Source organism: Dermacentor silvarum, chromosome 4, assembly GCF_013339745.2.
Source record: "Dermacentor silvarum isolate Dsil-2018 chromosome 4, BIME_Dsil_1.4, whole genome shotgun sequence".
Classification (NCBI taxonomy): Eukaryota; Metazoa; Arthropoda; class Arachnida; order Ixodida; family Ixodidae; genus Dermacentor; species Dermacentor silvarum.
In genome coordinates, this window is record NC_051157.2 from 231,060,719 (window position 1) to 231,132,807 (window position 72,089).

Genomic DNA, 72,089 nt, shown 5'->3' on the forward strand with positions numbered 1-72,089 from the left:
TTATGGACTAGAAATACTACCCCGGATTCTCTCTTATCTGGAAGACCTTTGTAGCAGAAGACATGGCCGTTAGTCAGCACTGTGTAAGCCTCACCAGTTCTTATAACCTCACTAAGGCCAATAATATCCCAGGCAATGCCTGATAATTCCTCAAATAGTCCTGCTAAGCTAGCCTCACTCGAGAGGGTGCGCGTGTTGTACGTTGCCAGGTTCAGTTTCCATTGGCGGCCTGGCCGGACCCAGAGATTCTTAGCACCCTCTGCCACGTCGCAGATCTGACCACCGCCTTGGTCAGGTGCTCCGCAGCCACTGGGGACTGAGGGCCATGGGTTAATTGTCGGAGTCACGAGGGAGGTAGTGGCCGAATACTGCACCAGGGAGGCCAATTCCTGTTCTGGTGAGGGAGTGACTTTGATGAAGCTTAGTGGGCCTGCTTGTTTGGTTGCACCTGAACTAGTATAGTCCCACTAGCTCTCGACAATGTTTTTTTTTCGCCGGTGTCAGGCACCACTCCATGCCTGAAAATGTAGTGGACTGGAGTAGGATTCGAACTTACCACCTTCAGATTTGAGGTCGGGTGTTCTACCTCTGCTCCACGCCACCACCCTTCTGAAACATAATACTACATAATAAAGGACCCAACTGACCAGCATGGCAACATAGGTCGGTAGTACTCCCAACAGCTTGCCAATATCAGCAGCAGCGAACAGCAGAGAGAGACAAGTATTCAGAAATGGCACCAACTCATTGGCAAATGACCTACAGAAGCGGGACAGTGTCTCTGCCTCCGTCAATGTGGCTTCTTCTGCCATGTGTTGTTGTGGATGTTGTTGATCAGAGGCTAATGGAACATAAAAGGTCGTTAACCGGTGGATCGCCTTCCAATCTTTCCTTACATTGCCAAGATTGCCAAGATTGTAACAGCACGCCCGAATTAGATGAATGCGCGATACTGTAGAATGAAGATACGCGTCTAATGGTCGAGGCTTGGCATATCGATAATGGTGGACGTGCTTGCGTGAGTCAGCCTTCGATTACCTTACATATGGAAGAGATCAAATGCCTCAACAGTTATCTATTACGTAGACGGGCACGTGTACCGGATTGACACGTGGTGCTACCATTCCAGAGCATGCACAGATGAGTTTTGTGTCTTCTTCGTTTTTTCGCCTCAGTGTCTGCACACCTTACCTTTTATTGCGATAGCAATTATATGGACACTTTCACCGGATTTCTGCCGTCGCCGTGAGGTTCCGTATACATAAAATCTTCGCTGCGCGCCGTATGCCCGAGCGGAAGCGTGCGGGGACGCACGCTGTCACGGAGAGCGAACGCACTCAATCTTCCACGCGCAAGCAAGGAAGCCGGAAGCGAGCGCCGGAGGGAGCGGGGGGGGGGGGGGGGGGGGGCGCATTTCTTCTCTGCCAACAAGCGCGCTCGTCGCTCGCTCGCACAAGCGATAGACCGCACGTACCTTCGCCCGCTGCGACGTATATGTGCTTACTGCCAGCGTTTTGACAGTCGTTGTCTGCAGTCATTCAGTGTGATCTCTTCATGTTTGTTTGTGCGCGCTCACACCACAGTTAGTAATAGTCGGGCCACATTTTCCAACGCACGCTACACATGCAATGCTGCCCGGGTCGGCAGTGCAGCGCTACAGGTGTGTCCCTTCGCACGCGCTGCCCACGGGAAGCGCTTCTCATCAACACCACCGTTTCACACGCGCCTTCTCGTGGTCATCGAGTCTCTCTTCATGTCGGTCTACTTACGCCGCAGCATACCTGCTTACTTAATCAGCTCATGTTTACTACAATTCATATTGCTACCAAAGCCGCTCACCTTACTTCGTATGCCATTGCTGTGTTGCTATCGCATTCATTGCTTCGCCCTTAGGGCGAAACTGTGACATTTTTTTTTGTCTGCACACCTTACCTTTTTTTTTGCATTACGAGAATTCACGCTGAAGCGCGAGCCATGGGCGCCGCCTTGCTGCACAACGCTATGTTTTAGTACGGTGACTAAAATTCCACCGTAGTCTTAAGGCCCAACCGCTGGCACGCTTCGGCACGCGTCGGCACGCGCCAATGCGTCAAATGCGTCAAAAGCGTAAGTACCGAACAGGCTGACGCGTCCCGACGCGTGGAGATTTTGCCGGCTGCCGAAGCTAGAAGATCGGCGACGCGAAGCGACGCTACTCCAGCGTCCACCAATCAGAGGCCTGATGATGGCCGCCGATGCGAAGGCGCCGACACCAACGATAGTCCGAGTTCTTTGGACGCACGACACGCGCGACAGTGTTCCTTAAAGACAGTGTTGTGATACTAGGCCGACAACGACACGACCGACGACCGTGGGTGGTGGAAGTGCGACAAAAATTCGTGCCGAGTTCGAACGACGCTGCCGAATTCAACCTCCGGCCCGCTGGGTTCCGCCGATCTCAATGGGATCGTCCGCTAAAACATCCCAACCGAATCACGACTGCCGCAAGGCCTGTGCTTGTTGTATGTATATTTCCTTGTGCTCAAAACGAATGGAAACATGCTTTCGAAGTCCGAAGTCTGGATAATCAGCACTCGTCTGCCACCGATGTTGTTTACATTACGCGTAGGCCTAGCGCGTCCGCCGAGTTTGTAAACGGCGGTGAACGAACTCAGCTCTGCCGAAGGAAATAAATTTTCAGTTCCGTGTTGCGCTGCTGTGATTTGAAATATCGCACTCCTGACCTCGTGTGGTGTGGTGAATGAACCGTGTGGAACTTCGGGTGGTAAACCGCGGCGTGTTTCGTGTGTGAATTATGTGGTCTCAGGTGACTAAAGCTTAACGGGCGAGCTCTGCGCTGTTTCCAGTGGCAAAGATAACTCGCGAAAGCGAGACTACTAGCCGAACAATTGGAAGTACGTCTTCAGCCATGCCGTACGTTTCAGCTGAGAGCGCGCTCTTCGATTCGGCATGTGAAATCTAGTTAACTTAAATTCTGGGGTTTTACGTGCCAAAACGACGATATGATTATAAGGCATCCCGTAAAGGGGGTTAATTTAGACCACCTGGGGTTCTTAAACGTGCACCTGATGCACGGTACACGGGTGTTTTTGCATTTCGCCCCGATCAAAATGCGGCCGCCGCGACCGGTACTCGATCCCGAAACATTGGACTTAGCAGCGCAACACTAAAGCCCCTACGCCACCGCGGCGGGTAATGTTTTGGAGTCCCTGGAGTGGCCAACCTCAGCTCTCGTTGAGCTCAAGAAATCTGGAGTACCCGGTCTTGCAACCTTATCTCCTCTCCCAAACATTGGCTCATACCCAGACCCGGAGTGTAGATAAGGGCACCCGGAGTACAGATAACGTCGCGATGACGGGAGTCGTAGCGGTGCTTCTGGTGGCCTTGCGATGCAGTAAGGCGATGGCGAGCAATTTGGCTTGCCTCATCAGCTCGGGAAATGGCATCGCGAGCGTACTCAGTCGGCAAATGGACGGCATCGGGGATGATAGTGTCAAAAGGTAAGGTTGGGTCGCGGCCAAACAGAAGATAAAAGGGTGAAAAACCAGCAGGTATCATTACGGGAGGAATTGTTAGCGAATGTAACGAAGGGCAACGCAACATCCCAACACCCCATACATAGAAAACATGTCAGTTAGCGTCCGGTTGAAGCGCCCAGTGAAGCCGTTGGTTTGCGGGTGGTAAGCCGTCGTAAACTTGTGTTTTGTCGCGCAGGAGCGAAGCAAGTCATCGATAACTCTGGAGAGGAAGTAGCGGCCACGGTCGGTGAGAAGTTGGCAAGGGGCTCCGTGATGCAAGATGACATCGTGGACCAGGAAATCAGCGACGTCCGTAGCACAACTGGTAGGGAGAGCGCGTGTAATTGCGTAGCGGGTGGTGTGGTCCGTAGCAACGGCAATCCATTTGTTTCCAGAAGTAGAGGTTGGGAAATAACCGAGGAGGTCAAAGCCAACTAGGAAGAAGGGGTCAGATGGGACGTCAAGGGGCTGAAGGAGGCCAGCAGGAGGCTTAGGTGGTTTCTTTCGGCGTTTTCAGGATTCACAAGCAGCTACGTAGCGACGAACGGAGCGGTAATGACCGGGCCAAAAGAAGCGACGCCGAACGCGGTCCTAGGTCCGGGAAACTCCAAGGTGACCAGTGGTCGGGGCGTCATGTAGCTGGCCGAGAACGCTCAAGCGCAAATGCGTAGGAACGACGAGCAACAGTTGGCGTCCGTCCGGGTGGACGTTTTAGCGATATAATGTGTCATCTTTAAGCACGAAGAGGCGAAGGGAAGGATCGGGCACTGCGGAATCCAGCTTCTGAATAAGCTCACTTAAAATGGGACCATGGCGCTGTTCATCACGGATGTGCCTTAAAGCGGAGAGCGAGAGTACACATGCAGGTGTGTCATCGGAGGTTTCAGGCGGATCCACGGGATTGCGGGAAAGTCAGCATCCCGGTGCAATCGGCCAGATTTATAAGAAACAGAGTAGCTGCATTCTTGGAGCCGGAGTTCCCAGCGACGAAGACGCCCAGTGGGATCCTTAAGCGATGAAAGCCAGGAAAGTGCGTGGTGATCGGTTCTCACGGTAAAATGCTGGCCATGTAAATAGAGGCAGAATTTGCTCACCGCCCAAACGAGAGCAAGACACTCCCGTTCCGTAATAGAATAGTTCGTTTCGGCTAAGGAAAGGAGACGGCTGGCATAGAAGATAACACGGGCATGTCCATTCTGATGCTGGACTAAAACAGCGCTGATTCCGTAGCCGCTGGCATCGGTGCGGAGTTCTGTTGGAGCGGAGCTGTCGAAATGAGCCGGGAAGGTGGTGTAGTGAGCGACGTGATGAGGGTAGAGAAGCCGGCAGCCTGTGCAGCACCCCAAAAAAACGAGACGCCTTTCTTCAGTAAGTTTGTGAGAGGGCGCGCTATTTCCGCGAAATTCATCACTGAACGACGGAAGTAGGAGCATAGTCCCAGAAAGCTACGAACTTCCTTTGTGCAAGTCGGAACGGGGAACTGCTGCACAGCTCGAACTTTGTTAGGGTCGGCGCGAACACCGGTTGAGTCGACGAGATGACCGAGCATGATAAGTTGCTGACGTCCGAAGTGGCACTTAGATGAACTAGGCTGCAGGCCGGCTTCGCGAAAAACAGAAAGGATAGAAGAAAGTCGGTCGAGATGCGTTTCAAAGTTCGGTGAAAATGCAATGACGTCATCAAGATAACACAGGCAAGTGGACCATTTAAAGCCGTGTAAGAGGGTGTCCATCATGCGTTTGAAGGTGGCCGGGGCATTGCATAAACCGAAAGGCATGACTTTAAACTGATAAAGGCCGTGAGGGGTAACAAAAGCGGTCTTCTCACGGTCCATGTTATCAACGGCGATCTGCCAGTACCCTGTTTGACCGAAGGTCGATTGAAGAAAAATACTTGGTGCCGTGAAGGCAATCCAGGGCGTCGTCTATGCGTGGAAGCGGGTACACGTCTTTTTTGGTGATCTTGTTGAGATACCGGTAGTCCACGCAAAATCGCCAACTGTCGTCTTTCTCATTAACAAGAAGCACAGGAGAAGCCCAAGCGCTGCAGGACGGCTCGATTATACCTATGGCAAGCATCTGGTCGACCTCCTTTTGAATTATGCGGCGCTCAGCTGGAGAGACGCGGTATGGCCGTCGGTAGATCACATGGGCATCGCCAATGCTTATGCGGTGCTTGACAGCGCACGTTTGACCCAGAGGACGGTCGCAAAGGTGAAAGACGTCCCTGTAAGAGAAGAGGAGGCGAAGGAGATCGTCAGCGTGATGGGGTGAAAGGTCTAGAGCGATCATTTTGTTCAGGTCGGGAGGAGACAGATCTGGTGAAGAAGACGGGATATCGGTAGTGTGCGAGCGACCAGCATCAGGAGGAGACAAGGTCCAGATAACGTAATCGCAGGAGGCTGTCAGCATAGCGAGTGCAATGCCTTGTGGGAGCACTTGTGCACACAGTCCGAAATTGATCACAGGAAGACAAGTAAGATTGTTCCGTATAGATATAACAGTGCGAGGCAAACCAACACTGTGCGTCAACAGAACGGCGGGGTGGAAGCGAGCACATAGTCACCGTCGGGGACTGGTGGGGAGGGCGTCACAGCAACACAAGTCACGACTTGCGACGGCAAACGGACGTGCTCAGCAGAACAGAGCCGACTCTTGATTGGTCCGGGTTGATCAATTACACTTGGTAGGTCAAGTTGTACAGTACCAGCGGAACAATCGATGAAGGCGGAGTGGGCGGACAAAAAGTCAAGACCGAGGATGACGTCATTAGAACAGCAGGCGAGGACGGTGAACAAAACAGAAGTTTGACCGCCGGCAACACTGACACGTGTGGTACAAAGGCCAGCTACGGGAGACGCACCACCGTCGGCCACACGTACAACACGTGATGGGGCAGGGGTCATAACTTTCTTTAACTGCTGGCGGAGGTGAGAACTCATAACAGAAATATGGGCGCCGGTGTCAATCAAAGAAGTAACAGGTAGGCCATCCACTTCAACGTCGATCAGGTTCTGATTGGTAGGGAGCGTCAACAGAGGAATTGGAGAGCAGGTCGGAATAGCAACGTCACCTCCGCTTCGTTGTTATCGAACTAGGCCTTCGCCGTTCTCTTTAGATAAAATATGACATTCGCCAACATCATGGTCGGGTCCCACCTGTAATGTGCGCTTACGCATTCATAGAGTCGAATCCATTTGTCGACGTCGTCACCGGCAGTGCCGGAAAAGGTCCCAGGGTCACGGGGTGGAGCCAGTACCACGGTTGGCATGGCAGCCGCCGCTGACGCAGTTTCACCGCCGGTAGAAATGCCTAGAGGGGCGACTTGGCGGCCGCTACGGAGCTCCGTCTTGGGTTATACCCCAGCACCTCCACCAATGTGTTACGGGGAGGTAAACACAACAGGAAAACGTATTTACAGTATATTTACAAGAAGATCAAGCGTTCAATCATATGGCCGAGAGCGCGCGCCAAATCATCAGCGTATTCTTCATCGATGCTCCTATACAGGAACCATACAGTGACAATATATATAATTAACTTAGTAACCGAATTGAGGCCAAGCCGGATTCACTCGAAATCAGAATCAATGGCAGTCATGCGCAGCACAGCTTCTACTAGGACTCAGAGAAAAAAAAAGAGGCTGGAGTTTTGCCGGAAAGGCGAAGCACTATTAATGATAGCGAAGCATAAGAGAATTACATGAAAAAGATTCTTCCCGTATAAATCCGTGTAAGAGCCCCACCCCCAACTTGAAATCAAATATTTTTTTTATATCCAACCGAGAAGCAATCGCGTTCAGCGCTATTCCGATCGCGCTCGACTGCGAACTTTCTCGCGCAGCGTACTTTTGCGCGTCGCAACGATAAAAAAAATGTCGCAGTTTCGCCCGAAAGGCGAAGCATTGATTGCGATAGGAAATTAGTAGAGAGCTATTCGGAGTGGGGATAGTAGTTTTATCAGCTGCATAAACTTGGACACATTGGCTTACTAACTGAATTAACTATCTTGGTGTCAGCGCGCACAAGCAAACATCAATAGATCCCACTGAATGACCGCAGCCAACGACTGTCAATACGCTGGCAGCAAGCGCATGTTCGCGCGGTCTATCCCTTCAACGGAAACTGAGCGGCGAACGCACAGCACATACAAAGGTCATAGCCGTGTGGAGATAAGAGACGGTGCGGGTGACCGGCACCACGGGCAAAGTGCGAGGAGAAGTTGTTGGCAGAGGAGAAGCTGCCCCCCCCCTCCCCCCTCTTCCCGTTTCTTGCTTTCGCGTGGTAGATTGAGTGGCAAGATACGCCTTTGGTGCCGGAGCACAGCGCCGCCCCCCTCCCTCCCTGCCATACCCCCACGGCCTTTCGCGCGACGGTCGCGTTTGCTTTCCGCCGTGCGTTCGCTCTCCGTGATAGCGCGCGGGGGCTTTTGCTCGCGCATACGGCGCGCGGCGACGATTTTATCGCCCTTGGAATCTATACGGAACCTCACGGCAACGGCGACGACGACGGTGACGGCATAAATCCGGTTGAAGTGTCCATATAATTGCTATCGCAATAAAAAGTCGGTTATAACTTAAGAAGACAGGAGAGGCGCCCCGCCCTGACCACTGAAGCGCAGCAGCCGATTTCCACCGCGACTAAAGAAATAGACCCGCTGACGCGACTCGGTCCAGCTCGAAGCGCGGGCTGCAATGGCCTCCGTCGTCGGGGTCACCGGCCGTCAGACTCATGACGTCAGTCTAGAGTGCGCGCCAATTTGTGGATGCTCGTGTGCACCCGCCTTTGAGGGGCACATGCCACGGCCTTCTAAAGTTGTACACGACTATACATGGCGAGAGGAGGCGATCGCGGAGGTTTACAGTAGATTTCATTCACGCAGTTGTAAAAATTAGATAAAATGGCCCGGTCCCTTGTAAGGCTCGTCAAAATTGCGGGAAAAAGTGTGGCCCTCACACGGGTCTGTACGTTGGTTATATTACCTATATGAATTGTAGTAACATTTACTCACTAATTCAAATAAGAAACATCGTCCAATGCACGGACCATGCAAACCTGTAAATATCCCTCTGGATGACCACGAGGAGTCGCTATCACAACGCTGGCATTATGATGAATGCCGGCAGCGGGGGCGAACAGTTCGTACAGCCATGCGATTCGCCGAGGCTCCGAAAATTAAATTCAACATCATCTGCATATTTTTATGTCCACTGCAGGAGGGCTTCTGTCACCGATCTCCAATTACCTCTTTCTCTTAACTTAGGCTATGAAATCTGCAACACTTGGGGCGTGGAAAAACAGCCTAAGAAGGAAGACAAGCGCGCATGAAGTTAGCAGCCATCTCTGCTCGCCCTTGATCATTGCACCCCCCAATGATTACCAACAATTGGATACGGCACGCGGGCCGCGTAAGCGTGAACCGCACACAGTAATTGGCAGCTGTGGCAGGGCTAGATGAGAAAACGCGTGCTCTCCTCCCCATGCACGCATTTGATCACGTGACCTCCAACTAACCCGAATATTGAGCGCATGGGAAGATAATGTTCATCAAGTGTTACGGTTCCGCGTTACAGGCTTTTTCTCGTACCCGTAGCGTATGGGTCGCTCACTCATACGACATTTGGACTTTCAGTTCAGTTCAGTTTCAGTTTATTATCCATTCAATACAATGATTATGTAAACGATACTATACAGACGAGGGTCCCGAAGTCAAAGACTGAAACGGGACCCTCGGTTCAAATTAAAAAAAATGCATACAAGGCATGGGTTAAAGCAGCAAAATTAGCAACGTTGAAAGAAGACAAAAGAACGCGCAAAATACAATACAATGGTAAGATACAAAAAACAAAGAAATGCCTGTATCAACAGGCGTAATTATACAGAAAAAAATATTATCGGGCATGAAACTATTTACAAAGAATAAAACACTTCAATTCATGTTTGAATGTATTCAATGATGATGTTTGTTTAAGAGAATGTGTCAGGTCATTCCATATTTTTATCGCTGAAAACGAGGACGTCATTTTTCCATAGTTGGTGCTACATTTCGGTAGGAGAAGGTTGTTATTATGCGCAAACCTAGTGGAATTGGTATTAGTAAGTAAGTTGAAGTCTACAAATTCGTAAGCAAGCTGTTTGTTAAGCAGTTTAAAGAAGAGAATACTTAAATGATACTTAAACAAGCCAGATACAGGTAGAATGGAGTTAGCCTTAAGAAGCGGGAGAGCATCTGAATAAAAGGAACTGTTGGCGATTATGGAATGGTGATTATGCGAATGGATTATGCGGGATATCACGGCGACGACGACAGCGAAACTTTGCTTCGAGTGTCGATACAATTGCTGTCGCAATAAAAGGAGAAATAGAAAACAGGCGTCGAGCTTGCTTCTATCGCGGCTGTGGACGTTGCAATGTGTACCGGCTAAAACACAGCATGAGCACCAACGACAAAACCAATAGTGGCCACCTCGCTTATCGGTATTTCGCCAGAAACCGTCTGACGCTGAAAAGGAAGCGTATTTTCCACCGTATATAAGCACCAGCGGAAACATAACACTAGGTGCGAGGGGAGACAGCGCACGCGATGGGAACAGCCATCTCGGATGGCCCAAGCTTGAACTCGGCGCAGATCAACTCCAAAATAAAGCGCGTGAACCGCGTATGTAGGGTATAGGCAGGAAAAGTAGAAGTTGAGGACTCGTGTGTTCTAGCCGATAGGCGAAAGACTCCATGCCGCTATCAAGAAGGTTCCTCCGCTCATGTGTTTCCATCAGCGAGTGACATGTACCGCCAGAGGTTCTATGAAGTACTTGACACAGTGCTGTCTTCGTTAAAGAACAGGTTTCCACCTGATATGTGGCAGCATATGTCCCACATTGAACAGCTTGCCATAGGGAAGGAAGACGAAGCATATATAGCATAGTTCTACGGTGACGACCTTGAACCAGGACGCCTGATTTTGCACAGAGATATGCTGATTGACATTTTAAGCCAGCAAAATTCGGCATCATTGCACACATTTCGGGATGTCGTGCACATGTTTACGGTGGGAAGGGCGAACATCTGCGAAACCTTTTGCCGGAAATGGCCAAGGTAAAAAAAACTGCGTTGGCCATACCGGTCTTGTCGACCACATCCGAGAGGTCCTTTTCTTGCCTTCGGCGACTGAAAATGTACGTGCGGTCGACGACTGGACAAGCCCGTTTGAACCATCTGGCAATTTTGCACGCCCACAAAGGCCTCTCCCGCAAAATCAATTTAAAGAAGATTGTCGACGACTTCATTTCCAGATCAAGTGCCCGAACGAACACTTTTTTAATGATGGTGAAATCATCGCATCAGATAACGAACTGATGTCTTTAATAGGATAAGAAAGGCACCAACTTACAAGTCAAAGCAAACCACCTGGCTTAGAAAACAACGCAAAAAGTTATACAAAGAAACAAAAATGGGGTCCATGACAGCGCAAGCAGAGTGAGGGCATTTGGGTAAGAAAAGACGCGTGGTTGCGCTATGTGTCTCCCTAGTCTATCTGTGCATTTTACTTATTAATTTTTATTCGTTGTATGCTGCATTTTCCTCTCAATAACACAATCCACGCTGTTCCTATATTTGCTATCGAGTCCTTTCGCGCTTTTGAGATATCGCTGTCTTATTTATTTGTTAATATATATGTTTATCTATTTGGGCACCTGATAATTTTTACTCTATAATCCTTTGTTCTGCCCCCGGAAAATAAACGAAACCAGTGGCATAAGGCATGCTTTGACATGTAATGAAACAATGGCGTTATGGAATGACATTATACTTATGGTAATAATTCTAGTCATAAGTTGTGTTCAGAAATTATTAGATATCGTTTAATGTTTCTATATATTATGTATTATCTTCTGAATAACTGACCTTTCATTAGGGAACGATTTATTGTTTGTATCTTTTGTATTAAATGTTTTACAAGGCGTTACATTGCTTTTTCATAGATGTGTATAAATTGTGCGACTGTCACAAAGCGCGTAATCGAAGCGCGCGCCGCGTGTCATGCAATCCAGCGAACGAACACGCCGGCCCCACGACAACTTCAACTGAGGGGGAGAGCGCATATGCCTCAAACAGCCGACGCGACAAACGGAGTCTAGACGTCTAAAACTTCGACGAAGCGACGGTAACCGGAGAGAGGGAAAGAGCACATGCGCGCGCCGAGACAGCTTCTTACCCGGCGAGTCGAGAAAGAGATTGCTGCTGCGTGAGCGTGCGCCAACGGGATTTGTCATCACACCCTCCCCCCCCCCTTCCCCCAACGACGCACCGACGGCGGCGGTCGAAGGCGCGAGAAAAGCCTAGAAGGTTCCCAGGTTTTGGCCACGCTACGGATCACGACTCCGATAGGAAGGTTCGAGAACCCCGACGGAGAGTATAAAAACACCCTGCAGGAATCAGAAGGGAGTTCAGTCCGCACCGGTGAAGTGATGTAACGTGAAGACGGAGCGTCTGCGGAAGAAGGGTATTCCCCCGGCAAGCTAGTCAACGAGTTCATCGAGCGTCTGCATTTCCGGAATCTTCGAGATTTGCCCCGAGCTACGCTGAGATCGTCTGACAAGACCAACACGGGTGAATACGATTGACACTTAGTGTTCCCCTTCATTTTGTAATTTACGTGTTGGACTCTTAGTGCTTGTCGTGAATTATTTTTCTTGTGTTTGTTAATACCCATCTGAATTGTACTGTGTTGTCTAGCCTAAGTGTGCACGTGTGTGTGTAACTGCCTTGTGTGAAGAATATATTTTGTTGTGTTTTGACAACTCTGGGCTCTGACTTGGTCTTTGGACAGCAACCGGCGTTCGCTGGCGCACCAGAGGGCCCATTCTTAATTGTCCTTGCGTTTGCGTTCGTGGGATTATTTTCGGAAGCTGATAAGTCGGCTTTGGAATTTGGTCCGGCGTCTGCGCCTCGTTCACGGGGTCGGTGACAGCGACTTAATAAGCACAAAACACGTGTATCTCCCTAACGTGTTGAACTGAATCCGCTTGTCGCATGGCTCATCCAAGAGACGCCAGTCTCTTTATATATATATATATATATATATATATATATATATATAGTGAACATTATATTACCCCTTCATCTTCTTCATCTGTATATATTCATCATCATGGCCAGCGTCATTCTCCTCAGCGCGCGGCCTGCTTAATAAACAGTCGAGGTTGAACAGCTGTCTCGCAAGTCGTGGAGGCTGCTCTCGATCCCTTGGTACTCTACGACTTCGAGTTTCCCTGGAACTTCATTCAGGTCGTCACTTGCTCCGCCTTTCTGCCACCATGTCACACGATCCTCCAGGAGCCTCCGGCGTCACCGTCTTTGCCCCACCGGCCATTCCTTCATGGACTGTCAGGACGCGGCAGCGCCATCCCACCATGTTCGCAGGCCTTCGTAGTGACGACGTTGACGACTGGCTGGACAATTATGACCGCATGTAACCGGTAGCTTGATTTTCACAAGCTTCGCAACGTCGCATTCTACCTCACTGACGTTGCCAGGACTTGGTTTCTTAACCATGAGAGCTCCTTGCCTGACTGGGCAGCATTCAAACACCAGCTTCGGAAGATTTTCGGTTCCCCAAACGTCCGCTCTGAGGTCAAGAAAAATCTTGATAGACGCATGGAAATTCCTGGAGAAACATATACCTCTTACATCGAGGACGTCCTCGCCCTTTGTCGCCGCGTTGACGCCACCATGACGGAATGTGATCGTGTTTGTCACATCCTAAAGGGCATTGGCCACGTCGCGTTGAATGCACTGGCAATCAAGAATCCCAATACCGTTAACGATGTTATCGCGACTTGCCAGCATCTGGACGCCCTGCAGGCCACCTGTTTACAACCTGTCGCCTGTGACACGCCTCCTTCCTCGGATACGGACCTGCGTGTCCTGATTCAGACTCTCATACGCGAATAGCTCCAAGTGTATGGCCTGCTCAGTCCTCCCGTTCTTAAGCCGCAACCTTCGGTTCCTGGCCTGCGCGACATCATCAAAGAGGAGCTGTCCTCCATGACCTGCACTGTGGGCTGTGCACCTCCTTCGCCATCGACTTCGTATGCTCAGGTTGTGGCTATGCAACCAGCGTTCGTTCAGACAACGCCTCCTGCTCCTGCTCCTCCCAACCATCTGGCGACTCTCGCACCTCGTGCACCTGCCACAGCATTTTACCCTACCCGACCTACGCCCCGCCCCATTTGTTATTGCGGTATTCGCGGGCACATATCGCGCTTTTGTCGAAGACGACAACAGGACGAACGCTGTGGTTACGATGTTTACGAGATAGACCCGTTGCTTCCTCCGAGTCCCTACCAGCGCCTGCTTTCCCCACGCTCACTTTCTCCGCCTCTCCGTTCCGAAGCGCCTCGCAACAACCGTCCAGGGCGCCGCCGGGCTATTATTCCAGTCCAGCCGGTCCAAGGCTATTATTCACGCTGACTTGTGCTCTCGTCTATGCAAAGTTACTACACCTTACAACGGAGCTCTTCTACGTGGTGCAAATAATGTTGTGATTTGGCCATCAGCGCAATGCACCGTTCGAGTTTCGAACTGCATATGCGGGATACACCCGCATATGCAATTCGCAGTGTTGACTTCCTGTGCTCGCATGCTTTTACTAGGGTGGGACTTTCTCTATTCGGCGTCGGCTTTGATCTCGTGTCGTCAACGCCTCGTTAACTTGACAGAGACCCGACAATTCCGATGACGTGTACGATCGGCGCCTTCACTTACGAACTGCTGACGATTGTGTGGTGCCACCTGGCCGCGAACAACTTCTTGTAGTTAACTATGACATCACCGATGGTGACGTTTTAGTTGTACCGTCAGCCCGTTGCTTATCCAAAGGGATTGCTCTGGCACTTGCCTCACAAACGGCACGGCCACTTTGACTGTACTCAACACAACCACTGATCCAGTACTGCTTCCAAGAGCGCTGTTGTCATTTGCGTCTTGGACACTCAGCCTGTCTCTGTGCTTACCTCGACTACAGCTGTTTCACAACCACACACAGCTATAGATGCGGTCCCTGCTTCTGTTCTCGCCAGTGCAATCAGCACCGATCTAACGCCACAGCAGATGGAGGAGTCACTAGCGTTGTTATCCAAGCATAAAGACTCCTCCGACATGCACTCTCCTCTGCTGGGACAGACTGCTGCGACGGCTCATCGCATACAAACAGATGGAACTTCCATCGTGCGCCGGCAGCCATATCACGTTTCTTCCGCCGAACGCCGGATCATGGATACCCACGTTGCCGACATGCTGAAACGAAGCATAATCTGCCCTTCCTCCAGCCTTTAGTCATCACCTGTCGTTTTGGTGCGTAAGAAAGACGGTTCAGTGCGATTTTGCGTAGACTACCGTGCCTTGAACAAAATAACCCGCAAAGATGTATACCCGCTGCCCCGAATCGATGATGCGTTAGATTCATTACAAGGCGCGGAGTATTTCTCCAGCCTTGATCTACGCTCCGGATACTGGCAGATCCCCATGCACGAAGCAGACAAGGAAAAAACTGCGTTTGCCACACCCGATGGACTTTACGAATTTAACATAATGCCTTTCGGCCTGTGTAATGCTCCCGCCACATTTGAGCGGATGATTGACACCGTACTACGAGGCCTAAAGTGGAAGACTTGCTTATGCTACCTTGACGACATCGTCATATTTTCGTCGACTTTCCATCAGCACTTGCAGCGCCTCGACGAAGTCTTGACATGCCTCTCTGCTGCTGGCCTTCAACTGAATACAAAAAAGTGCCACTTCGCCCGCAAAACCATTAAAGTGCTCGGACACCTTGTCAGCAAGGAGGGCATTCGACCTGACTCCGATAAGATTACCGCTGTCCTGCGCTTCCCCAGGCCTGAAAGCGCCAAAGACTTGCGTAGCTTCCTTGGCCTAGCTTCGTATTTCCGGCGCTTCATACGTAACTTTGCCACCATTGCGGCGCCGCTCCATCAACTACTTCCTTCTGGAGCTCCCTATAGGTATGGTCGGACGAATGCCAAACTGCTTTTGACGCCCTCAAGCGTGCCCTCACGTCCGACCCTGTGCTTTGTCATTTCGGCAACACCGCACTCACTGTTCTACATACTGACGCCAGCGGCCATGGCATTGGCGCTGTTCTTATTCAACGTCAGAAAACTTCCGAAGAACGTGTGGTCGCATACGCAAGTCGCAGGCTAACAGCTGCAGAGAAAAATTATACGATTATAGAGCAAGAGTGTCTTGCCGTTGTTTGGTCCGTCCAAATATTCCGGCCTTATCTGCACGGCAGCCACTTTACGGTCGTTACTGATCACCACGCCTTGTGCTGGTTGGCGACGCTAAAAAATTTAACGGGACGTCTCGGCCGTTGGATACTTCGTTTACAAGAATACGACTTCAACGTCACCAACAAGTCTGGAAAGAAACACCACGATGCCGATGCTCTCTCTCGTTGTCCCCTACCACCGTCTTCAAACACTGCCTGCTTACCACCTTCCATGAGCAACCAGCCGGACGTGTCTCCTGCATTTCCTTCACTCGCAGCTCTCGAATGGCTCCCACCCAGCCATTCTCATACGTTTGCAACTTGCCAACGTAGTGACTCCTACTGCCCCTCAGTTATGGAACGCATTCGGGGATCCTCTGGAACACCTAACGCTTGACTCCGTCGGCAGTTGAAGAACTTCAAGATCGAAAACTTGGTGCTAACCGGTACGTGCTTCATCCCGAAGGACACCGTTGGGTTCCTGAAGTTCCCCGATCACTTCGGGCCCAGATACTGGAGACCTTTCACTACGATCCCACTGCCGGTCACGTTGGTTTCCATAAAACCTATGAGCGAATTCGCAGCCGCTTCTCTTGGCCTGGACTTGCAACCAGCGTAGCATAATACGTGGCTTCCTGTTCGATCTTCCAACGCCGCAAACGACTGACCTCACCTCTGACTGGACTGCTACAACCTGTCCCGTGTCCTGAAGCTCCTTTCGCAGTCGTTGGTATCGACCTGTATGGACCACTCCCCTTATCGGCTAGTGGTGAATGATAGATTGTCACAGCTGTAGACCACTTGACACGGTACGCTGAAACAGCCGCACTACCTGCCGGTTCCGCAGCGGAGGTTGCATCCTTTTTCTTGGAAGCCATCTTTTTACGACACGGAGCCCCACGTATCCTTTTGAGTGACCGCGGCAGGACCTTTCTGTCTAAACTTCTCGACGATGTTCTCCGTGCGTCCAATACCATACATAAAACGACTTCCAGCTCGACATACATAAAACGACTTCCAGATAGGGTTCTCGAGAATCCTATCTAATTCATGAATTTAAAGCGGTTACTTGTGGAATCAATGAAAGTCCTGGCAAACTTTCTTTTTTACCTGTTTAGGCTGCTAACACCTTGCAAGGTTCGTGGCCCCTTATCATTTCACATATACTTTTATACCTATCACTTTTGGTTGAAAGAGCGTAAGATTGGGCGAGTTGGTATTCCATGTCTTATGCTTAATAGCGCATGAAAAGGGACGAGGCACGGATGGTCGACGCGGACACAGCGCTAACTTCCAACAATTTTTATTCTACGAAGCCCTTCACGCATATATAGTTAACAGATAGCAGCGCACGCAAGCGCATAAGTACTGGGTTTGAACACATGACGGCAACGTGACATGTGTAATGGAAAAGATGAGATCGAAGATGAAAAAGATGAAAAAAGCTTGAAAAATTTTTTTGTTGTAGCGACAGATTAGGATGCTATCTTCATCACGCCACCCTCTGTACCTTGGTAAAAAATCTAATTCTTTTTTTTTGAAATATCAACTGAAGGCGCGCTAACACAAGCATTCCCCAAGCTAGCGATCTTCGCCGCTTCAATGATCTCACGTGTTGTTTGCATTGGGCTTGTTCCTATCGCAGTGCACTGCTTATAAATGGGACTGCACCCATGCTTTCTACAGTGGAAGGCCAGATGGCCCACTCCTCCAGTTTGCACGTTATTTGCGTGTTCACGCAGCCTATCATTTATACGCCTTCCCGTTCGGCCGATGTATTTTTTGCCACACGACAAGGGCAGTTCGTACACGATATTGTTCTCACACTGAACATGGCTAACCTTGTGCTTTGTCTGGCAACTGGGTTTTCCAGAACCACAATAGCTGGCCTTGCACAAGTTGGACAGCTTGTTTGGCGCTGAAAAGATGACGCTTACATTTGCGTTGTTTCCAATCTTTTTCAGCCTGTGTGAGATATCGTGCATGTACGGTATTATTCAGCGTTTCTGCTTCCTTTGAACGATTTTCGGTGAAGCGAACTGCTCATCATTTTGCCCGCGCTTCACGGTCTTAAGGAGGCCTTCGGCCACAGTTGTGATAAAAATGTTACGCGAACGAAGAATTAAGTACAGGAGACTATTTACAAGTATATTTACAAAAGATAGCTGCAGCACTGGCCAGATCAGCCGATAGCTCGAAAGCCCAGAGCAGTTCGTCTTCTTCGTCTAGGCGCCCGCGCGCCTCGTTCAAACAACCAAATACCACACGCGTGTATCATAATTCCCCGGCGGCAGAAGCGACGTCCCGGAGCGTCTAAATGTCATCACTGGGAGGGTGATACTGCTTCAGTCGTGTAACGTGCACGATATCAGTGGACTGGGAAGCAGATGTGGCGTCAGGGGCGATCTCGTAGGTGACGGGAGTCACGGCACGAATAACTCGGTAGGGGCCTGTCTAACTAGACAGCAGTTTTTCTGACAGGCCGACCTGACGCGACGGAGACCATAGAAGCACCAAAGAACCAGACGGGAAGTGCACGTCGCGGTGTCGCTGGTCGTACAAACGCCGTTGACTCTCTTGTGAGTGCAGAAGGCGGCCACGGGCAATTTCCCTTGCGTGGGCTGCGCGGGTGACGGCGTCAAGTGCATATTCACTGGCATATTCACAGAAGGAAAAATGGCGAATAACCGGCTGTGTCGTGGCGCGAGGAATTATACGCAAAGGTGACAAACGGCAGAGCGAGGTCCCAGTCGGTGTGGTCGGAAGACACATACTTCGCGAGCATGTCTGTGAGAGTGCGATTAAGACGCTCCGTGAGGCCACACGATTGCGGATGGTATGACGTGGATAGCTTGTGCGTCGTGGCACAGGACTGCAGGATGTCCGCGATAGGAAAGCAAAAGGCAATATAGGGCGGCTGCTTGGCCAGGGGCGAGGTCCGGAGCAACCATGGGACGTAATGGGCCGTCGAGGTTCAAGGCATCCGGCGGGTAATCAGGAGGATCTGGAGACGCGTCGGCTGCAAAAGCAGTGACGTGGTCGTCTGTCACTGACCGGAGCGTGGCCACCGCTATGCCTTCAGGTAACACTTGCTTCGTCAAGCCAAAATTGACAACGGGGAGACACATCTGATTAGCGGCAAGGGTAACGACGGAGTGTGGCACAGAGATGTCGCGCGCCAGGAGGACATCATGAATAGGGGCGACGACATAGTCGCTATCAGGCACGGTTGCCGTTGAGGCCAATTCGACGAAGGTTAGGGCTTTTGGAGGTAACCTAACAAGCGCTGTAGTGCATACATGGGTGTGCGGTTGTTCGGGGCGAACGTCGGAAACAAGAGGAAGCTCGAGGCACAGCGTACCGGTGGAACAGTCGATGAGGGCAGAATGCGTCGTCAGAAAGTCGAGCCCGAAGATTAGGTCATGAGGGCAACTGGTCAGCACGGAGAACAGGACGGGAACTTGGCGGCCAGCAAGTTCGGAGAATTGCAAGTTCGCACGGAGAACATCGTCGAGAAGTTTAGACAGAAAGGTCCTGCCGCGGTCACTCAAAAGGATACGTGGGGCTCTGTGTCGTAAAAAGATGGCTTCCAAGAAAAAGGATGCAATCTCCACTGCGGAACCGGCAGGTAGTGCGGCTGTTTCAGCGTACCGTGTCAAGTGGTCTACAGCTGTTAAGCAATTAAGGATTAATGAAAACCTGTACGTCTGGAATAACGATCAGAACAAAATGGAGCCATTACACGGCTCGAAACCCCACGTGACAGCGAATGCTAGCACTTCCAATGAATGACAAATACAAAGTACTGCAGGGCTGACATTACTGTGCTTTAATGCGAGAAGCATTGTCAATAAACTTGAAAAAATTTGAGCAGATGTAATCATAATTACAGAGACATGGTTGAACTCAGATATTCATGATTCTGAGGTGGTTCCTCCCTCCTATACATTTATACGCACAGATCGGCACGGTCGGGGTGGAGGCGTTGCCATTGCTGTTAAGCGGCACTTGTTTTTTCACCCAGAAACCGGTATCGCTGATCATGAAAGCGCATGGTGTACAATAAAGGTTAACGATGTTACTTTACTAATAGGCGGTGTCTACAGACGACCAGGCGCTCCAGACAGTTACCTTGTAGAACTATACGACTTCTTATATAACCACATCAACCAAAGAACCAAATTAATTATAGCTGGAGACTTTAACTTGGGAGGCATTGATTGGGATAACTTGTTAATTGGCAATAAAGAAGTCAAAAGTTGTGACCTTTTTGATATTATGCAGAGTTTCTCGCTAGCTCAACTTGTGCATGAACCAACACGCGTTCAAGAGCAAGTGTGTTCAGTGATAGACCTTGTCTTTGTGTCCACATCTTTAACCACTGAAGTTAGCATAGAACCGGGTATATCCGACCATAAAATGATTTTATTGACGGTTGACGATCTCGGCACAGGTGCAAGGCACCCTAGTACTGACACCAGAATTTTGGTTAAGGATTACACAAGGGCAAATGATGAACGCATAATTGATTTTTTAGGAATTATGGAAGATGATTTTACACGGTAATACGTTGGACGGCAACGACCTATGGTTAAAATTAAAAGGTGGGATTGTACTTTGTGAAAATAATTTTATTCCTACCAAGTTCAGAAAAATAAAGCGGAGAACGCCGTGGATTACAAGAACTATCATACACCTAAAAACAAGGGTGCAAAGGATGCGCAAGAAAAAACATAATTCCACTATAGTTAGTCAGCTTTCACGAGAACTGAAAGAAATGTTAAGAAGCGCGAGAGACAACTTTTTTTCTAATACTTTACTTGAGTTCATGACAAATCAGCCGCATAAATTCTGGCGGTATCTTTCAAAACCGGAAAGTGCTCCAATCAAATTGGACATTGCCGGTGTAGTGGTTGAGGATGCGCGGACTATCGCTAACTCATTCAATACATACTTTCAGTCGGTCTTCTCCCGTGCCCACGCCCCTAATATGCCCTTGTCCGAGTACGAATCGGCAATGCCTGATATCCTGATAACAGAGTCCGGCATTTTGAATTTGCTGCTACAAATAGACGTTAAAAAATCCCCTGGCCCTGATAATTTATCATGCACCTTCCTCAAGCGATACGCGGGTCAGTTGTCCCCTTTCCTGCATAAAATTCTCAATGCATCACTTGAAACGGCAGTGCTTCCCGCGGACTGGTTGTGCGCAAAGGTCGTGCCAATTCACAAAGGTGGAAACAAGCAGCTTCTAGACACATACAGGCCAATATCTCTAACCAGCACATGTTGTAAACTAATGGAACATATAATAAATAAGGCTATCGTAACTTATCTAGAAGAAAATAATCTATTATACTTCAGACGACACGGCTTCAGGCAAGGGCTTTCAACTGTTACGCAACTTTTAGAAATTATACATGACTTTGCTGTAATAATCGATTCAAGACTGCAAACTGACGCAATTTTTGTCGATTTTTCGAAGGCTTTCGACCGCGTTCTACACACTTTACTAATCTTCAAACTCAAATCAATTGGTATTAATCCCAAGATTGTTGCATGGATTGAAGCCTACCTCTCGAATCGGTCCCAGTTTGTTTCCGTAAATAATGCTGAATCAGATTATCTTGATGTTATTTCTGGTGTGCCGCAGGGATCGGTTCTGGGGCCAACTCTGTTTCTTGTATATATTAAGGACTTGTATACATGTATGGAACCAGGGGTTACAATAAGGCTTTTGAGGACGACTGCGTGATATACACACCTGTTAAAACAGTCGATGAACAGACAAAGCTTAACAAGTCTCTACAAAACATCGTTACCTGGTGCAAAAAATGGGGCATGCAAATTAACACACAGAAAACTATGTGTATGACTGTAACACGTAAAAAAGAGCCCTTAAATTTCACATATAAATTAATTAATACTTCGTTGGAACGAGTAGACTCAGTCAAATATCTAGGTGTCACAATAACAAGATCGTTGAAATGGGACGTACATATCAATAACGTTTGCGCACGCGCGTTCAAACAACTCGGATTTTTACGAAGAAAGCTAGCGACAGCCCCCACCTCGGTGAAATTAACTGCTTATAAAACCCTGGTTAGACCGATATTAGAATACGGCAGCATAGTATGGAACCCGCATCAAAAATATTTAAACTTAGCATTAGAAAAGATTCAAAGCAGGGCGCTCCGCTTCATAAACGCAAAGTATTCAAGGTATGACAGCGTAACTGCGCTTCGCACACAAGCAGGCATACCAACACTTGCTGGTCGGAGGAGGTTGGCCTGTTTGAAGTTCCTTTATCTTCTTTACCATGACCTGATAAACATAACAAAATCCGACTACTTGGTGCCCCCCGGACGTCACTCTAGTCGAACTAACCATGATAAATGTTGACCAACTAATAAATAACTAATAAATGTAAACCATGACCATTCTTTTCGCGTTGTAGCACACTAAAATACTCTTTTTTTCCTTCAACAATAGATCTGTGGAATTCCCTTCCAAGTGACATTATTTGCTCACAATCTGTGCACTCGTTCGTGTCGGCACTCGAATTGCACCTCGAGTCATTATCGGAATGATGAACGCATTGTGGTCGTCTTGGCTGAGCGTTCCTCAAAAATTTATCAATGACGTATTGCCCCCAACTTCTTCCACACGCGCCGGTGTCCGTACGTTCTTTCGTACTTTTCTGCACTCGGTTCTTGCGCACGTTTGTCCATTGGATGATATGTTAATACACATTACACTTGATACTGTTTGTACACTACACGGCACACCCTATGTGCAATTTTTTATGTATTAACTGCTTCTTACACCTTTGAAGGCGTAAGCACTGTACAGTTTGTTTTTGTTTCCTTGTATTTATTTCTTGCTTACATGGCACGGCGATTGTAACCATTGCCTTTTTGTTTTGAGCTTGCTGCAAACCACAGTATGACAAAACGCTATGCCTGTACTGTTTGTATGTCCACTCCTGTATGAGCCTTTCAAGGCTTACAGTATTGATAAATAAATAAATAAATAAATAAATAAATAAATAAATAAACAAATACATAAATAAATAAATAAATAAATTCCTACGCGAGCAGTGCACATACCCCAGACGGCAACAGTGGCGCCATTGGCGACGCGTACGGCTCGAGTGACGGCAGGCGTAAGAACTTTTTTGAGGCGACGACATAGGTTAGCGCTCATTACGGACACTTGGGCTCAAGTATCAATCAATGCCGTCATCGGGACACCATCTACATCTACTTCAATTAGGTTCGTGTTCGTGAGGAGCGTCAACGGAGGATTTGAACAGGACGAACATGATGCAGCACTACCTCCAAGAGCTGCATGGCCTAGTTTTCCGTCCGGGAATGTCCATAATTGGTCGGCGACGAATAGCGGCGTGGGTGGGGCGACGGGGACCGACGGCGCTGAGGTGACGGCGAGCGAGTGGGACGATTGTCATCGACGGATACGTGAGAGCTAGAAGGCATACGGCGAGGCGAGTAGGGGCGAGGGTCGGAAAATGGGCGAGGAGACGGGGAAAAGTAGCTCGAATACGGCGATGTCCAGGAGGTGCGGCAGTGGCGAGCGACGTGGCCAATGCGGTGGCAACGAAAGCAAATGGGCTTGTCGTCCGGAGTCCGCCACTCCGTAGGGTTGCGGTATCTGGGACGGGAATACAGATCGCTGCGAGGCGCAGCTGTCGGCACCAGTCGGGCGTCAGCTCGGGAGATGGAGCTGGCAGCAGGAAAACCGAGGTTGGCAAACTCTTGCCGCACAACCTCCTGAATGAGGGAGATCGCTGGGGCTGGTTGGTCAATGGTGGGGTCAAGTGGGCGCGGAAGGAACGTGGCAGGACTGGCAGCCTTGAGCTCGCGGCGAACAATACGCGTGACGGTCTCATTGGAGGGGCGTGAAGCGGTAAGGGTGACGCAGGACGACGTCGCAGCCGTGTTAGGGAGCCGGGAGAACTGTGGAATGACGCGGCGGCTTTTGGCGAGCTCAAAGCGGCGGCATTCCTTGACAATGACGTCGATGGTAGACACATTGTTGAAGATCAACAAGTTGAACGCGTCGTCCGCGATCCCCTTGAGAACGTGGCCAACCTTGTCAACTTCGACCATGTTCTCGTCGACTTTCCGGCAAAGAGCTAGCGCGTCTCGTATGTACGAGACATACGATTCAGTGGAAGACTGTACTCGTGTAGCAAGCTCTTTTCTTGCAGCCTGCTGCCGACCGGTCGGATTTCCAAAGAGGTCGCGGTGCTTCTCCTTGAAAGCGTCCCAGCTAGAGATCTCCTCCTCGTGTGTCCAGAACCAGACACGAGGTGTTCCGCCCAAGTAGAAGAGGACATTAGCTAGCATTATGGTAGGGTCCCAGTGGTTGTTGCGGCTAACAAGCTCATACATGCGTAGCCGGTCATCAACGTCAACATTATCTTGGCCGGAGAATATGCCAGGATCGCGGGGAGTGGCAACCGTGATGTACGTGGTGGTTTGAGTTGCAGTAGTAGCAGCAGACGAGTTGTCGTCACCGGGAGCCATGGCGGAAAGCTGGACGGTGCGGCCGCTGCGGAGCTCCGTGGTGAGGACGGGGAACGGCACACGTCACCAAAGATGTTACGCGAACGAAGAATTAAGTACAGGAGACTATTTACAAGTATATTTACAAAAGATAGCTGCAGCGCTGGCCAGATCAGCCGATAGCTCGATAGCCCAGAGCAGTTCGTCTTCTTCGTCTAGGCGCCCGCGCGCCTCGTTCAAACAACCAAATACCACACGCGTGTAGCAATATACTGCGGAAAACCAGCCTGTTTGAGGCGTTCCTCTTGCGCAAGGAAACTGGAAAAACACTTATGTGACATGAGCGGCGAAGCGCATTCATTAGCGTTGACTTCGCGATGCCTCTTCTAACCAACTTAGAGAGGCCTGACGAAAATGGCAGTAGCGGCTTGTTCGCCCTTGGTTCATATGCCCAGCACACTTGGTCTCCATCAAAAAACATTCTTATGTCGAGGAATCCTAAAGTACCATTTCGAGGCATATCATGCGTGATAGTGAGCGGGTGCAAACACTTATTAAAAAGATCTAGCACTTGCATAACATCAGGAAAAGCCCTCCCGCTTGAACTTGAATCGAGAAGTACAAAGTAGTCGTCAACATGCCTATATACCTTCTTTACATTTGAGTTTTCTAATCTGGCATCCAGTGTCCTGTTTACACGAGCAAGATAAAGGTCACTTAAAATTGGCGCAATACAGAAACCAACGCTGTCTCTATAGATGTAAAAGATCTATATTATTCACTGCCACATGATGAGTTAATATGTGTTCAAGCGGCTATTGATGCTTACGATGAACTCAAGTTTTAAACACCATCTGCATATCTACACATGATTTTCTTGAACTACTGTCCGTGTATCTGCGCTCGACGTTCTCCAAATGGGATGGAAATGTTTATCTCTAAAAACAAGGAATTTGCATTGGTTACTGCATTGCGCCAACATACGGAGTGTCTGGGTTCTTCCGCAAGCTACACTGAAGTGATTCATTGCAGAATCTGGTTTCGCTGCTGTCCCATTTGATCATGGTCGCTGTGTTACGTTTCTCGGATGTTTCGGCCTAGTCAGTTGCATTGGAAAGCAGTCTCTTGAGATAATCCCCTGCTCCTGCACTCTGCCCAGCGACAGACTCCCAATTTACACGCACCTTCATTGGTGCTCACTATTTCGTCCTTTCCTGCTGCATCCGTGTGCAAATTTTGCTTGTGGCCTTCGTTGGCCGCGATTTGGCGTGAACAGAGACCAGCATACATGTTTACATGGTCAGAAGTGCATGAAGTTGACAGTCACATGGGTGGAAAGGCCCACAAGAGTGGCGGCCGAAGGTGAACAATAATAAGAAGAAGAAGACTGTTTTAATGCACTAAAATATTGTCACGTAGTAGTGACGATGAAGCAAACAGTCGTAAAACTGGGAATGACGAAACTGATTCTTTATTGGGCGAACCTGTGCCCACAAAAGCAAGTTACACTTGAAGCACAACGATAGCGGCGAACACAGTCGGCGATCGTCGAAATCTGATCAGCGGCGAAACGCGTCGGCTTTTATACCTGAGTCATCGAAGGTTCCAGATTAATCCCTGATGCCCGCGTGTCTTCCAGAAAGTTCTAGACAATTCGCGTCGCTCATACAATCAGATTACATGGGCGTCGGTGACCACAGACGACGGATAGAAGCATTGATAACGTCCGAGAAGCTTCCAATGCAGGCGCGTCCTGCGCCGAGCGATAACGTTTAACATTTGTCAGCCAATGTTGAAAGCGGCCACCGGTGAAAGATAAACATGTGTACGTGTCAATACCCTCCCCTTAAAAAGCATCGTCCCGATGCTACAAACAAACACGAAAGCTAAAACAAAACCATGTGTAATAAACAAAATAACAAAAAAAATCAATAACAAAGTAACAAAGTACCTAAGTTTGTCAGCGGGCGTAGAAAGGCTTAAGACGCACCACGTGGATGACTTCAGGTCGTGCCCGGCGCCGCTGTGATTGCGAAATGCCGTCTGGCACGACCTCATAGTCCAGTGCGCCAATACGTCGGGTGATCTTATATGGTCCGAAATAGCGACGTAACAGCTTCTCGCTAAGTCCTCGTCGGCGTATCGGAGTCCAGACCCAAACACGGTCACCGGGCTGGTACTCGACGTAGCGTCGTCGAAGGTTGTAGTGTCGGCTGTCGGTCCTCTGCTGGTTCTTGATGCGCAGTCGGGCGAGCTGTCGACCTTCTTTGGCACGCTGCAAATAGGTGGCAACGTCGAGATTTTCTTTGTCGGTGACGTCCGGTAGCATGGCGTCAAGCGTCGTTGCCGGGTTCCTTCTGTAGACCAGGTTGAACGGCGCCATGTGCGTCGTTTCTTGCACGGCCGTGTTGTATGCGAAGGTCACGTACGGAAGGATGGCATCCCACGTCTTGTGTTCGACGTCGACGTACATTGCCAGCATGTCGGCGATGGTCTTATTTAGGCGCTCGGTGAGGCCATTCGTCTGCGGGTGGTAGGCGGTGGTCCGGCGATGGCTTGTGTGATTGTATCGCAGGATGGCTTGAGTTAGTTCTGCCGTAAAGGCAGTACCTCTGTCGGTGATGAGGACTTCTGGGGCACCGTGACATAGGAGGATGTTCTCAACGAAGAATCGGGCTACCTCGGCAGCACTGCCTTTGGGCAAGGCTTTTGTTTCGGCGTAGCGGATGAGGTAGTCCGTAGCTACGACGATCCATTTATTCCCGGACGTCGACGTCGGAAAAGGCCCCAGTAAGTCCATCCCAATCTGCTGGAAGGGTCGGCGAGGTGGCTCGATCGGTTGTAGAAGTCCGGCTGGCCTTGTCGGCGGTGTTTTGCGTCGCTGACAGTCTCGACATGTCCTTACGTAATGGGCGACGTCGGCAGAGAGGCGAGGCCAGTAGTATTTTTCTTGTATCCTCGCGAGCGCGCGGGAAAAACCGAGGTGTCCAGCCGTTGGGTCGTCATGGAGAGCTTGCAGAACCTCTGGACGCAATGCTGAGGGTACCACGAGGAGGTAGTTGGCTCGGAGAGGCGAGAAGTTCTTCTTTAGGAGAATGTCGTTTTGCAGGAAAAACGACGCCAATCCTCGCCTGAACACCTTTGGCACAGTGACGGTCTTGCCTTCCAGGTAATCTACAAGGTTCCTTAGTTCCGGGTCGGCTCGCTGTTGTTCGGCGAATTCGTCGGCACTGATGGGTCCCAAGAAAGTGTCGTCATCCTGGTCATCCTGTGGCGGCGGTTCGACGGGGGCGCGAGACAAGCAGTCGGCGTCAGAGTGCTTTCGCCCGGACTTGTAAACGACGGTGATGTCGAATGCTTGAAGTCTCAGACTCCATCGTGCGAGGCGACCTGAAGGATCCTTCAAGTTAGCTAGCCAACACAAGGCGTGGTGGTCGCTCACAACTTTGAAGGGCCTGCCATAGAGGTAGGGGCGAAACTTTGATGTAGCCCAGATGATGGCGAGGCACTCCTTTTCTGTTGTGGAATAATTTGATTCCGCCTTCGATAGCGACCGGCTAGCGTAACTTACAACTCTTTCTAGTCCGTCAGTCCTCTGCACAAGCACGGCGCCGAGTCCTACGCTGCTTGCGTCGGTGTGGACTTCGGTATCGGCGTTTTCGTCGAAATGCGCAAGGATGGGCGGCGATTGTAGGCGTCGCTTCAGTTCTTCAAATGCTTCGATTTGCGGCGTCTCCCACTTGAACTCGACGTCGGCCTTCGTGAGCTACGTCAGTGGCTCGGCGATCCGTGAAAAATCCTTGACAAAGCGCCTGTAATAGGCGCACAGGCCAAGAAATCTACGCACTGCCTTCTTGTCGGCGGGCGGAGGAAAGTCAGTGATGGCCGCCGTTTTCTGTGGAACAGGGCACACTCCAGACTTGTTGATGACATGGCCCAAAAACAAGAGCTCCTCGTATGCGAAGCGGCACTTTTCTGGCTTCAACGTGAGTCCGGAGGTCTTGATAGCTTGAAGAACTGTTTCAAGGCGCCGTAGGTGTTCTTCGAAGCTTGAGGCAAACACAACGACGTCGTCCAAATACACGAGGCAAGTCTGCCACTTCAAGCCTGCCAGTACTGTATCCATGACGCGTTGGAAAGTCGCAGGTGCCGAGCAAAGACCAAACGGCATGACCTTGAACTCGAACAGTCCGTCTGGTGTTATAAAGGCAGTCTTCTCCCGGTCCCTCTCGTCGACTTCGATTTGCCAGTAGCCGGTTTTGAGGTCCATCGACGAAAAATACTTTGCGTTGTAGAGTCGATCCAAGGCGTCGTCAATCCGTGGGAGGGGGTATACGTCCTTCTTCGTGATCTTGTTGAGGCGACGATAATCGACGCAGAAACGTAGGATTCCATCCTTCTTCTTCACTAACACCACGGGGGACGCCCACGGACTCTTGGACGGCTGGATTATGTCGTCGCATAGCATTTCGTCGACTTGTTGCCTTATGGCTTCGCGTTCGCTTGCCGAAACTCGGTACGGGCTCTGACGGAGTGGGCGGACATTTTCGTCGGTTATGATGCGGTGCTTGGCGACAGGGGTTTGTCGAACTTTTGACGACGACGAGAAACAGTCCTTGTATTGCAGGAGCAGAGCTTTTAGTTGTTCTTTCCTATGCCTGGGAAGGTTCTGATTGACGTCGAAAGTTGGTTCAGGTACTATAGTCGTCGTTGCAGGTGCACTGGAATCCGTGAAGGCGAAAGCACTGCTGGCTTGTACTATTTCGTCGATGTAGGCGACCGTGGTGCCTTTGTTAATGTGCTTGTATTCGGGGCTGAAGTTCGTGAGCATCACCCTTGCTTTCCCTGCACGTAGCTCAGCTATGCCTCTAGCGACGCAAATTTCACGGTCGAGCAGTAAGTGATGATCGCCCTCGATGACGCCCTCCATGTCTGCAGGCACTTCGGTACCGACGGAAATCAATACGCTGGAGCGAGGCGGAACGGTGACTTGTTCTTCTAGCACATTCAAGGCATGGTAACTGATGTCTGTATCCGGTGGTATCGCGTTGTGCGTTGAAAGCGTTACCGACTTGGACCTTAAGTCGATGACTGCACCGTGTTGGTTTAGAAAGTCCATGCCTAGGATGACATCCCTGGAGCAGTGCTGCAGGATTACGAAGCTCGCCGGGTAAGTGCAGTTGTTCACAGTGACTCGTGCTGTGCAGATTCCAGCCGGCGTTATTAGGTGGCCTCCCGCTGTACGGATATCGGGTCCTTGCCAGGCAGTCTTCACCTTCTACAACTTGGCGGCGAACGGGCCACTGAAGACGGAATAGTCGGCTCCAGTGTCGACGAGAGCAGTGACGTGATGACCATCGATTAGCACGTCTAAGTCGGTAGACCGTCGTCTGGCGTTGCGGTTAAGTCGTGGCGTCGGATCACGGCTGCGTCGGCTTGCTCCGCTGCTGCTACGTCGCGTCGGTAGGTCTTCTTTCGGCGGCGAAGTGTTGTCGTTAGGGCTCTTGCCAGGCGGTGTGCTGATACCTCGTCGTGGTGATTCGCGAATATTCTTCGTCGGCGGCGGAGGATCTTCGGTATTGCGTCGTACAGCAACCGCACCTCCATCGGTTGCTGCCTTTAGTTTCCCGGGTAAGGACTGGGAGATCGGCCCCGAGTGGGACCGGTGTACTGACGGCGATGGGGCGAGATGTAGCGGCCTGGTGACGGCGAGCGTGAGGGTCGTCGTGGTTGCCACTGAGCTCCGGCGAGGTAGTCGGCGATGTCACGTGGTCGCTCGCCAAGCTGTGGACGTGGCGCGTTGACGGCGAACCCTCGTAGGCCCATCTCGCGGTATGGGCATCGGCGGTAGACATGGCCGGCTTCCCCGCAGTGATAGCAGAGCGGGCGGTGGTCGGGGGCGCGCCAAATGTCCGTTTTTCTCGGGTAGCTGCGCTGGGCGACGGGCGGGCGTGCTGGCTGCGGCGGCGGCGCTGGGCGACGGAATTGCGGCGTTACGGGGCCCTGGCGCGAGCGCGGAGGGGGGCCTTGACGACGGGCGACGGCGGCGTATGTCATCGCTTCCGGCTGGGGTTGCGGCGATTCGGGAAGTCCTAGCGATTGCTGGATTTCCTCCCGCACGATATCGGCGATGGAAGCAACTTGAGGCTGCGACGACAGTAGCAACTTCCGCAGCTCTTCGCGTACTATCGCCCTGATGGTGTCTCGTAGGTCGTCGGAAAGTCCTTGGACTTCAGCGTAGTGTGGCGTCGAACGGCGATTGTATTGCCGGTTGCGCATGTCCAGTGCTTTCTCGATCGTCGTAGCCTCCGAGAGAAAGTCTTGGACTGTTGTTGGTGGATTCCGTACCAGTCCGGCGAATAGCTCCTGCTTAACTCCCCGCATGAGCAAGCGAACTTTCTTGTCTTCGGGCATAGCTGGATCGGCGTGCCGGAACAATCGAGTCATTTCTTCAGTGTACATACCGATGCCCTCATTCGGGAGCTGTACACGGTTTTCCAGCAAGGCTGCAGCTCTTTCTTTACGGACGACGCTCGTGAAGGTGTCCAGGAAGGCGGCTCGGAAGAGGTCCCAGGTTGTTAGTGAACGTTCCCTATTCTCGAACCAAGTTCTGGCGCCATCTTCAAGAGAGAAGTAAACATGGCGCAGCTTTTCGTCGCAGTCCCACTTGTTGAACGTAGCGACCCGGTCGTATGCCTCCAGCCAGCTTTCGGCGTCTTCACATGGCGAACCGCGGAAAGTCGGCGGCTCCCTGGATTGTTGCATCACGACCGCAGATGTTGGCACAGGGGCTGTCATGGTAGCTGCTGCCGAGGTCATGACTTTTGCCCTCTTGGTCTTCTCAGGTAGGGGTTCGTACTCCGGTGGCAGGTTCAGTAGCCTGCGACTAGCTCGCTGGTCAGGGTAGGCGTCGACGTCTTCTAGACGGTGTGGGCTTGGCTCACGGCTGGACGGGGGGGTCCGGTACAAGGACATAAAAGCACCTCCACCAGATGTCACGTAGCAGTGACGATGAAGCAAACAGTCGTAAAACTGGGAATGATGAAACTGATTCTTTATTGGGCGAACCTGTGCCCACAAAAGCAAGTTACACTTGAAGCACAACGATAGCGGCGAACACAGTCGGCGATCGTCGAAATCTGATCAGCGGCGAAACGCGTCGGCTTTTATACCTGAGTCATCGAAGGTTCCAGATTAATCCCTGATGCCCGCGTGTCTTCCAGAAAGTTCTAGACAATTCGCGTCGCTCATACAATCAGATTACATGGGCGTCGGTGACCACAGACGACGGATAGAAGCATTGATAACGTCCGAGAAGCTTCCAATGCAGGCGCGTCCTGCGCCGAGCGATAACGTTTAACATTTGTCAGCCAATGTTGAAAGCGGCCACCGGTGAAAGATAAACATGTGTACGTGTCAATATTATATAAATATGATTGTGACAGCATCTGGATCCATAGCCGATATGGATAGTTAGGATCCATTACAAAAGGTTGTGTAAGTACAGCATCAATTAGCGAGTACAATATTAACATGAAAATTACAGCATCAATGTAGCATGTATACAATATCAGCAGTAGTTTGCGAGTACAATATTAATATGGTGACTGGTAGCTCCCTGAAAGAAAGAGTCTCTTGAGCGAAGGCGCTATATTTGGCATGCATTTTATCAAGCTAGGTATGCGGTTCCCAATTTTGGCGCCAACAAATGACATTGTTCGACGGCCGTAAACATTGCGGAGTACACCGGCTGATTAAGAATTTTTTGTTCCGCCTGTCGAGTGTTACACCAGAGTTTTAATACAACTGATGAATGATATGGTACGTTCTTGTAAATTATTTTGAGTACTAATGTAGCACATTTATATTGCCTAACGACATTAAATGGTATTATGTCGAGGTTTCTGAAAAGTTCTGTGGACGGTGCGTTCTTGGGCGCACATGCAATGATTCGTGCAGCTCTTTTTTGCAGGATGCTAAATTGATAACCACCGAACAATATGAAGCATACGCGTAGCCCCATGATTCAATGCAGTATGTTAAGTGAGAGCGAAATACGTTAAAATATAATACGGAGTGTCTGTAATAGAAAATAATACGGAGTAAATAATACGGAGTGTCTGTAAATAGAAAAAAATCACAGCATATCCACGAGGTGAATGATGGTGAGGTGGGTGAAGCTCCGGAGGTTATGGGTGATACCGTTAATCCTCCGAGAAGTTCGCCCGATAAAATCATCATGCAAACACGTGAGGTACGGTGAAGAAAACTTTTATTGAGATTTCAAGTTACCTTTATATATTACGCACTTGTGGTCGGAGAAGTGCACAGCTAGGGGTTCGAGTACCGGTTTAAGGGGAATGTGCGCCTTCTCGCCACCGGGAAACTCGCGGCGGAGCACGGCGATGGCGGCGGCCCGATTCTGCTCCTTCCTGATGCCAGAAACCGCGGTGAGGTTATTTTTGAACCAAAGTCCGGAAATTCGAGCGAGAAATTCCCGCTCCAACCGCGCGTCGGCTCCTTGAATGTGAGACCGCTGCCGCCGCTTGGTCACCACTTCCCGCGCACGAGCACCATCCGGGTCTGCCCGGCGCCGCGCTCGCTTAGCCGCCGCTTCCCGCTCTCGCCTTTCGGGGTCCGCTGATCGCAGTGCACGTTTCGCCGCGGCGTCATTGGCGCGCACCGTCTCGGGATCTGCCAGGCGCCGCGGTCGCTTGGCGGCAGCTTCTCGAGCTCGCACCGCGAGATCCTGCCGACGAGCACGAGCCGCAGCGGCCATCCGCGCCCGCCGCTGCGCATCGTCCATGCTCCACCAACGATCCGACACGGACGGCGACCATCCAAGAAATGAGAGAGGGGCTCGCTCCCCGCGCATCCCCGCGCAGCCCGCGCCGCAGCCAATCGGAGAGCAGCGGCACTTCCAGCGCCATGTATTCGATTCACACAAGCGCCATATTGCACACAATTCTATTGGACCAACGCCATCTAGGAAATGAGACGGGAAATGGTGATGACGACGCAGATTGTGTACAGCGCCATCTAGAATATCGTCCCTGAACTGCAGTTTGTATGTGATGATGATGATTTATTGGCATCCCCTTTGAAACGGGGCGGCGACAAATAGTCACCTAGCCTGCTTGATTTAATCAGGTATACTATACATGTTCTTTATCTAGCATTTTTGTATACCTCTCATTATTTTTCTTTTTCAAAAATTTACATTCTACCGCTGCCTATGATTTTAAGAGATCAGGTCGTATACATCTTTTCCCTGCTTTTTTCCACCAGTACTCTAATCGTCTCTTGCTGATCTGTATGGCTGATCTGTTTATCTTTCCTTCCACTTTAAACCCAAGCGCTTCTGGGAGTTGCACGTTACCTACGGTTCTCGCTGGGTGGATCTCGTCGCATTCCATTAGGATGTGCTGAGTGGTCTCTGCATCTTTACTGCAGCATACACATGTCTCATCTAGTTCCGAATATTTGTTCCGATATGTTTTCGTCCTTAGGCAACCGGCTCGAGCCTCAAATATCAAGGCACTGCCCTTTGTGTTATCGTACAGATTTTCCCTTCTAATTTCTTTCTTCTCATTCTTGTAAATCTCCATTGTCCTTTTTGTTTCCATTCTTTGCATCCAATTCACGGTCTCTGTTTCTCTCACTTTCTTTCTGATGACTCCTGGTTGTCTATTTGCAGTTTCGATTATCCTGTACTTAGTTGCCAACTTCCTTGACCTCTTCCTCCATTCTGTGTCTACGCTTTTATGAAGAGATACTTGTGCACTTTAGCCGCCCATTTATTTTCATCCATGTTCCTGAGCCTTTCTTCAAAACTAATTTTGCTTTGTGCTTCTCTGACTTCAAAAGAGGCCCATCCCATGTCACCATGCACTGCCTCATTTGTCGTAATACCGTGTGCTCCCAAAGCCAACCAGCCTACTGATCTTTGGTTAACTTCCAAACCCGCCAATATGTCCGATTTTAAGCATATAATGGCATTTGCGAATGTTAGCGCTGGCACCATTACTCCTTTCCAGATTCCACGCACCACCTCATACTTATTGTGGCCCCACAGTGCTCTGTGTTTCATTATTGCTGCATTCCGCTTCCCCTTTATTTTCAGATTATCTTGGTGGTTGCTTGAGTAATTCTTTCCTTCGTTTATGTGTACGCCGAGGTACTTATATTGCTTCACTATGGGTATTACTTGCTGTTGAATTGACACCACGAAGTTACTCGTGTGTTCATTAAAGATCATAATCCCTGATTTCTCTGTGCTAAACTTAAGGCCTAGATTTGTCGCTGCGTTCCCACAGATATTCGCAAGTATCTGTAAATCTTTTTTATTGTCCGCTAGTAGCACAATGTCGTCTGCGTACATCAGTCCAGGGACCTTCTGTTGCACCATTTGTCCATTACGCATGTAGGATAAATCAAAACCTAATTCGCTGTTTTCCAGTCGTCTTTCTATGCCCTTGACCTAAAGCGTGAACAACAATGGTGACAGAGGGCATCCTTGCTTCAATCCTTGGTGAATTCCCACCATTTCATTTCCTTTTCGGCCTTCCCATGACACTTATACTTGGTTGTCTCGATATATCTCCCTCAGCACCTCCACGAAATCATCATCTATGCCTTCGTATTGAAGAATATCCCACAATTCCCTGTCTACGTTGTCATAAGCTCCTTTAATATCTAGAAATGCTATCCATAAAGGTCTTTTTGAGCTACTGAAATCTCTATGCACTGAGTTAGTATAAACATATTGTCTTCTAAGCGTCTGCCTGGCCTGAACCCATTCTGTAGTTCGCCCAATACACCGTTTTCCTCCACCCACTTCGACAGTTCTAATTTTATGGCTTGCATTTCCATTCTATATATCACCGACGTTACTGTAACTGGCCTGTACGAGCTCGTCTTATCCTTATCTCCTTTGCCTTTGTAGATGAGATTCATCTTGCTTTCACGCCATCCAACGGGAATATTCTTTGTTCTAATCACTTGCTCTATGGCATTAGTCAGCAGTGCCTTGCTTCTATGAGACAGCGCCATCTATTGCATTATACGGGAGATACTGCCGTTTACTGCCGGGAGATACGCCGGACAACGGAGACGTGACAAGGTTAGACTAAGAGGAGCTACGCCCCTAATATTTTCGAGCCTTAAATAACGAGAAGCATCCAAAGCTGAGTTTCTTGCATAAATGATCAATATGAGTTGCCAATATGAGTTAAATACGGCAATATGAAGTGATGCCCAAGACGCCGACTTGTCCATATTGAGACAAAGTGGGGCACCAAGTGTGAGCCACATATAAGCGGCCCCTGAAAGAAAAGAAACGCGCAGGTTGGAAAGGAGTTAACGCTAAAATGCCGGGTAATACATGTCGCTGTGTTGGCCGCGGCAGCAGGTGCCTGCGTCACCCGATTGCTTCGCAATGCAAGTTGCACATCTTCAACGGCGACTGCCGGTGCAAACAGGTGGGACACTCTGTCCAATCTGCTTGCGCTGCTGGTTGTCGCTCGTTACCAGACCGCCATATGCGACGACGAAAGTGAGCAGTTTACGAGCTCGCGTTTATGGTTTCAGCGTATGTTGACATGAAAAGTTTATTGCTGCTCTTGTACGAGAAGGTGCACCGCATGTCTTCTGCTAATAAAGTCGCACGTCCTGTTCACTCACTTGTGGCTTGTTTGTATGGGCGTCAGTAGAGGCTCTTTGATCTCGTATCAATTGGAACGCACCAGCTAAGCGCCAGTCAAGGCACTCAGGCATGTGGCAAAGCCAGCAGGGTGAGCGCGGCGCGTACCAACCAGCGTATACGCTATTGGTAAAAAGCGGCCATAGTGGATTTCGAATCTCAAATAGAAGTAAATAAATAAATAAAATAAAAGATATGCATTTCTGTGGATGGATGGATGCATGCTTGAGCGTCCCCTTTGAAACGGGGTGGGGGGTTGCGCTACCAAGCTCTTGTTATTTTGCCTAATGTCGTACCTTTATTTTTGAGAAAACCCACAAAATTCAAAGAATTCCAAGCATATAACTTTTGAACCATTACTGGGAATTCAGTTTCTGTACGTCTCCGTTGTTTGTGGTCTCCCTACTTTTCTGCCACCAAACCTCCAACCGCCTCTTACTAATCTCTATAGCGGACATATTTACTTTCCCCCTGCTATCCCTGAACCCAAGGGCTTCAAGGAGGTCAGAGGAGCCTAGAGTGGCAGCAGGGTTGATTTCTTCAGATTCCAATAAAACACGTTCCATCGTTTCCCTAGCTTTACAGCAGCAAGCAGGATGTCTACCAAGGCGAAAATGTTAACCAAGTGGGCGCGCCTCTTGTAGGTACAAACCGACATTACTCGCGAGGCGCGGCAAACGCATGGCGCGTAGGCGCGAGCATTCGCGCGCCGGCATGCGTACGTGTAGTTTGGCCTTAACTGAGCAACATGTAATGCACGGAACGGTGCTTCACTCTATCCATGCTTTCGTTGGTCGACCGTACCTCCCAGATGCAGGCTTGTACAAGCTCTCGGCGTCAGTGACTAGCTCTTCCTCGATGAGGCGCATCAGCGCCACCAGCGACAGCGGAGTGGCCACGTCCTCCGGCTCGTCCACGCCAGCGGCCTGGAACGCCGCCGTTCGGAAAGCAGCCGCGGCACGGCGCTCCAGTGCTTCGTCCTCGGGCGCCCGACCGCTCGACGAGCGGGTTGACTGGCGGGTGTTCTCGGCCGACATGGCGTCCAGGATGGCGTTCTTCACGAAGTCCAGCACTTCCTCTACGCTGTCCTCGGGCACCGTGAGGCTCATCAGCTGCCGCACTACGGCACTGCAGCATAGCGAGAACCCCACGGTGTCCTCTACGTCACCAAGTATTTTATTCACTGTTTTTTTTTCACTGCAATAGATATACTAATTTCGGGTACCATTTTCGATTCATTGTTCCTCTTGCTTTTCTAGCACAATTAGAGGAAATATACTATGAAAGATGAAATGCTGGCTGAACCACTCGTGTTCAAAAGAGAATAGTTAAACAGAGTAGCACCGCATCTTACAGAAAAACGGAATAAACGAACTGAGCGCTGACTGTCAACCAAATTTTATTGCTCACAAGGTAATATATAACGGCGGCGGAAGGAGTGAGATTACAGAAGTATGTGAAATACTAAGCATAAAAAGCAAATAAAAAAAATTGAAGGACGCTTGAGCTTCGCCTTTACGAGTGGAATTCCTGATTGCTTCTCACGCTTCTCGGCAACTGTGCAGCTTATGTAACCGTAATGTTTACCGGGAAACGCTGGCGGCGAACGCTACGCGCGAAGACGAGCTTCCTAGTTGTTTTTGTTTTCTTTCCACCGCGCCGCGGACGCCGCCGCTGCCGCGGATGGGCAGAGGCTAGCGCAAAACCGAGCGCCGCTCTGTGATTGGTAGAAACGCGGCATCTTGCGTGGGCCGATCCCGGACGGCATACACAGCCACGACAAAAACAAAAAAAGGCATCCTTTTCAGGTTTCTGTTATTTCGCAGTTTTAACTCTGTGAAGTTTTAACATAACAGCCATGCGCTGTCGGTCTTTTGTTTCATGACATTTGTGTGTGGGCTGTCATTCTCAACATGCCGAGGAATAACTTTGTCAAGAATGTAAGACAAGGTATGACAAATTTTAGTGTGTGGCAATATATCCCGCATATGCCGCATGCCATATAGCAAGACGTGGCATATACATATACCTACATATATACAGCAATTTTCGCTCACAGGACGTCAACGCCGGCAATGACGCCGACATCGCAAGGTCGATCCAAATGGTCGCGAAGCTTCGGGCGAAAAGCGGTTCAGAACGAATTGTCACCAACATCAGCAAGGATGGTTATGGGAGCAGCGATTGAAGCGCGACTATGTTTGAAGGGAACAAACACTGGGAAAGAAAAAAGCGTTTTTTTTTAAATTAAAGCGAGACAAGTTAGATTCATTCAACAAAAATAAAATTCCTAATCTATTTTATGTACGCATGGCGAAAAAAGCACAACTCTATTTTACTTGATCATTATCAATAAATACCTTTTTTCAGCGCCCGCCGTAACAGCGCCCACCGATATAGTGGCGGGCGTTGACGCCGCTATCACTTGCAATGCAATGGAGCTCTTGAAGGGGACAGAAAGGCGTGCTCGTAAAGTTCACGCCCCCCTCACATGTTGTGTTGCTTTGCTTGTCGAAGTTTCTCTGAATTTGATGACGCGGGTAGTTTCAATGTTTCTTAACCTGTTCTGTCAAAAGTAGTGAGTTGCGACCGCCAGATAGTTGCTTACTTTAGTTGTTTTCGTGGGACAGCGCTGGCCGACGGGCTTGGCATCCGACGAAAAAAAAAAAAAAAAAGACGAGTACGCTATGCCCAAAGCGTTCGTCGGCCTCCAAAGAAAGTATGTTCCGTGCAGCGATGCGATTTTGACACCCGTACGACTGAACTTTTCCTGCATCACTTTCCGCGCTGAAAGCTCGAAACGCCCATGAAGTCGAATGGCGGGGCATTTGAATATACAGCTCTAAAGGCAGGCCTTCGAAAACAGATTTCGCGACTTTCAGAATAAAATGACGTCACTTCTGTTTTAACGGATATGACGTCAAATTATTTTTTCCGCCGGAAGTGTTCCCCCCTCACGCAGATGGCGCTAAGTCCCATGAACCGCAGATGAACCGCCATGTTCTGAACGCATGGGCTTCTATGGAAGCTTCGCTACCAGGCATATTTACCTTAGACATCGTTCGGCGACACGGGGCCCTTAACGCCTTTGTGTTTAAAAAATGCGTGGGCGCCTATTGCACACGTGAAAGACGCGCGATCTCTTTCGAAAGTACACGACAGCGACGGCATGATCATGCATTTCTAACATTTCTTGTCAATGTAAATACCTTCGTATATTTCGCGTGCAGATTAGTCCCGACAACACCTTAGTATGCTGCACTGATTTAACAATGTCTTACATGCCTAAGAAGACCCCCTCCTGCCCAATAGCTCAGCACATTGTAAGTTAACTAAACTGCATTGACACTTTATATTTGAGAGCTGCCCTGTCGGGGTGTTGCCATCCCATTATGCGCAGGAGCTTTGAGTCCCAAATGATTAGGCTGCAGATGGCCGATTTTCCGGACAACATCTTTTCTGCTGTTCCCGCATGTCCCGTAGCCGACGTAAAATGGTCAAAATAGGCGAAGCGCATCGAAGAGAACAGTTGGCTGTCGCACACAGTTATCATTCCGTAAGGGCACAGCGTGTTACATCACATAAAAAGCTAGCACAGAGGGCCACCATGAGGCTTGGTTTTTGGGCACAAAATGAGTTGTTTGTTTATATTGTCTAACCCCATACAGACCCACTGAGGAGAGTTATTGTGCAGGTGCCCCGAAATCAACAGACATAACACCGGCCAACGCAAGGGTAATAAACGCGCTAAAAATGTTGTTTAATGCTACCTCAACGTAGTGTACAAAATCTCCCTTTTATGTAGTTGTTGCTACATCGGCGATACTGGCCAGTGTATCGATGATCACGTGAACGCAAATTGCAATTTAATTAAGGAATGTGTAGAAAGCCACCTTGCAACGCGTAGCTCCCGATGCGGTTGGGATCAAGTAGTTCAGGATACTAAGGTGCTATGCAGGGCAATGTGCACGGGAAATACATGAGGCTTTTTCATTAATAGGCAAGAAGACTGTGATGACTGGTTCTGGTTTAGTGTTGCACACTCAAGGGCAACCTTGGTGCGAGTAATAGACAGAGCCGTTTGTACACTTATAACACATTATCACTTGTATGGCACATATAAAGGAATAAAGAAAAAAATGCGTTGAAAGGTTTACAGTCACTAAGTAATATAATGTTCCGCCTGTCAATGACGCGGTAAATAGTAGAGTCACGATGATTGTGACACACAGATCTACCCGGGCAGTTGCGTCGGCTCAGACGATGGGGTGGTAGCCGAGGGCGCGGCGGAGGATGAATCGCAAAGGCCCTTGTCGACGCTGCCTGCCACGTCAAGCTCGGTTGTGGTGACCAGCACGGTCGATGAGTGGGCTGGAGCTATGTTCTCCTGGAGACGTCGGTGAGACCGGGTGCGGAACTGCGTCAACACCGGTCAACGGAGCCCGGGTCGTGGGCCAAGGTCGTGTCCTCTCGCCTGACCGGCCAGTCCTCTCCGTGACGTCAACACCGCTCGACCGTTGACCGTCGTCCGTGAACGTCCACGGAACAGTCTGGTCCGTGGGCCGTGAACGTCCCCGGGACAGTCTAGCGAGTCGTCCGTGAACGTCCCCGGGACAGTCTGGTCCGTTGTCCGTGAACTTCCCCGGGACAGTCTGGCTCCTTCGGACAGCAGGGCTGCCTCCTGGCTCCGTCTCGAGACTCGCTGCGGCCGCTCCTCCAACCGGCACCGCCTCCTTGCCGCCAGCCTCTTCGAGCCCCGCAGCTCACGCTCTCCTTCGCCCTTGCCTCGTGCTTTCCTCTTCCTTTTCTCTTCTCAGTTTTGCCTCTCTTTTGTCTCCTCTTGCGTCGGTCCCACAACACCACAAGTGCATGGTCGCGCGTATATTACAATGACAAACACGTGGGAACGCCGTCAGGGATGAAACGCGTGAGCTGCTCTTAGCTCCTCAAAGATTTTGCAGGCAACCAAGTCGGTGATCATCTATACAATCTAACGGCCATATGGAGCGGGTCAATCGAGTGACATCCTCACCGTGTACGTGAAGTCTTCTGAGATCCTTTTCTATTCGCTGTCAACACAGCCAAACACGAAACCACGCCAGTGACGCTGTTCTCTCGTATATTGTGCGCACACCTTCAATTGCTCTTGAATCGGAGCTTGGCGTACCCCACCTTCGATCCCCCCGTCGATTCCTCAAACGTCGTAGCACAGCGCGGTCGTGACACCAGGCAAGACTTACCGAATGACCACGCTCAGAAGCTTATGGGACCACCTCCTGCCCTGTCCTTCGTACAATTCAAGCGACCTTTATCATGTTCGACACTTGCTTGGCCCCTACCAGGGCGTTCTACAGCGTTTACACCACGATTTCGGGGACTTTGTTGTCTCTCGTCTAGGCCACGTCAAGTACCGCCTGGACAACTTGGCCGAGAACTGCTCGGAAGGCTCACTGAGGACGTCTTGCACATGAAGCGATACGTACACTGAAGCATTTCAATGCCCAAATAACCTGACGTCACGGTGCCCTGGGTCGTCGTAACGCACCTGTGCTTCGTCGATTGAACAATATTATCGTGCACAGCTTCACAAAAAAATATCTTTTGAGGTTTCTGTTTTCTTTGCACTTTGAATATTTCAGTCTGCGAAGACTTAACATAAAAGGCATGCTCTGTGGGTGTTTTGTTTCATGACATTTGTTTGTGGGCTTTCATTCAGAATTTCCAGGAATAACTTTGTCAAGAATGTAAGACAAGCTATGAGCAACTTTAGTGATATTAGTGTGGCAATATGACCCGCATATACTGCATGTCATATAGCAAGGCGTGGCATATACACATACGGGAGTCAGGTATGCCATAAAAAATTAGATTGTTACTTATAGTCAAGCCATTAGATTGATTGACTATGGGTATACGACTCGCTGTTGAATGGCACCACGTAATTACTCGTCCCTTCATTAAAGATTATAATTCTCGATTTATGTGTGCTAAATTAAGGCCCAGATTCCTCGCTGCGTTGTAATACATCCGCAAGTGTCGGTGATTCTCTTGGATTGTCCGCTATATAGTAGCACTATGTCGTCCGCATACATCAGTTCGGGGACTTTCCTTTAGCACTATTGCGCATTACGCACGTAGGATAAATCAAACCCTAATTAACTGTTTACCAGTCGTCCTCTCTATACTCATAACATAAATAAAACGTGAACACAAAACATCCTTGCTTCAGTCCTTGGTGAATTTCCACCACTTCATTACATTTTCGGCCTTCCTATACAACTTGTACTCGGTTGTCTCCATATATCTCCTCAGCAGCTCCACAAGATTGTCATATATGCCTTCGCGCTTGAGGATATCCCATAAATGCTCTATCGACGTTGTCGAAGGTGCCTTAATATCTAGGAATGCTATCCCTAAGTTCTATTATAAGCTACTGAACTCTTGATGCGCTCCGTTATACAAACATCATCATCATGTAAGTGTCTGCCTAGTTTCAACCCCTTCTGTAGTTCCCCCGGTACATAGTTTTTCTCAACTCACTTCGGCAGTTGCAATTCTACGGCTTGCATTGTGAGTATATCACATACATTACTGTAACTCGCATGTACGAGCTCGTCTTATCACATTTGCCTTTTCGAATTTGCTTTGCCGGATAACCTTCGCCACAATGATAGCAGTGTGAACACCTCCTTCTTAAATGGGTGCTGTAAAAGAGCCATTTATTGTTAATGATAAAGTAGTAGATAGCTGTCTTCTTTCTTCGCCATACGTATAACATTGATTAGGAATTCTATTTTCCCTGAAAGAAGTCAAACAGTATCTCGTTTTACATTAAAAAAAACTTTTTTTTTCCTTCTGAGTGTTTGTTCCCTCCTCACAAGTCACACTTCTATCACAGCTCCCATAACCACCCTTGTTGACATCGGTGACAGTTGGTCCTCGACCGCTTTTTACCTCAAGCTTCGCGACCCATTTGGAGCGACCCATTTGGATAGTTATCGCCACCTCTGTAACAGCGTCCCATCGCGTCAGCTGAGGCCAAATTGTGTCGAAAACGCGAAGTCACCCGTAAATTTGTGCTTTTAAAGAGCACGAAATAAGGCCCACCAATCTGGGAACGCTTGGAAAGCATTAGATGTCTTTGTCGTACTGCATGTATGGTATTGTTTAAGGTTCAGGTGTTTCCTGCGCCATGTTTGTAAAAGCAAACTTCCTTTGTTCGTAATCTCGCACACTAACCACTTTCGCACATTTCGCTTCTACACGCAGTTTTCCATAAGGTCTAAAATGCAGAATGACGGTACTTGTAGTTTACGTTGTTCAGCTGATGCCGTCTGGTGGAGCTTCGTACGGGAACTACTGCTGTAAACCTTCGTGCCACGGCAATCGAAGGACGCACAAAAACCAAAAAACGTGCATTTTATATAGCAAAATAAACATTTTCTCCTTTCACAAGGCGTTCTGCGTCTATTTATGCAATTTCACGTGCACAGGTGGCAGCTTCCATGAAGGCTTATAAAGAGGACTGGCAATCGCATACATATATTTTGCTAAATAAAACATTCCGCGCCTAGACAGCATGCGGTTGAGCAGTAAAAGCAAAAACAAATGCTGCGCCGTTTGAGCACCGATCAGTGCAGCCGGCGCAATACGTACCAACGTTACTAGAACGTTGATACGTACTAGCTAGCGTTCAAAGTGGAGGCGTCAAACCGAAAACGGAAGCGTGGTTCGGCTATTCACATCAGCCGCTTGTGGCGCAACAGTCAAATTGGCCGGTGAGATCTAGGGGAGTATCATAAAGTTTATATGAACAACTCTAGAGGAAAAGATATTCAAGCGCCCATGCGTTCAAATCGGAAACCGCGAGATGTTGCTGCTCTGTGCAGGCGCGCAGGCGCAGACGACGGATGCGATTCAGAAGAGACGAGCAATCACGGAGGAAGGAAAAAAGCTGAGGAGCCGTCCTACCTCCTCCGCGCGTTAGGAGAAAAGTGTGGAGGAAGTCAAGTGGTATTTTTCCGCTGTGGCGGCCATGTTGTCAGGGCACAAAGGCGGTTTGGCCAAGGTGGTGTGGGCTCATGCGGTGCTGCTCCCTAGGTGCCGTACCCTGGAAAAGCGTCGACTGTGCAAGACTGCGTTAGTCTCCTGCGATGTGTTAGATAGACCGTGCTCTCCCGGCTGTTGTTGTGGCCAGGTCGGACTGGAAGAAGTAAAAAGCGTGAAACGAGCGCGCATGCAACGCCGTACACCACGTGCCCCGCCACAGACAAAGGACGATCTGAGAAATATTTTCGGTGGATTCATGCTAACATGTCATCACAGTCTGAAACCGCTGTGCTTCAGAATATGTACGATAAGCGCCTTGCAGCTAGGTCAGTGACAGCTGGGCAGTGTTCCTGCTTTTGACAGCGGACGATGAACTTGTGGCATGCACATAAAACAGGTTCATCCCTTAATTATTCACAGCAGCCCCTTCTTTTCCATCCTTCCACATGGAAGGATGGAAAAGAAGCAGCTGCTGTGAATAATTAGGGACGAACCCTCCGTAACGCAGATATATTAATAGATATAACGACGACCAGCCGACGTGGGCACGTCGGCTGGTCGTCGGTCAAGTTCATCACGAATCCCTTGCTACTTTTCATGCAGATGCCTCTGTTTGCGACGGCATGGACGGCCGGTGCAACGGATGAAACCCAGTGTCTAATCGTCCCTGTGCGTCATGACGGAGGCTGCGCAGACGAACGTTCGTACCAGATTGACACCTCCATCTCGACACCGCCCTCTTCTACGTCATCATCTGCTCCATATAAAAGAAGCCCGCGCTTGAATTTCTTTAGTGGGCACGTCGGCTGGTCGTCGGTCAAGTCCATCATGAATCCTTTGCTACTTTTCATGCAGGTTAGTAATAATCACTCTTCTATTAGATCTAGTGACCGTTGCTTAATCCATCTGGCGTGCGCTCACAGCCTAAGTTCATTGCATTCGTATGTGCTGAATGTTGTACTATCCTTACTAGCACTTTGCGGTGACGTAGAACTTAACCCGGGACCCGGTACTGAGGAATTGCTTCGACAGCTTCTCGAGGGCGAAAAGACCATGCAGAAAAGGTTGGATGCAATCGAATCAAAGCTTAAAAAGGTTGAACCATCCGCATCAACCATTAAGGATTTGGTACTAAAATCACTGAATTAGAGAAGACTGTTCTTAGCTTCGAAAGAAAACTGACTGATCTGGAAGACAGAAGTCGGCGTAACAATCTGCTGATATTTGGCCTTCCTGAAAATGTTGATGAATCCCCGGCATCACTTTCCGACAGTGTTGTTCAAGACTTATTTGAAATCGCGCTAGGTGTGCATATCACTTCCGTAGAAAGAATTCACAGATTTGGAAGGAAACATGCAAACAAACCACGTCCAGTAGTCTTGAAAATGATTGACTATCACGAGAAAATCACTATACTAAAAAACTGTTATAAATTGAAAGGGCAAAATGTTTCTATATCGGAGGACTTCTCAGCTATGACTAGATCGATTAGAAAGAAGCTGTGGGAGAGTACCGCTAACGAAAGAAGAGAGGGTCTTCACGACAAAGCAAAAATTGACAGCGACATGTTTCAGTGGGATAGCAGTCAAAATAAAATAGTTCCACTTAGCGAGCACAACCGCGGGCCCAAGCGCGCACGCTGAAATCGTGATGGTCCCAAAAAGACATTTCGGCGCCTCAGTATCAATGCTCGTAGCCTTGTACATAAACTAACCGAATTGGAAAGAGTTGCTATTGCCCATAAGCCACATTATAGTGGTAACTGAAACCTGGCTACATCGAGATATAAACGATTCGGAAATAACACCCCAAGGCTACAGCATCTTTCGTCATGATAGAGATCGTAGGGGAGGCGGCGTTGTAATACTAATCAACGAATCATTACCCGCATCCACATTACCAGATATACCGGGCATAGAAAGTATTACAGTTAAAGTATTTCTCGATGAATTTCATTTAGTTGTCGTGGGATTTTACCGCCCCACGAATTGCGACAATGCATTTGTAGAAAAGCTCAATGAATTTTTGTGTTCAAAACATTTTCCTTCTTGTAATTTATTACTAACAGGTGACTAACTTTCCATCAATAAATTGGTCTGATTTTCCTGAGGCTCTGGCTAGCAATTCCCAATTGTTTGTTGATGTGCTGCTCTTGCACAATCTAACACAACTCGTTAAGGAACCTACCCATATTCATAATGATGGTCAATCTATTTTGGATCTTTTTATCGTTAGTAACAACTTGCTTTGTCGAAATCCTTCTGTGCAGGTGTTTGAAGGTATATCAGATCATAAGATAGTAAGTTTAACAATGGAAGTGTGTTTCAATTCAAAACTAGACAAAAAGGAAACATTAATTCGTATGTTTGCGAGCGCTAACGATATTGAAATATTAGATGATCTAGACAGATCATTTTCCACTTTCATAACTCTGTGCGACACCGGCAATACCTCCGTTGAACAGTTATGGTGTTTAAAAAAAACTTGGTGTTGCGATGCATAAATAACTTTGTTCCGAAAAAACAGAGGATAGTGCGGAACTTGAAGCCACGGATGACAAAAGATATCGCGCGTATTGGACGTAAACTTAAGAAAGCTCGTCAAAATCAGAAGCAGCACCCTTCGCGGACAAATGCAGACAAGATTTACGAGTTGAGAGTTTTTCTAAAAAAACGTATAAAAGAAGCAAAAGACCACTTTCAAAATGTGCGCATGAAAAACTTCTTGATGTCATCACCAAGCAAATTTTGGCGTTATGTAACACCATAGCAAAAATCAGTGCCTCGTCTTTGCATAAATGATTCACTCATTGATGACAACGTCGAAGTTGCGCAGGCGCTAAACGAGTATTTCAGCTCGGTATTTACACAAGATGACGGCACCACCCCTGGTTTTCCCTCTTTCGAAGAATTGCCGCCCATTGACGATATACGTGTTCATGAATAATGTGTACTAGCACTTCTTTTAAACCTTGATGTAAAGAAGTCACCGGGAATTTATAAAATACCAAATGTTTTTTAGTACGGTACGCATTATGGTGTGCAAAATATCTGAGTTTACTATTTACTAAGTCACTGTCTCGCGCCGAGCTCCCGAGCGATTGGAAATATGCAATAATTACACCAATACCTAAAGCTGATAACCGTTCAGCTCCATCGTCTTACAGACCGATATCAATTCTCAGTGGATCCGTAAAAATGCTAGAGCACATCGTATCCAAGCATATCACGAAGTTCGTGGAAAAACACAGTTTAATTAACAACCTGCAACACGGTTTCCGTCACGGTAAATCTACAGTAACGCAACTCCTTCTAACAATGCATGATCTCGCCGCAGCCTTAGACAGAAATAATCAAGTTTATATTATTTTCTTGACTTCGAAAAAGCTTTCGACCGGGTATCTCACAAAAAAGTATTGATTAAACTACGTCCAATACTACAAAATGAGTCCTTGCTTGCATGGATTGAATCATACCTTTCGTGCAGATCCACGGCACTAGCTCCACTTCCACTCCGGTGAAGTCGGGTATTCCTCAAGGGTCTGTTTTGGGTCCTTTTTTTTGCTTTTCTTAAACGACATTGCCGAGAACATCCCTGTTACAATTCGACTTTTCGCAGATGACTGCGTACTGTATCACGAAAGTTCTTGCGAAAAAGATCCGGCTTTATTGAACGATACACTGACAAAACTAGACGAGTGGTGCACCACGTGGCAAATGTCTCTGAATAACCAAAAGACTGTGGCGATTACGTTAACCCGAAAAAAAAACAACCCTTACATTTCACATAGCCGGGCCCCTTGAGTATCCTCCATAGCTATAAATACTTAGGAGTAATCATTACGTCTCACCTGCGGTGGAATGAGCATGTAGCGTATGTAGAAAAAAGTTGTCGCAGTTTCACCTGAAAGGCGAAGCATCAATTGCGATAGCAAATTTGTAGAGAGCTATACGGAGTAATGATAGTGGCTTTATCAACTGAATAAACTTGGACATGGAGCAGCACCGGCAGCACGCAGAACTGTTGTCGACGCCGTCGGCGTTTTGCCCGCATTCGCACAAAATGTGTGCGGCGTTGGGGACTGTTGCCGGAGCCTCTGATATAAATAGGCACTTGGTGCCGCAGCTAAACATCGCCTCCCTTCCCTCCCCCTCCCCCACGGCATTTCGCGCGTCGGAAGAAGGCGCGTTTGCTCTACATATATGGTGATTGTAAAGGAGGAAAGAGACGCCTACTTCTGCAGCCCTTAAGGGAGCACGGCGCAGAGCGCGCGTTTGTTCTCCGCCGTGGGTTCAGTCCCCGTGAAAGCGCGTGTCCCTCGCGCCCTTTCACTCGCACATACAGCGCTCGGCGGCGCGCGGCGACGATTTCATCTCCATTGACGTCATACGGAACCTCACGGCGACGGCGACGGCGACGACGACGGCGACGCCGACGGCATAAATCTGCTTTGGAGTGTCCATATAATTGCTAACGCAATAAAAAGGGCACTGAAACAGTTGGGCTTTCTTAGACAATCATTGGGCAATTCTACGCCTGAGATACGACTTATAGCATACAAAGCATTTATCCGACCAATATTAGAAAATGCGGCATCTGTATGGGACCCTTGGACAGACACTAACATTGTGCAGTTGGAGAGTGTACAAAGGAAGTCAGCCAGGTTTATTTTCAATCGCTACAGTTGGCAAATATCACCATCCGCGCTTCTGCAAGATGCCCATCTAGAGCAACTCAAAACGCGGCGGTATCACGAGAGGCTCAAACTTCTCTACCTATTATACAATGACATTTTACATTGACCAAAACACGCTCATCGAACGTCTAACCTTTCGCACTACACGTTCTCACCACCCCAGAAAAATCGCTGAATATCATGCAAACAAAAACCTTTAAAAACTCATTCTTTCCTCGCACTATCTCCGACTGGAATTCACTGCCTGCAGGTGTGGTCACGAGTCCAACAATTGATGTATTTTGAGTGCACTTAGAGGTTTTGAAATGTCAACTTCTCTAATACTGCTTCACAGGGTATTCAGTAAATCTATTACTAAATAGCCTCGTGTTCTTGCACATGTTCTTGCGTTACTCCATTTGATCATTCCTATATGTAATACTCGTGTTGTTCATACCTGCATTTTTTTTACCTACATGGTTTATTCAATCGTAAACCGCAATTGGCGTGTTTTTTGTTTTTGTGAGGGTTTGTGCTGTAGAACTTATATACTCAAATGTGTCATTAGTGTTTTTCAAAGATTGGTTTCAAAACTTGTGCTGCTCTTTCTTTCTTGTATTTAACGTGTATATTCCTCAAAGTGTACGTGACAGCAAATTCTTGTGTTCTTATGCTTGTATTGGATTTCACGTATGTTCTGTTACGCAATATTTTTTCTTTCTTTTGTTACACTACTTTGAAATGTATTTGATACCCACTCTGCCGAAGGCCTGAACTACAGGCCGGCAGTACTTAAATAAATAAAGAAATATATCTGCGTGCAAAAGTGAGCAAGCCTGCCTGCGCGCATCAAACGGCGGATGGTCGCACGTAGGCCCGGTCAACGCGCTAGCCGCACGCATATGCGCTTATTGCTCGGCACCGCATAACTTTGTTTCCATGAAGCTTCTCTTACCGTGACAACAATATACCTGAGGCCGCCGTCGGTGTATTTAAACGCGTTATGGCATTCTCCTCTGCTGGCATCTTCGTCGGTCGGCGCGACTCGACCTTCGCCCCTCGAACAGGCCGGACGTGTTTCGAGCGAGCTCCTCAACAACGACCACCACCAAGGCAAGGAGTAGGGAAAGCAGCGTCCGTCTCGGCTCCCTTTTTTCCTCGACCTGGCGGCCGGCCAATGACTCCGAGTTCGTCGCCGTGTTTTAGCTTTGCGGGGCCTGAGGAGACGCCCTAAAGATGGAGGACAGCGACGCTCATTCTTCTAACACCATGTACGCCGATGTTGCCTCAGGTCCGGACGATGACAGCAACTGGTTTCTTGTGGCTCGCAAGAAAAAACGCTCAACTCAAGCTGCTATGATCCCATCACCTGCCCCGGTACTCCGCAAGACGAATGCGCACCTCCCTCCACTGCCATTTGACCACTACAAGGTAGTGTTCCATCCGAGAGATGGGCTGAACCTCGGTGCGTGGCCTCAACCTTCTGTTGCCCAAGTCATTGGTGTAGCAGCTGGGCTTGATGCTGCTGAGCTCATTATCCGAATCCGCACTGAACAAAACCTTGCGGTGATTAGCACATCAGATGAGAAGCTCACGGCCGAACTTCAGAAAGTCCAATCTATAAGTTTGGGCCTCAACCAGCACGCCGTCCAAGCCTACGTAGCTGCACCTGACAACTCTTGCAAAGGAGTAGTGCCAGGCATTGAACCGAACACCACTGTGAAGACGCTACTAATAAACTTGCGCTGCTCAGAGGCTCCCATCCTTCACGCCCGCATGATGGGATTTACAAATCAGGCCCTCGTCACTTTCTCCGCATCCAGGTACCCCGTCACGTTCGCTTGTACGGAGCAGAACTCCGCTGTTACATATACCGAACCCGCCAACAGATATGCAGTGCGTGCCTGTCCATGGGTCATCGAGCGGACGTGTGCCCCACGCCCGACAAACCCCGCTGTGTAGCCTGCGGTACCGCCAGCCCTACCAGAACATGAGTGCACACCTAAATGCATACATTGGGGAGGCGATCATCTCGCCACAGACCCTCGGTGTCCATCGCGTCAACAACGGCCGTTCAATAAGTCGTATGTGCTCCAGGAACGTCTCAAACGCGAAAGGTGTGTCCCCCACCTGGGTCAGCACGTAGTCAGCCTAGGACGACTGCGGGCTCTCTGCGGAATCCGGACCAACCGACAAAGACACCAGTGAACTCCGCTGAGCAACCCCCAATTAGTGGACGCAGCAGTACTCATGGCCACCTGGACATGATCGACAGGTAGACCGGGGCCGTCCAGGCAACCGCTCCAAGGAGCGCGCTGCTGGCAGTGGCCATCCGAAGGAACATGGCCAGCAAAAGGTGCCCACAACAAAGAACAACGGTAAGCTGGGCAGAGCAGTTCTCCCCTCTACCCCCCTCTCCACTCCTTTCCCACACTCTCACGCAAACAACGCGACAACCCACTCCGCAACCCATGTCAGTCGACACACAGCATCGCCTTCACAACCCACCACCTACGGTCCGCACAGACTGCTGCACACGGAAGGCGTTAAACGAAATGGCAATTTCACTAAGGAAAGAATTCGCCGCTGTGATGCAGGTAGAAATGCAGAAAATGGAGTATGGCATTACGGCCGAACTAACAGCTCACTCCAACAGCTAATCCAACAGGCCCTGCAACCTGCTTCCAGCAGATAGTAACAGACGTTAAACAACAGATAGCGGCTGCCCTTAGCTAACTCCCTATTGCTCCACCTGCCCCCAAACGTGCGTTGTCTCCCACACGCGACACACAACGAACACATCCTTACACCCGCCCATCCCGTTTGCTGTCACCGTCTCGAAAAACCGCCCCACCAACTACAGCTACGGCAATCCCACTTCCCGCCACCCTCCACCAAGATTTAGAGCCGTCAGAAGAGCCTCCGTGTAGCAACGAGGCCCCGTATTGGATGATCATGGCCAGAAACAATAAGTCAACGCGTGCATCCCCCCAATCCTACGCGTATGGCAGTGGAATTGCAGGGGCTACCGCAGGAAAAGTGGAGCTCTAACGCAATCCATTGCTACACAGCCGAATTTACCTGATGTAATAGCGTTACAGAAGTGCAATGTACTCCTACACTTCCCGCCTACCATAATACACGACGTAACAAACAACACACGCATCGTACAGCTACATTAGTTTCTAACATCACCGTCATCGAACACACCTCCAAAGCTCCTCCATCTCGCATGTACTTCTCGAGTTGGTCCCGTGCTCTCGCTCCAATAGCAGCCTGTACGTGCTTAACATCTACAGTGCACCGAACGCAAGGCAGGACGACTTTGGTTATCTATTCACCAACTATGCAACAGGGTAAACATATATTGATTGTAGGCGACTTCAATGCCTCCCATACGGCCTGGGATATGCAACGGAAACACCCAAAGGCCACCGACTTGCTAAAGCTCTCGCAGTTCATCGCATGACATGCTGACGGAACCTGATCAACCCACTCGATTAGGTAATAGCGTCAGTAGGGACACATGCCCGATCTCACGTTAGTCAGAGGGGTTAGTCACCACTCTTGGTGCAACCTCATGGTGAATCTGGGCAGCGATCATCATATACTAGCTACAGAGCTTCAGGTAGCAGCCACGCGCCCCAGACGGTATCATAAAGATAACAAATTGGATGCATTTAGGCGTAACCGAACATCCACTACCCTTCAGGACTCTCCCTCCCTTGAGGCTTGGATGAAGCAGCTCCAGTCCGATTTGAAAACAGCAACGAAATGCAATTGCGACGACGGGGAGCCGGATGTGAATCGGCATCTGCTCCACCTCTGGGACGCCCACAGGGGCTTGACACGGCGGTGGCGGCGGCAGAAGCATAACCGAAAACTTCGTCTCCGCATCGCCAAACTAGCCGCGGAGGCAAATGACTACGCGAACACCCTCACTAGTAACAATTGGCATAACTTCTGCGATCGCCTCAACGGCACACTAAGCACACCTCGAACGTGGCGTATACTCCTCGCATTGTTAAATCCCACGCAAACAAAAACACACACTGCTAACACAATCCGTACCATCCTCCACAAATCAAGGCTCGACGATACCACCCTACAGCGCACCTTACAGCAACGCTACATAACCACGGACGCCTGTCCCGCCTACCGCAATTATGCACAAGTACGCAATACACCCCTAGATGTCAACATTACAGAAGCAGAGGTTAGGGCGGCAGACCAGGACCAGCCATCCAGATTTAACTTTTTTGCAACGAACACTGGAATAACGGCACGCTACTACAGGCTGCGACACGCGGAGATCATTATTCCTAAGCCTGGTATAGCCGCTATCCCTCCAGAATCTCCGACCTATATCTTTGACTTCATATGTAGCTAAACTCTTCGAACACGTTGTACTCTCCCGACTCCAGCCATTTCTCGAAGACAGTCACTTTTTTCCGGATACACTCTTCGGCTACCGTCCCGGTATTTCTACACAAGACGTTCTCATACAACTTAAGGAGGACGTGTTGGATAGCCACACTCAAATCAGGTAAGGGCAATCCTGACCCTGGATCTCAAGGGGTTTTTGACAACGTCTCACGACTTAATTCTCGACAATCTCGCTTCCTCCCTGTGCGGCGCACGTATCTACAATTACGTCAGGGCCTTTCTTTCTGACCGCACGGCCACTATCGGGATTAGAGACCTCCGGTCGGACGTTATAAGTCTCGCAGGCAGAGGAACGCCACAGGGCTCGTCCTCTCTCCCACCCTGTTTAATGTGGCTATGGCAAACTCCCCCCATTATTACCAAGATACCCAACATCTAGCATGCAATTTACGAAGATGACATTACAATCTGGGCAACCAAGGATCAGACGGAACCATTCGGATGCTCTCCAGGAAGCTGCATCTGTTGTACAAGAATATGCTGCCACCGGGAGCCTTACGTGCTCAAGTCGAAAAGTCAAATTGTTAGTGGTACACAATCGGCGCCGCAGAAGCGACGATTCTTGATATTTCACTGGTCCTGGAGGCCGTCCTAGCCCTCAGTCTCGACTCCTCGCATTTAGGCTTCCACATTCAGCCTGGAGCTGACTCACACACTACGCACTCTGACTCGCAGATAACACAAATTACACACATGATCCACCGCATCACCAATCGCAGGAGAGCCCGCGAGAAGGATGTCCTCCGCATAGTACAAGCTCTCATAGTTAGTCGGCTCACCTATCACCTTCCCATCAAATCTCACGCTTACTCAAAGCGAAAAGAGACGTCCTTCTACGGACGGCGGTGAGGCGGCTCTCGGCTTGCCTCCACGCTTCTACACGACGCCTTCTTCAGCTTGGTGTCCACAACACCATAACCAAACTGCTCGAGGCCAGCACAACAGTCAGCTCCAGCGTCTTAGGCAAACCCGTCAGGGTTGCGCCATCCTCTCTCGTCTTGGCTACCCCATTCCTGAAAAACCCACACAGGTACCGCAACATAAACTCGCTCCTAATATTCGCGCTCTCATTAATGTGGCTCCGATTCCACGCAACATCAATCCCCACTGCCACGCCGGCCGTCGACGTGCCCGAGTTCAGGCCATGACACCGTCTTTGGCGATGACACTACAGACTTACAAGTTCTTTACACTGATGCGGCACGCTACCCAGAAAAGCCCGCCATGTGTCTAGCGGTGATCGACAACACAGACGCGATCGTGGCGTCTGCCACACTTCGCACTACGGACAGTGGTTCGGCAGAGGAGGCAGCTATTGCTCTGGCCATTGTCCACGCCTCGACATTACCGTCACAGGACGCCCCTGTCACCATAGTGACAGACTCACAGGCGGCTTTCCATGCCTTTGCGCAGGGACTTGTGGCTGCGCCATACTCACAATATCCTGTTTTCTGTCTCGCCGTCCTTTGCGTGCGGTGCGCATCGTCTGGACTCCTGGACACCTTGGACACTCCTGGACACTCCTGGACACTCCTGGACACTTTCCTCTCCATGGAAATGAACGTGTTCATGCGGTTGCCCGAGGTCTGACCAGCGGGCTCCATCGGAAGAGCTGTCCAATTCAGACGACGCACCGACAGCACCACTAAACTACAACGCAATGCTGGAGTACTACCGACAGAGACGTTATACGTATCCTCCTCCCCATCCTTCACTTAACAGAGCAGATGCCATCGCTTGGCGGCAACTGCAGACTGATTCATTCCCTTGCCTCTATATGCTTCATCTCTTTCATCCCACTCTATACCCTTCCTACTGCCCCTACTGTGGATCCAAACCAACAGTCTATCATTCCACGTGGGAATGTTCTAGTCCACGGGGCGTTCCTCCTATCCCCAACCTCACAGTTTCCTCTTGGGAGTCTCCACTGCTCAGCTTAGGCCGGCAGGAACAGCAATAGATGGTCCAGCGGGCTCGCAGGGTCGTGCAAGGCAATGGAGCCCTGGACTGAGGGCCCCACCCAACGAGGAAGAATTACCTTGCCTTTGTGAATAAAAGTTTATTCTCTCTCTCTCTCGGTCGGCGCGCTGTGGCTCGTCACATCTCCGCGGGGCGCGGCCGCACGAAACTTCTTCAATAAAGCAAAATTATTCCTATAGAGCCACGGCCAACATATTTGTTCACATAAACTGCAAATGGGCTAGCCATGTATCGTGATGTACGTAGAGTGCGCTGCGGGTTATCGCCTGTGCAGTCTTGTAGTGCAGTCAGAATGCACAGATTTATTTTCAGAATAGTCGGCAAAAGTAGCGGAGGACCGGTCTCACAGTCTAACTTGCGGAGTTCATTTTGAACTGCTTTCAATGATAGAGCAAAATGAACTTTTTTCCAATTCAGCTATGCGTATGCGCTTACTCTCGCCCCAGCTGCATTCCAAGCTGCGCTGCCATTGGCTCCGTACAGTCAACAGGCGGCACTGCTGCGCAGCAGCGGTGCCGCCTGTAAACCCAAGAGCTGGTGGGATGAGAAGGTTAAGAAGGCCATAGAGAAACGTCAGGAAGCATCCAGGGAACACACATATTCAAAACGGAGGGGTGAACCAGAAGCTGATGTAGGCAGAAAAAGGAATACCTTCTTAAACTGTAGAAGGGAAGCATCCCATTTGATCAATGAGAAGATTAGAAGAAAGGGGAGCCAATGGTTGTCAGAAGTAAACAAAAAAGGATAGAAAAGTAGCGAAGAAATTTTGGAAACATCTCAACTCCTTGAGTAATAAGACTAGCCTAGAGCAGAGGTTTATAGTTACAGCTCAAGGTGTTCGGCTAGAGGGAGATGAGGCAATGGAACATATAAGAACAATAATGACAGAAAAATTTAAAGAACAAAACATAGCATGTTCTCAATCAGGTGAGGATAGACTAGTTAGTGCAGTGGCCCCACTTGCACAAAGCGAGTGGGAAAGGGCAGAGAACAGGGTTCCTAGTAGCACGTCGACAGGTCCTGATGGCATCCCAATTATGTTGATAAAGACATTGGGCCCAAAATCTAAGAAAGCATTAAGAGAGGCAGTGAGCAAAATGATAATGGACGGTAAAACCCCCGACGGGTGGAGACTGAGCAGGATGAGCATGATATATAGGGAAAGGGGGACAAAGCCGACATAAACAACTACCGTCCCATAACAGTGACGTCGGTGGTTTACAGGGTGGTGATGCAGATTAGAGCACTGCACAGGCTCGGGCTTACCCGAAAGCCCGGGCCCGGCCCGGCCCACGGGCCGGGCCGAGCCGGGTAGAACAGTTTTTTCACGGGCTCGGGCCGGGCTCGGGCCGGGCTCGGGCCGGGCTCGGGCACGGCGTGTGCTTTTTGACCCGGGCCCGGGCCGAGCTCGGGCTTTCTGGTGGTGTGCATGTGACGTGCAGCGAGTTATTCTCGGGATTCTAAACTCTGAAAAACATTATTTTTCGGTCTCGGGCCGGGTTCGGGCCGGTTTCGAGTCGGGCTCGGGCCGGGCTTGGGCCTAAGGTAAAGGGGTGGCGGGCCGGGCCGGGCGGGTCACGTAGATTATTTGCGGGCCCGGGCCGGGCCTGGGTCTCGACATAAATGTTTTGATCGGGCTCGGGCGGCCCGTGCAGTGCTCTAATGCAGATTATAAATGACAGACTGCAGGCATGGGTGGAGAGCGAGGAGGTGCTGGGGGAACTACAAAATGGGTTCCGGATACAAGAAGGTTAGAAGATAATCTGTTCTCATTGACGCAGTGTATTGAAATAGCAGAAAAGGAACACAGGCCCCTATGGCTCGCATTTCTGGATATCAAGGTAGCCTATGACAGTCTAATCCAAAAGGATTTGTGGGACATACTGGGCACTCTAGATGTGGAAGATGGAGTAAGTAATCTTTTAAAGGATATCTATAAAAGTAACAAGGTGCTTATAAAATAAGAAAACAAGGTATCTGGCCCTATAGAGATACAGCAGGGGCTTAGGCAGGGGTGCCCTCTGTCACCTCTGTTGTTCATGCTGTAACAAGGATTAGAGAAAAATTAGAGAGGAACAGACTTGGCTTCAACCTTTCCTTTTTCAAGCAAGGAGAATGGATTAAAGAGTCATTACCAGGACTGATGTACGCGGATGACAATGTGATTATGGCTGACAGCAAGGAAGACTCGCAGAGATTAATGGACATCTGTGGTAAAGAGGGAGATAGCTTAGGTTAGAAGTTTAGTAAAGAAAATCGGCAGTCATGATTTTTAATGATAATCAGGGCAGCGAGCATAGGATAGAAGAGGTTACGCTGGAGGTGGTGGATAAGTACAAATATCTTGGAGTGTGGATAAACAATGGGGCTGAGTACCTAACGGAACATGAAAAATATGTAACGGCTAAAGGTAGCAGCAATGCAGCTGTGATGAAAAATAGGGCACTGTGAAATTACAATAGGTACGAAGTGGTGAGAGGGATTTGGAAAGGGGTGATGGTCCCTAGTTTGACTTTCGGCAACGCTGTCCTGTGCATGAGATCAGAGGTTCGAGCAAGGTTGGAAGTTAAGCAGCGAGGGGTAGGTAGACTGGCTCTTGGAGCACACGGAAATACACCAAATCAGAGGGTACAGGGTGACATGGGATGGACGTCATTCGAGGGCAGGGAAGCCAGCAGCAAGATAGAATTTGAGGAGCGATTGAGAGAAATGGCAGAAAAGCAGTGGGCAAGGAGAGTTTTCAGTTATTTGTACATGAGGAATGTTGACACAAAATGGAAGAAGCTGACCAGAAAATTGTCAATCAAATATTTGGACTGCAGGAGGGGTGCAAACCAGGAAACAGCGGTTAAGAAAAAGGTTAAAGAAACAGAGCGGGGTCTGTGGAAAACAGGGATGCAGACGAAATCAGCACTGGGAACATACAGAACTTTCAAGCAAGGAATTGCCAAAGAAACTATCTATGATAATTCTAGGGGAAGCTCTTTGTTGTTTGAAGCCAGGACGGGAGTATTGCGTACCGAGTCAAGCACCAAGGTATAGACACGTTGTGCTGTGCGTGTGGAGAAGAGGAAACGACTGAACACCTCATGCTTTTCTGTAAAAGCCTTAACCCTACAGTGCAAAGTAACGGGGCTGATTTTTTCAAAGCAGTGGGGTTTAGGGACAGCGAAGGCAAAATAGACTTTAAGCGGGTAGAAATAACCAAACGGAGGTTATCTGATTGGTGGCTAAAATCAAGGCAGGGGTGAAATTTCACCCACCACAAAGTACAAAATATGTTAATAGTCATGGCTAGGTGGCGTATGCCACCGCCCGTGTTCAAGGGTTCAGCCTCATCCATCCATCCATCCATCCATCCATCCATCCATAGGTGGCGCGATGCTCAGCGTCGCATGTGGCGGGCGGCGCGAAACTGGGAAGGGGGAAAGACCGCGAGATTTCGGAACTACGTATACACGCCTCCGAAAGCCGCACGTATATCCACGATCCGCCGTCTTTTTTATTGCGATAGCAATTATATGGACACTTCAACCGGATTTCTGCCGTCGGCGTCGCCGTCGCCGTCGCCGTGAGGTTCCGTATAGATAAAATCTTCGCCGCGCGCCGTATGCCCCAGAGGCAGCGTGCGGGGACGCGCGCTATCACGGAGAGCGAACGCACTCAATCTCCCACGCGCAAGCAAGGAAGCGGAAAGCCAGCGCCGGAGGGAGCAGGGGGGGGGGGGGGGCACTTCTCTGCCAACAACCGTGCTCGTCGCTCGTCCGCACAGTCTCTTATCTCTCCCACGCGCAAGCAAGGAAGCGGGAAGCCAGCGCCGGAAGGAGCGGGGGGGGGGGGGGGGGGCGCACTTCTACGCTGCCAACAACCGCGCTCGTCGTTCGTTCGACCGCACCGTCTCTTATCTCCACACGGCTCTGACCTTTATGCGCATTCGCCGCTCAGTTTCCGTTGAAGCGATAGACCGCACGTACCTTCGCCCGCTGCTGCGGCGTATATATCCGCTCGCTGCCAGCGTTTTGACGGTCCTTGTCTGCAGTCATTCAGTGTGATCTATTCATGTTTGTGCGCGCTCACACCACGCTTCTTCAATCAGTTAGTAATAGTCGGGCCACATTTTCCAACGCACGCTACACATGCCATGCTGCCCGGGTCGGCAGTGCAGCGCTACAGGTGTGTCCCTTCGCACGCGCTGCCCACGGGAAGCGCTTCTCATCAACACCACCGTTTCACACGCGCCTTCTCGTGGTCATCGAGTCTCTCTTCATGTCGGTCTACTTACGCCGCAGCACACCTGCTTACTTAATCAGCTCATGTTTACTACAATTCATATTGCTACCAAAGCCGCTCACCTTACTTCGTATGACATTGCTGTGTTGCTATCGCATTCATCGCTTCGCCCTTAGGGCGATACTGTGACATTTTTTTGGGCGTGTATGTACGTGAAAGTACAAGCGTGATGTCACAAATAGTTTTTGCGGGGATCAGGCCTATTAAAGGAATAGACGATTACTTTCACGGTGCAGCGTTAATCAGCGGAGACAAGCTCTACGCTGCTTCGCATGTTGCTTGCGTGAAAGAAGTGGACGGCGTGGACGCTCACGCGAAGTGCCGTTCTCAACAGGGAAAGAAAGTATACGACGTCATCCTTCACGTGAGTAAAGCTTCCCAGGCAGCACGACAGCACTGGGCAAAGCATGGTCCAATGCTCGCAGAAATTGGTACAAACTTTGGCCCAATCCTGGCATCATGGCAAAGTGCAACCCGATCCAAGGTCCACCCACTGTTCGAGCTAAGATTGGCCGTACAGTTTGCCATTGTAGTATCCAATGTAGTTCGAGCATAGAGCCAGTGTTCAACCATTCTGTATCCAGAGTGTTTTAAGAATCCAGTGCTCAGCCATTTTGTATCCAACGCGTTTCCAGCATATCCAGTGCTCAGCCATTTTGTATCCAACGCGTTTCCAGAATATCCAGTGCTCAGCCATCTTGTATCCAACGTGTTTCCAGCATATCCAGTGCTCAGCCATTTTGTATTCAACGCGTTTCCAGAATAGCCAGTGCTCAGCCATCTTGTATCCAACGCGTTTCCAGAATATCCAGTGCTCAGCCATTCTGAATCCAACGCGTTTCCAGATTATCCAGTGCTCAGACATTTTGCATCCAATGTGTTTCAAGCATAGCCTGTACTCGGCCATTCTGTTGCTTGTATGCTAGCTTACTGCGTATACAATTAGTAGCGAAGAAAACGTGATGGAAATAAGTGCGGGAAGGAAACATCCTGCAGACACACGCAAAGCATAAATGAAAATATAATTTATTTAGAATACAATTCTTGAACTGATGCAGGCACCAGTAGGGGTGCTCAGCTCCAGGGGTAGCAGCAGGAGGAGGGGCAGGGGCGGCAGGGACTGCAGGAGCAGGGGCTGCAGCAGGGGAAGGGGCAGGGGCAGCAGCAGCCGGACAGGAGGGGCCGACAGTGGAATGGCCAGGGACCTGAGGGCTAGGGTGGGGCAGGGAGAGGGCAGCAGTGGGCCGGCAATGATTCCTGCCCCAAAGGGAGTCCTGTGCTTCTGTCAGGTCGTCCCCCCCCCCCTTTCGCACAGATGACATCTGCACACAACCATACAAAGACCACAATTAGTCCATACAACATGCACCGTAAAGGTCATCCACAATAGAGCAGGCAAACACATTCAACAAAAGAAAACCTTAACATGAACTCAAGACACTTAGTGAAATAAGTTGGTAAGTCTTTAGCACACAGTTTATGACAGAATTTGCAACCGCAGCCAACGTTATTGAATCGAGGTTCACAGCATGCTCAACGGCGAAATGCAGGATACGCAAAGCATTCCTGTGATTAATTAAATGCTGCTATCGCCTTCCCCACCATGAAAATTCTTGATCCATTTACAGGATCTTCATCCCTGTTGCCTTCGTTGACATTCTGTTTTTCCACCGTAACATAGCGTTAACGTCATCAGTGATGATCACACCATGTCTTTACTAACCGAGACATATTCAACTGTCTCACCCGCTGATACTAAACGTGTAAGCTGCTTGGTATGATGCAATTCATCGGCATGCTCGTCAAGCAATTCACCTAAGCTGCCATTGGTGCTAGTGTAGAGCACACTTTCGCAATTTCTGCAAGGGCGGTGGTGGCTGAGTATGTGGCTTTCATAGTAAAAAAAGAAATCAGCCAACAGGGACGCGTAAATTTCTTCGTTGTAGAAGTTGACAATTCATATGAAAGACAGGATTTTGGCAAGGACAATCTCTTGTTATGCAAGCCATTTCGCTGTAGCGGAGTTCGGCTTTATACAAAATACTTCAGCAATGCAAAAGGATGACTAAGGAAGCTATACCTGTGACTATCCGGCATAACTTCAAATTGATGAATGCCCTCTTCCCCTTCCTGCTATGAAAGCTGCAAAGCACTTGGACGGGGTGCGCCATTACAGCCTTCATGGCATTCGATGCCACCTCGCGCAATGACTTCCCTCCTATTTGCAGGAGGTGCTTGCGCTGCAAAAGACAAAAATTGCCAGAGATTTGGAAATGAGCATTGTATGTGGCAATGTTTTCAAGTTGAAAGATCTACCCAATACTACCAGAATATAATTTATTGCCAAGTGAAGTGAATTTTTAGCTGAGTGCAAAGCAAAACATTTTTGCTGGAAGAGGTTTGTGATGCAATGCCCTTTAATTGTAAATGTGCTCCACAACACCTAAGCGTTACTGGAAGAAAGATAAACACGAAGTGCATCAGGTCTTGTCTGTTCTGTGCATTTCATGTTTGTGTTTTATATACCTTAGCACAGTAACTATGTTTCATAGTAACTACCTCTCCAAGCTTTCACTATCATTTGTAAGCGCACCAATTCTACTCCCATGCAAATTCCCAATGCATAATTAGGGGATGTGACATTAGAGTGCAGGAAAGTCAGATCTACGTATGTGTGGCACAAAACAGCTTAAAGGCATACCGACATGGTATTTTCAGACCTTCACATTTTGCGTTAAAGGGACTGACAACCAGTTTTCAAAGACCTAGTTTTGTGGTAACCAAAAGCTAACCCTACGCAATGTTTGCACCTGCAGCTTCGCAAATTGTGAAAGCAGCCCATCATTCTGCTTTCACAGGATGAGGGGAACTGCAGTTAACTGCTCTCATTTTGGCCTTTTCAACCACTTTTGAAATAAAGCTGGTACAACGAGCTTGCAATGTCGTACAGACCTTCTTACATTTGTACAGCATTTTTCCCCCAAGTATACGCCTACATCATGGCTGCCTGGCACCCGTTATTATTCTGTCGATATACTTACCAAGCCAACTCATCAAAAACAAAGGCAGTGCCACTTTCACCACAAACGAAGGCTTATCAGCATATTGCAAGGTAAAAAAAATAACAGAAAATGTGGACTGCATTTCAATACTAATAAGAATACCATCAACCCCATACAACAATAGAAAGCCATGTGATAGGCCTCTTATTCATGGTAAATAAGGAACAGTGTCCTGTAAGTGTAGGGAGACGTAGACACACCACAAGTGCGGACTTTCAACTGGTAAGTTTATTGAATTAACGAATTTATGAACAGTTGAACTGCACATACACCTGGAAGGCAGTGAACAATTTATGACATGCACTCGTGGTTAGATCAGCTGATACTAAAAAATAATGAATTAACAAAAATAAAAACCATCGCGCTGCTCCGCTGTCAACGATTTGCGTGGTCTAAAAAGGAAATTTTTTCTTGGAAGACTATTGCAGGCTGACTAATGCAACCTGGTCCTGCTTTCTGTATTCTATAGGCCTCGCAAGTTTCATGCGTCAATTGGTCTGTGTGGCGAAAAAGTATCTCGGTCCGAGAGAATTCTGCAGTGCACCCACAGTCATGGCAATGCATTGTGAAATGCGAGGCACAAACAGTGCATTTTGGTGCTCCCTGAAGCCCACATTTGCACACCGCCTCGATTGTCCCACGTACACTCAGCCACAGGTGAGGGGGATGCTGTACACGATTGCAGTGGCGCAAGGCACACACATGTTAGTGTGCCTTACAGGGCAGACGCTACCTACTTTCTTTCTGGCTGAAAAGAACAAAACAAATCTATGCCATGCCACGACCCCCCCCCCCCCTTCAACCTGTGCAAACGCTAATGGATGTATGGCTAACGGCTTGCTTCTTGGTGCCGCATCTTTACTCTCCAAACTTTACTCTTCACACAAGCTTTCCACAAGATGCCAATAGCATGCTGTCCTGTGGAAAGTTCGTGTAAGAACTGAAGCATGCTATGGACACTAGTGTTCGCACAGGTTGAAACAAAAGAAGGGGTGGAGGGAGGGGGGCGATCGTGGCATGGCAGATTTGTTTTTTTTCAGCCAGAAAGTGGGTAGCATCTGCGCAGCAGTTACAAAATGTGTGGAGAAAGGTGCAAATGCAAAAAATGTCTGCCCTGTAAGGCACACTAATATGCGTGTGCCTTGCGCCACTGCAATCGTGTACAGCATCCCCCTCACCTGTTGCCGAGTGTACGTGGGACAATCAGGGTGGTGTGTAAACGTGCGTATCATAGAGCACCAAAATGCACTGTTTGCGCCACGCATTTGGCAATTCGGCTGCACTGCAGAATTCTCTCAGACCGAGATTCTTTTTCGCCACACAGACCAATTGACTCATGAAATTTGCGAGGCCTATAGAATACAAAAAGCAGGACCAGGTTGCATTAGTCAGCCTACAATAGCTTTCCAAGAAAGAGAAATTTTCTTTTTAGACCAGCAAATCGTTGACAGTCGAGCAGTGTGATGTTTTTTTTTTAATTCATTCGTGTTTAGTATCACCACGATTGCATGTCATGAATTGTTCACTGCCTTGCAAGTGCCTGCACAGTTCAAGTGTTCATAAACTCATTCATTCAATAGGTTTTCCAGTTGAAAGTCAGCACTTGAGGTGTGTCAAGTCTCCCTTCGTCTATGTTTTCAGTGCGCTGTTCCTTATTTACCATGAATCAATACCAAATTGTTCCAGTTTTCCCTCCTCTTCGGGCCACTTATGCATCTTCATGTTTTTGCCATGTGGGGCGCCAAGGGTCATTTTTCGCAACTTTTGGGGAAGAATTAAAAATATAAATCCACATTTATTGAGAAAAACATGGCTTATTTTAATCAGTAGGATAGGTCATTTTTCCACAAGCGGTTTTCTCAATTCATGTTCTGAGCAGTTGTCTGTCCCTTTACGTCAAGGTGCCGGACTCTAAAATCCCAGAAATATACTGGCAAACCCCAGAGTGCACTAAATACATAATTTAGACTAGTTTTTCTACAGCCAGGTTTCGTTCAGCTTTCTCCCTCTCATAACATCACGGCACAGAAGGCAACCACGTAAGACATCGGAAGGTTTGACACTTGCTTCGACTTGCTTGTCGAAAGGATGTTTCGGCTTCTACACAGAAGCCTTGTTCACTGACTATTATTGATTTCATTCAGCTACAACAGACATATGGCCAACGACTATGTCAGTGAACAAGGCTTCATGGGGAAGGCAGAACATATAGCCCCTTCAACAACACTATTTTGGTGTGCATTAATTATTGTGGGTTTAAACTGCGTGGGAAAAAGCATGTCAAAAAACAAAACAGATGGCAACCAATGTGAAAAAACATTAAACAATGCTATTTCCCCTTCACGGGGGCCGTGTTCTCTCAATGGCCAGCATCTGTTTTTGCAATGAATGTTCAATGCAATGGTTCGAGCTGTTCGCAATTTGACCGACTTTCCCAATCCTTGTCGTTAAGGCATGGAAAATGGGGTACTCCCATTACAATACCGTATTTACTCGCATAATGAACGCCCTTTTTTTCTAGAAAATATGCGAAAGTTGGGGGGGGGTGCGTTTATTATGCAGGGTAAAAGTTTGAACGATTTGTTTTTCCGCGACCACCTCTAAAGAAAGCCGCAGTTTCGTCCGAAAGGCGAACCATCAATTGCGATAGCAAATGCGCAGAGAGCTATACAAAGTAAGGATAGTAGTTCTATTGCCCGTATCAACTTCCAAAGTAATTTAACCAGCATGGTGTCAGCGCACAAAGGCAAACATGAACCAATCGCACTCGATGACCGCGGACACTCCCTGTCGAAATGCTGGTGTGAGGAAGCACTGCAGCAACAGCGAGCGAAGTGACCTTCATGCCATGTATCGCTTCAACGCAAACTGAGCGCGATAACGGAGTACGCTCAAAAGTATAAGCCGCCGTCGCACCTAGACTCAGCCTACGACACAGATCGTTTTCAAGATAGGGCGCGCACGGCCGTGCAATGTGCAGTTGCTGTGCCGCTTCCTACCCCTCCCAGCGGCGCCATGCACACGACGAAATACGGCGCGTTTGCTACCCACTTTCTTCCCCCCAACGCGGGATAAAGCCACGATCCTTGGCGCCGACTTAAAAAATGCACCTGGAGTGTCCATATGAGTGCTGCCGCAATAAAAGTAGGAGACACGTACAATTCGGCATCTGATACAGTCGTACCCACTGAATGCCATATTGGACGCCGAATCGTACTGTGTCTCTTCTACTTCACGGCAGCAAGTTCAGGGTGCGTTTATTACGCGGGAGAAAAAAAATGAAATTTTGACGACGAAAGTTGGGGGTGCGTTCATTATGCGAGCGCGTCCATTACATAATTAAATAGGGTATTTCACTTATTCAATCTGAAGAGCATAAATTCTCTTACATAATGTAGCATAGTAGCAGATAAAACAAAGCACAGAAAAGTCAAAGTAGTGGATTAAAAGTAACAGGGGCCACAGGGTATGTGGGTTTACATTCTTAAGTAATTGCTAGTGCTCTAGAGTCTAGAAAATGCTTTCAACCATTGCATGAAACTGGATAGTTTAGGAGTTTGTTTCATGGGCTTGTAGCACAAGAAAAAAAAATGTTAGTGCAATGAGGCAATTCGACAACAGGTACACTAGACTTGCTGCAAATGTGGTTTTCATTACATATCCAATTGCAATGCAAATTTCAAACTCTATTATCTAGAAAACAAAACTGTAGATTAAAATGAGGTAAATACAGTATATACAGAACATCATTGCACCCCTTTTCCTGTACTGTGTCCCACTTGTTTGCACTGCTATATATCATTCACGATGTGCCAACTCTTCCAACAAAAAGAATTTATTCACAAGCGCTCTGCATTGTGTCCTTCTATAGAAAGCTGCCACAGTTTGCATTTTATATCAGCAATAGATTTTTATTAACTTAACGATTTACTCCTGCTTCATGAATGCATCTCTACGGAGAGCTGTTGGAAATCACCGATTCAACAAGCCACTATGGTAGCTCAGTGCCTATGGCGTTGCGGTGCTGAGCTCGAGGTCAAAGGTTTGATTCTGGCAGTCAGGGTCACATTTCGATGAGGTCTCATTGCAAGAACACTAGTGTAAGCTTAGATTTAGATGCATGTTAAAGAAACTAAGGTCCAGTCCAAATATGTCATTAGAAACTATACAGCAGGAAATTAATTATTTCCATGAGCTCTTTAGTGTGTGCGATGCAAAGTTCCTTCACATAGAACCCACACCATGTTTCATGAAACAGCACAGAACTTCCACATGTTACATAGCCTTATAATTACAAATAAAAGGGCAGTACAAACCACGGTGGGAGCCACAGCCTCATCCCGCACGGCTGCCTCTAATTCTTTAATATTGCGGGCAGGTAGCCGAGGAAGAACTGGAGGCACCGTCGACAAGGCAGGCTGAGACACTGCACGGGTCTTGTCGAGAGGCTGTTTCATCCAGCCTCTCAGACACGACCCGTACTTCATGCCTCAGCTGCTCCAGCTCATGCAGGACGTCCCTGTTCTGCTGCCGCACCTCAAGCTGCACCCGCAGCAGCATCGCTGAAACACAAAATTATTTACTTCATAGCAGAAGCGGTACATTTATGGCATATTTGGTTGTTTCAGAGCACTCTGGTAAATGCAAAGTATCAGGATTTGCACAGGTCTCGGTGACAAAAATTCATAGGTATTTAAATACTTTCAAGGGTGCTTCCAGCAATAGGAGAGATGGAACCATTGTATTGTGTCTAATGGGGAGTACCATATTTTCCGGTCTATAAGTCGCATCTTTTATAAGACTCAACCCCTCAAACTGGCAGCTTTTCCAGAAAAAAACGCAAATAAGTCGCACCGGTGTATAAGACGCACCTCTTCGTTCGGTAAGCATTAAAAAAATTGTGACGTTTCTTCCGTGAACGTGGGTCACGCGCAAGCGTAAGGGTGTTTCTAGTTCACTGTAGTAAGGGTACCATATATTTCTGCTCCAGGCGCATTTCTGCCGTCGTGGTTGCCGCGATGTTCCGTATAAAGTCCAAGGGCGATAAGGGGCGATAACATCGTCTCCGTGCGCCATACCCTGTATGTGCGGGTGAAAGCGTCCGATGGTGAGCCGAATCGCGCACAAGGGAGGAAGGCGGGAAGGCCGCTAACGGTGGCGGTTTGAATGCTGGTAGCAACTGCGTAGTTTGCACAGCGGCGCGCGCTGTATCGTGACAGCGATTTTCAGATGCAACGAATTCGGGGTCGGCCGACTCGCGGTCGACCTGCCGCCGCTTGCGTTGCTGCTCAGTCTTCATCGCACAGCGCTCGGGAACTCGATCACAAGAAGAACCCGGCACCTCGATAGCGCGCACAGAACTTGCAGCAATTATGTCAACCAGCGCGCTTCGCGTGGCGTTTTTGACGGCAGTTTTTCCGGGGAAAAAAACGTACATAACTCGCACCGTTCTAAAAGACGCACTGACGAAAAATTCAGAAAAAAAGCGCGTCTTATACACCGGAAAGTACGGTACTTTGAAGGTGACCACAATATGTCCGAAAGTTAAATTATTTCTTTAAAACATATGGCAAGAACTTTTGAGACAGACCTTGTACATCCTTGCGTCATCATTTTTGATGAAGCATCTCAAGATTGGAAAACATCTGCCTGCAGAAACTTTGCACCATACCAGTGGCACTTATGATAGTCATTGAACATGTTCTCTTCATAAACTCAATGATGCGAGAGGGCCATTTCAAATAATGTACCAATTTGAAAGCCTAGAGCTTTTTTTGCAGAATGATACAGATAACATTTCTGTCATACGTTTAGGTGTCAAGAATGAACTGAACAATGAAAGCAACCTCGAAGTTATTCGACTTTTATGGGCTGTGTAAGAATGTAAAGAAACTCACACATCATCTCCTCAGAACCTATAAAGTCACCTTCCAAACTTGCGTGTGACTAAGGATCACAGCTCAGCATACGATGGGCCATTCTTCAGATCATAGAAACTCTCTAAACTTCTTGCGAACATTTCAAACTTGAACTTGCCCTCCTGGAAGAGTTCTAGCACGTAGCCTCTTTGATAATTACTTTTAAAGGGGCCCTGGACAGCCCTTTTCCAAGATTTGAGAAACACATTCTGCTGCTGAGTGCAGCATTTTTCCAAGGAATACAATTCAAAAAAATGTTTGAAAAGACCTCATAAACGAAGGCATTCGGAGCATAATACTTACTTTCCCTCTTAAACCGGGGCAGTGTCAGTAGCAATGACAGGCCTATCACACCTCACCTTTATTTTTTCGAAGGAAACTTATGGTAACTTTTCAAGATGGGTATCAGACAAAACTTCTAAGAATGATAAAGTAGTGGCGATGCATTGGCAATTGTCGATTACCCACTTGCTAATTCTCTCTAATAAATCTGACAGGGTATGAACACAAGTAATTTGACAAACGAATTGACCACATAATGCCTACTGGAAGCTAGCCAGCATTTAAAAATATGGTGAGGAGCAGCCCACTGGAAAGCTATCTTTACAGACTGCTTCTTAGCTCCTCCCGCTACATGTAGAACGTGTTTGCTTGCCAAGATCAAGGGGTGGTTCAGTGCTGCTTTAATGCACAAATCGCAAGAAGGTCTCGGTTTATTTTTCAGTGCCATCTGCTTTTAGAAATTCATTGCTCAATAGGCCAAAACAAATGCCGACTTGTGCATATTGATCTGTACAGCAACACATTGACAATCTTTCCAGCCACATGCAAAATAAAAGTGCTACTACAGCCTACTTCCTAAGCTGACTCCAGCACATTCCATTCCATTCAAAGGTTCCTGCTGAAGCCTATAGATTTCTATGGGATCAACTTTTGTTATACCAATCCTAAAATTAATTCAAACTTGGCTGGTCATCGCACACATGTTCGACCCTAAAGGTGACCGCATTAGTTTCGAGAAGCCTAATAAAAAGACCAGGGCGGGTCAGTTAAACACATTGCATGGTTATTTTATGGAAAGCTTATGGGGTACAGGTAGCTCCAGTCGAGGTGAAGCAGCACGCCCCTCTTCACCATGGCCAGCTTCAATGCCTAAATAAAATGTTTATGCACGTACATTTATTTTTGAGCCACAATACACTAAATCAACAATTCAGAAATTTTCAAGGCAAAGGTATAGTCATAAAAGAAAAAGTGGGCTGTTTAAGTAGCATGGAGATTTTTAAAAAAAGAAAAAGAATGCAGCTACTTAAAAAAAGTTCTCTAATAAAAGAAAGAACATTTTGATCCAATATACTCAACCATACACCACCATTTTTGGGGGACAGATAGAGAGCTATGCAGGAGGCAAGCACCTGTCAACACAAGGTCATATTAATCTGGAAGTGACAGCACGGTATCCTGGTAACCTTTGTTGCATGCACTTCGACTTGCCACTTTAGCCTGAAGCTGTCACCTCTAGCTTCCTGGTCAGCCCAGTTGGCAGAGCGACTGCTCTGTAAATGTAACCCTGCTCTGAGTTTGCCTTCCCCTTTCACATAAGCATGAGCATAAAAAAACAAAAAACACTAGCAATTACCCGACAGCTCCATGGTGTCCACAGCCGACTTGCATTCCGCCTTCTTGGCCCTCCTCCTTGCCTTGTCATAAGTGCCTTTGAACAAAGTAAAAATATTCAAAAAAGATTATAATAGACACTAGAACGACAAGCAAGCTGTTAAGCTGTGCAGGCTACATTCAACAGACAAATGTCATGAATAAGATATTTGTGACCTCTGTGAAGGCCCACAGCAAACTGCACAGACATTGTGAACAAGCTGGCACAGCTTTGATGACGTCAAAGTATCAGTGGTACAAGTTAACATAACTCAGGAACTGTAGAATGACACTAAAGAATTAGTTTGTCATTGTTTTTCTATTCTTTGCAAGTTTTCAGTTGCACCCACCGCCACCAACAGTCAGTGTTATGACATATCGGAGACAGTCAAGGACCTGCAAATCTCAATAAACAATGAATCACGAACCCCTTTCAACGCAAAAATGCAGATTGCATTTGGTATAACTTGGGATGGCAACATTCAAACTGGCCAAAAGGTGCAAGCCTCTTGGTGCACAATTTTTAAAGTTAGATGTTTAGCAAACTATGCAACCTTTTAAGGCAGGTTTACACCTGCAAGATATCAGCCATAAAATGACAAGAGTGCTGTTAATATTCAAGCCATTGCTAATTTTACAGATGTAGGCATTGCAAGCTAGGCAGGGGAAAATTATGCATAATAATAAACAGCGAAGGCTTGATTACTTTCCTGTATGTGCAACAATGGTGCTTGTCAACAATAATTGCAACATTTTCAACAGCTATACCAGAGTGCATCATACACAAACTTTAATTTAAAGAAAAAGAGGGGGGGGGGGGCAAACGAACTGTGTTGGTCCTGACCACCCCAGGTCAGGACCAACATAAGAGTTAGCTATAACTAATTAGGTGCCAAGGGCTAATAAATTACTGGCCATTTCTCAACTGGACTCTGAATAACCTGCACTTGGTTTTATGTGTGTAAAATTATCTGTGTATTTTTAAAGCTTGTTACTTAAAGGGACACTAGAGAGAAAAGTACTTCTGCATCAGTAAATTACTGTTCAGTCAACACAAACAAAACAAAGCGCATGTTCTTTGGAGTTTGGTTGAAAAAGTGCTAGTATTCATGGTGCACGTCATCCAAGTAGCAAAGCAAAGTAATGAGCCAACTTTTTATTTGTTCTAATTGTCAAGATGTTAATTTGGAAGATGAGTATCATAAGCGACACCAAAACAAACCGTTTCCAGTGAGGAACAGATTGTGTGCTTATTTTTTTGAGCAATGAACCCCCCCCCCCCACCCCATGAAATTTGAAAAAGATCATGTGCATGGAATTGCAGGGCCCTGAAACTGTCTTAGTGGGTAAGTAAGCTGGCCCTGTCATTGACAATAACATAAATATTCTTAACACAATGCACCAACAGCTCCCCGATATTATGAAATACCAACATAAAAGAAATGCACTGCTCCGAGTGGTTAGCCTGCGACAAGCAGTTTACTTTCCCGCGTGCCTCATAATCGAAACTGGTTTTGGCACGTAAAACCCCAGAAAGAACCGTTAACTTTCCCCGCTGAGACTGTTGGATGGCACAGCAACCTTTTGCACACGGGTGCATTGACGCATGGAAGTTTTCATACTTGCAGGCTTCTCTCCACGAGAAAAAAAAAAGAAACATGATGTGGACCTTGCTAGAAGCATGTCACTCTAATATATCATACAACTTCCTGATCAACACCCTAACAGATAGATGACTAAATTATAAGAGTTAGCTATAACTAATTAGGTGCCAAGGGCTAATAAATTACTGGCCATTTCTCAACTGGACTCTGAATAACCTGCACTTGGTTTTATTTGTGTAAAATTATCTGTGTATTTTTATTGCGATAGCAATTATATGGACACTCAAAAGCAGATTTCTGCCGTCGGCGTCGCCGTCGCCGTCGCCGTCGCCGTGAGGTTCCGTATGACGTCAATGGAGATGAAATCGTGGCCGCGCG